At 35.2% G+C, this 72,089-nt stretch overlaps 5 protein-coding genes, 1 long non-coding RNA gene and 1 other non-coding gene across 23 annotated transcripts; 3 read left to right on the top strand and 4 right to left on the bottom strand.

The window, feature by feature from the left end:
- Positions 1 to 18,682: 18,682 nt before the first annotated feature.
- On the bottom strand, positions 18,683 to 22,252 carry LOC110889464 (eukaryotic translation initiation factor 5). Of its 17 annotated transcripts, XM_035979556.1 has the most exons (10): positions 22,042 to 22,252; positions 21,817 to 21,924; positions 21,556 to 21,612; positions 21,414 to 21,454; positions 21,195 to 21,332; positions 20,926 to 21,037; positions 20,639 to 20,837; positions 19,295 to 20,004; positions 19,088 to 19,174; positions 18,683 to 19,004 (listed from the first exon to the last, which is right to left on the bottom strand). In XM_035979556.1, exons 6-9 carry the CDS (start codon positions 20,949 to 20,951, stop codon positions 19,114 to 19,116), a joined length of 996 nt encoding a protein of 331 aa, XP_035835449.1. In that variant the 5' UTR covers positions 20,952 to 21,037; positions 21,195 to 21,332; positions 21,414 to 21,454; positions 21,556 to 21,612; positions 21,817 to 21,924; positions 22,042 to 22,252; the 3' UTR covers positions 18,683 to 19,004; positions 19,088 to 19,113. The 17 variants fall into 17 exon arrangements, 15 of the variants coding, with proteins under 15 accessions (XP_035835449.1, XP_035835451.1, XP_035835448.1 ...); XM_035979558.1 differs by lacking the exon at positions 21,414 to 21,454; XM_035979555.1 differs by lacking the exon at positions 21,414 to 21,454 and having other exon boundaries at positions 21,195 to 21,413.
- A 7,294-nt stretch (positions 22,253 to 29,546) lies between these two features.
- LOC110887701 (protein FAR1-RELATED SEQUENCE 5-like) lies at positions 29,547 to 32,580 on the bottom strand. The gene is made up of 5 exons (XM_022135274.1): positions 32,409 to 32,580; positions 31,495 to 32,287; positions 31,111 to 31,372; positions 30,432 to 31,004; positions 29,547 to 30,335 (listed from the first exon to the last, which is right to left on the bottom strand). Exons 1-5 carry the CDS (start codon positions 32,578 to 32,580, stop codon positions 29,547 to 29,549), a joined length of 2,589 nt encoding a protein of 862 aa, XP_021990966.1.
- Positions 32,581 to 40,065: 7,485 nt separating this feature from the next.
- Positions 40,066 to 46,035, top strand: LOC110889465 (thioredoxin domain-containing protein PLP3A). Its single transcript, XM_022137000.2, has 9 exons — positions 40,066 to 40,211; positions 40,345 to 40,469; positions 42,889 to 42,963; positions 43,048 to 43,095; positions 43,201 to 43,343; positions 44,048 to 44,120; positions 44,795 to 44,856; positions 45,662 to 45,759; positions 45,827 to 46,035. The coding sequence occupies exons 2-9, from the start codon at positions 40,386 to 40,388 to the stop codon at positions 45,931 to 45,933; spliced, it is 690 nt and encodes a 229-aa protein (XP_021992692.1). The 5' UTR covers positions 40,066 to 40,211; positions 40,345 to 40,385; the 3' UTR covers positions 45,934 to 46,035.
- A 573-nt stretch (positions 46,036 to 46,608) lies between these two features.
- Positions 46,609 to 46,680, top strand: TRNAH-GUG. Its single transcript has one exon. It is a non-coding gene; the product is annotated as a tRNA-His (tRNA).
- A 562-nt stretch (positions 46,681 to 47,242) lies between these two features.
- Positions 47,243 to 50,779, bottom strand: LOC110889466. Its single transcript, XR_002563606.2, has 3 exons — positions 50,724 to 50,779; positions 48,011 to 48,177; positions 47,243 to 47,916 (listed from the first exon to the last, which is right to left on the bottom strand). It is a non-coding gene; the product is annotated as an uncharacterized LOC110889466 (long non-coding RNA).
- Positions 50,780 to 60,829: 10,050 nt separating this feature from the next.
- Positions 60,830 to 62,267, top strand: LOC110889467 (peroxidase 72). Its single transcript, XM_022137001.2, has 4 exons — positions 60,830 to 61,069; positions 61,167 to 61,358; positions 61,520 to 61,685; positions 61,764 to 62,267. Exons 1-4 carry the CDS (start codon positions 60,845 to 60,847, stop codon positions 62,174 to 62,176), a joined length of 996 nt encoding a protein of 331 aa, XP_021992693.1. The 5' UTR covers positions 60,830 to 60,844; the 3' UTR covers positions 62,177 to 62,267.
- Positions 62,246 to 64,834, bottom strand: LOC110889468 (probable ubiquitin-conjugating enzyme E2 16). The gene is made up of 6 exons (XM_022137002.2): positions 64,683 to 64,834; positions 64,477 to 64,580; positions 63,377 to 63,479; positions 63,214 to 63,277; positions 62,979 to 63,067; positions 62,246 to 62,508 (listed from the first exon to the last, which is right to left on the bottom strand). The coding sequence occupies exons 1-6, from the start codon at positions 64,710 to 64,712 to the stop codon at positions 62,413 to 62,415; spliced, it is 486 nt and encodes a 161-aa protein (XP_021992694.1). The 5' UTR covers positions 64,713 to 64,834; the 3' UTR covers positions 62,246 to 62,412.
- Between the last annotated feature and the right edge of the window lie 7,255 nt (positions 64,835 to 72,089).

Below are 72,089 nucleotides of genomic sequence, written 5' to 3' on the forward strand. Positions count from 1 at the left end.
AAAATGTTAAGTTAAAACTTTGGAACTAAGCTTAACAAATAAACATTTTTATTGCATACCAGTTTGTACAACATAACAGCAAACAGAACACACTCAGATTTATTTATTTATTTCCTAGGAAGTAAATATTTCTAGATTTAAAGTTTAAAGATTTGCATTTTCTGCTACAGTAGCGAGCAGATACAGATTTGCCCATTTTTCATCTAAATTATTTTCCCTTGGTGGATTACTGTTAATTTCCTGAATTTCCGGGTTAAACCTCACTCTCTTGGTTTGGGGTTTCTTTTTCTCTTGACCTTTTCTAAGGATTGAATTCCTTTTCTCCGGTGTAAGTGGGTTTTCATAATTTGCCTTACGGACAAAGATTCCCTCTTCTAAATTGGTGGGAGATTTGGAGGAAGAGGTTCCCTGTTCTTTAAGTGTACTATCTAATTTGCGGTAGATAGCAGAAATCTTTTGTTTACCCATACTGTAATTTTAACAATTAATCAGTTAATAAGCATATATTCACAGAATGACAAATAAAATTTTCCTAATTAAAACAGTGAGCTTAATCAGTAAGCTTAAAACAGTGGCTCTGATACCACCTTTTCCTGTCACGGCCCTCGACCCGGTTTGACCCGTTTCAGGAGCCACGGGACAGGAACCCCGTGGTATTTAATTTAGGCGACAGCGGAAGTCTTTTCAAAACAGGATCTTTCAATAATTTAAACTGCCCGTTTCATAACTTAGGGATAAATTCCCGAAATTTACAATAATGTGATTTCTCAGGGAAATCTTTATTTTCAAAACATGTTCATTTATTTATTTACATTGAGCCACTTTTCTAAGCTGGGAGTGCTCCACGGCACTTTTCTTTGCTCATACCAGATCGCCTGAAACATGTTTGAAAAAGGTTTTGTCAGCGGGGAAATACTGAGTGAATCATTCATTTTACTTAAAACGACGCATTTGTTATAATCTACAGTATTAAGGGGAATTACAATGTTTCTGATATCAATCCAACTACCCACAGTACTTGTCACTCGACTATCCATTGGCTAGCCCATTTGTCCAATGGTGTCTGTGACTGTGGTCAGATCACCCCTTGGCCACCCGTTTGTCCAAGTGTGACGGGAAATAAGTAATGTATACAAAACCCCACATACCGGCTGTATTTTGGTGATTACATAGACTTAATCCCTGTAATTATAACTTTGGAAAATAATTTGGAGTTTTGTAAAACAGTTGATAAAAAGAGAATGACTCACAAACTGTGAGAAAAGTGTTTATAAAAGAGGAATGACTCACATTGCAGATTTACGAGCAGAGTATAAGCTTTACTGATTAGCCTTCTAACCTAATTTAAATAAGAATGCATACACAAACGGGATTAGTAACTAATTCAGCAGTTACGTCAATTCACGAGATTAAACCCTCACAACTATTATCAAGCGCGATACTTAACAATTCAATGGATTCACAACGAATGACAGAGCATAGTCCGAATTCGAACAGCACTCAAACATTCAAGTTGAAATCACAATGAATAACAAAGTACAAGCTCAATTTGAGCAGCACTCGGACAATCGTTGGATAGTTATAATCGATCGGACGTTGAATCGTAATAGCGATCGAGTTATTACCCTGATTGCGGCAGCACCTCGTGATCGTGTGTGTTTAATTGTGATATAACAGTGATATCTCGACGTACACAGAAGCTATTTACGTCGTTCTAAGTCCCCTGTGCAAGTCCCAAGGTCGGCTATTTATAGCCAAAATTTGGCCTTGCTTACGGACCGTAAGCCTGATCCCTTACGGTCCGTAAGGGATACCTATAGGTCCTAGACTTGCCATGCACGGGAGTAGCTTGCATGAATCAACAAAATTAGCCAATCAGCTTTAAGCAACGTAATTTTTTAGATAATTATCAACTAGGGTTTGCCCCCCTCGAGTTTTAGGGGCCCTGATCCCGATTCCGATTATTCTGAAAATTTTAGGGTTAGTGCAGAATCACTTGGGTGTCTCAATTAGGGTTCTCTTATTGACTAATTATTGTCCTAACTATTGATTTTAGTGGCATTTGTTACATTTCTTGAAACAAAGGTGTCTTTGTGAACAAACTAGTGCGTAGACACTTGTGTAACAAAAGGTTTTACCAAAGAAATATGTTCGTAACTTTTGACCGAGAAGTTGTAAACTTACACTTTCTTTAAAAATAAGATTCTCAAGAAACCGATTTCATTTATAAAGATAGAAAGATCTACTAAAAATATTGGAAGGTTACTACACACTTTTACATAACCCACAAGTTCATGTGTTTGCGATTTATGTATATTTTTTACTAGATTGATGTTGGAATATTGTTTGTTGATGTTGAGAAAATTGTTGATTGAATTTTGAAAAGAAAATGATACGCTAGAAAGCGTGGCCACCTCCAGTTACAGAGGAAACTCTGGCGGAATTTTTCTAGAAAATAACACTTATAATTATTTTCATAACAAGTGCTTAAAAATATCTTTTTACTTGTCTTTCCAAATAAAATTTCGCCATGATTTTTATTACAAAATAACCAAGTGTCGGAGGTGGGATTTTCATAAATAAGACTTGTTAAATATATATTTAGTATATATTTTTCGTAGTAACACTTGTGTGATTTTTATGATTATTTTGTGAACTATACAAATATTATTTTTAGAGTAAAAATAATATAACTCGTATACACTGAAAAGTAACAACTCCAAAATAATACGAACGCCTTCATAATATTTAAGTTACACCGGTATTATTATTATTACCACCCGAACTTTAACTGTAACCTACGTATTTTTAGAAAACACTCTTAAACGCGTATTTTGATAAAAAGTATTATTTTGGGAAGATCATATGGAATAAAATATAATATTTTTGGGAAAAATATTTATATTTTGGAGATAGAACTAAAATATATTTTTAAGTGTGACTTAATAATATATTTTTGGAATTACAAGAAAACACATGTATTAAAACCCCCATCCTTGGGAAGGAATAAATTTACTAAATAATTACAAAGTGTAAACACGAAATAGTTGTCTAACTATTTCCCAAAAAACTTAAACCTTAAGCTAAGGCACGGCCATCTGTCTAATAGAAGTTAGTACGTGTAGGTCGTCGCACAGCAGGCTGACTGGGAGATTTCTTGTTAGAGACGCACTACAGTGAGTTCATGTCCCCCTTTTCTCTTAGCTGTTTTCAGTTTTTAAACTGCGGGGGTGAAATACATGTTACTATGATTACGAATACTTTTACACATGGTATGATTAGCGTAAGGAGGGTTACTACTTAGATCATGCGAGTGGGTAGGCGGGAACTGGAGGCCATTAATCCTCATTGTAGGACCGAGGGACAATAGCGGTAGATCTATCTGGGTGTAGCGAGCCCAGCCCTAGGCCCAACAGTACGGACCTCGGGGTGACTTGGTGCTCGACGCAAAAATCTGCTAGGTTTGAGTCTTCCTACTGCACTTCACACATATCAATGGCCTTGCAAACCATTGGTGATCTCTTTATTTCCTTATTTGCTACATACCAGGGATTTTTATACTTACAAAGGTTTTACATACTCACTACACATGAACTCGCTCAACATTTTTGTTGATTTTTCCAACTTACATGTATTTCAGGGAACTAAGGATCTGGCACGGTATGCTACGTTTTCACGTTGCGTTAGAGTTATGGGATCATCCAAGTTTAGGAGTTGTGGCTTTTACCTGGACGAGTCACATTTCTTAAACTACGTCTGTTTTATGTTTGTGTTTGTGTCTTAAGAACAATGTTTTTTTTATTTTGTAGTGTTGTAAACTCGATGCATGTGTCTGCATTTTAAAACAATGTTGTGGTATTTTGTCTTTAAGATTTTAATCAATGGATGATCTGCATGGTTTTAAATTCATATAGCTTGGTTGTGATTAAGCTATGGTATTAAGAAGTCACACCAAATTAACCCACGCTTCCGCAAAGCCAGGGTGTGACAGGAGTGATTTTGAGGGAATGGAATGCATTTTGGAATGGACGATTCCATTCCATCGACCAACCAAACACTCTTTTCTTTATTCCCTCTCAATGGTTCATTCCATTCCAACTCTCATTCCTACATACCAAACGCTACCTTAGACTATTCGGTGTGGATGGACTTGAATATGAGGTATGAAGTGTCACGTGACAGATACGTCAGTAGAAAGGGATTTCCCCTTAAGCCTTAAAAAGCGCGGGGTCGTAGGGGCATGTAATGACACGCGACAATCACTTTTTAAATTAATTTATGTAAAAAACAACAAATCAAGTCGCGCCACATCAGCTCCACCATCTCCCCCACAGCCATGAGATTCCCACGCCGCCACCATGCCATGGGAAGGGGCGGTGTGCCGGCGTTGGGGAAGCCCCATGCCACTCCTACCCATGCCCACACCGTATGATCTTAACGCATATTTAGTTTTGGTTTCATAAAAGCTGTCAATATCTTAGAAATATCTGAAATATGATTTGATAAAATCTGGAATGATTTACATGCTCGTTTATTCAGCATAACTATAGAGCATACACAATGTGCTACTTTGCTCGTCTGTGTTAGCATAGCATTCCAGCATAACTCTCGGGCCGCATTGTGGCACACGTCCGGTTCATCTCAACTTCGCATGTGTGGACCTCCAACAAACTTCCCGTGTGGTTTGTGGAAGTTTGTACGTTGTGATAAAGTGAGGGCTATTTTAAGAAGGTTTGTAAATGTGATGTGACGCTGAGGTGGCGATTTGTTAAAGTTTGTGAGGTTTGCACATAGTGGGTGCTCTAAGTGAACATCCAAACATGAATTTTGAAACATAAATACTAGAACAATATTAACTAGTATGATTACTTGCATGTTGCGCCGGGTACTCGGTCGATCTCGGTTCATTTTTTTACAACACCGGTATGATATCAACACTCGATATAGGGGAGTGTTATCTTGAGAACGCTAAATATTGCGAGAACCGAGAGAACGAATGAAAAAACCAATCAAATCCATTTTTTTAATACAAACCTCATTGTAATCTAAACACAACATCAAATAATTCATTTCTCCTCTCAAAATTACTCTTATTACATTTTTTACACATGTGTAAATATAATAAATTTACACATGTGTAAATGGCAAACTTACACATATGTAAATTTTCTTTATTTACGAATTCACATAAATTTAAAGGTGTAAATTAAATTTCTAACATTGTATTCGAATAATAATGATAAGTGTAAACAAAAATTTTGAATCTGAATTGTTTTTTACAAAGTTCTCGCGGTTTTTTCATTCAAGGTTCTCGCAATATTTAGCGTTCTCATTTAAACTTTTCCCTATATATATATATATATATATATATATAGGATCAAGATCAAGGGAAAACTCCCCCGAGTTGTGAGAACTTAGAGAACTCGGCCTTCTCGTGTGAGTTTTGCCCTCATTTTTTTCACAACCCTAGATTAAAATGTTTCGAAGGATTGTCGTAAAAAATCGAAGTGGTGTTTTTCGGCTCCCTACAGCAGCTGTTGTAAAAATAAAAAAACTGATGACATAAGCATAACATCACTTTATACAGCATTTGCGGCTGTCGTAAATGAAAAAAAAAAACAAGTTTTTTTTGGAAAAGTTGATTTTTTTTAAATATTTTTGGTAAAAAAAAACAAATTTGAAAAAACCTTTCGTAAAGCCGGGTTTTTTAAGTTCTCACAACTCGCATAAGTTTTCATTTTACAACTATAATTTGAGTTATAAAAAACTAATAAAACCTACAAATAACAGGGTGAAGACTACTAAAACACCTTATTCAAACTAAAATAGTCTATAAAAACTTCAAACACACAATCGTAGAATTATAAATATAAAACATAACATGCTAATAAACATAAAACACAATAATGTTTGACATTCGATAATTACAACCGTATCATTCAAAAAATAAAACACAACCCACATATATGATGTTTTAGTAATCTTCATTTTGTTATTTGTGGGTTTTGGGTGTGTTTTATGGTTGACATTTTGATGTTTTATGACTTTTTACACTTTTTAGAAAATTTTGACTTTGTAGCCAACTCCTAGCCTATATATAAAAAAACACAACCCACATATATGATGTTTTAGTAATCATCATTTTGTTATTTGTGGGTTTTCGGTGTGTTTTATGGTTGACATTTTGATGTTTTATTATGTTTTACACTTTTTGGAAAATTTGGACTTTGTAGCCAACTGCTAGCCTATATGTGTGTGTGTATATATATATATAGGGGAGGGTTATCTTGAGAACGCTAAATATTACGAGAACAGTGAGAATGAATGAAAACCCCAATCAAAACCAATTTTTTTAATAAAACCTCATTGTAATTAAGATACAACATAAAAAAATGAATTTACTACATCAAATAATTCATTTCTCCTTTCAAAATCACTATTTTTAGATTTTTTACACATGTGTAAATATAACAGATTTACACATGTGTAAATGGCATACTTACACATGTTTAAATTTTCTTTATTTACGAATTCACGTAAATTTAAACGTGTAAATTAAATTTCTAACATTGTATTCTAATAATAATGATAAGTGTAGAAAAAAAATTGAATTTGAATTGTTTTTGACCAAATTCTCGCGGTTTTTTTCATTTGTTCTCACGGTTCTCACAACATTTAGCGTTCTCATTTAAACCTTCCCCTATATATATATATATATATATATATACACACACACACATATATATATATAGGTACGGGATCAGGAGAAAACGCCCCAAAGTGTGAGAACGGTGAGAACGCATCCTGGCCCAACACGTGGCGCGGGATATGATCAGGGCGTGAGGGGTTTTTTTTGTCTTTTCAATCTTCTTTTATTTTCCCAATTTTGCGTAACATGGTGCTTCATTTTTGGCGTCTAAGATTATTTTGGCGTTAATTGTATCCATTAACTAATTGGCATTGAATTAATTGTTTTTGTGTCACATAGATAATTTTTTTGGCGTTATAGCGTTTCTCTAGTCAATTCTTTTTGGCGTTTTATGGCGTTGTATAATAATTCACTACGAGTCATTAATATTTTCATAAGATTACAATAAGACCAAATGTTTTTTATGTCGTTTAGTCAATTTTTTTGGCGTTTAATACATTGACAAGGTGCTTTGCCAGCACTCGTTCTCACAGTTTTCATACTACTAGCGTTTTGGTGTTTGTAGTTTTTGGCATTTTATATAATAATGTATTTTATTTGTAGAGAATTAGATAACAAACAACAGATAATTTGATAACAAAACAATATAAAATGAAAAAGTAAAAAAAAAAGAAAAATGGTCATCTAATTTCTCATCCAAATCTTCACTGTCATCAGCCTTTTCTTTTTCTTGAATTTATTTTGGCGTTTTGAACCTTTGAATACCTTAGCTAGATGCCAACTTTCCTACATAAACCCCGTCTTTTTTAGACGAATCTTGTTAGTGGCATCCTGTTTTTTGGTGTGATATTCTTGTTTGGTGGCATGTCATTGAAGATCAACTCTTGTTTGAATGCTATTTATAATAATGGAGTCCAAAATAGCATTTACATTTGTGTTGATCCCTTCATGCCATGCATATAGTCATCAAGAACAAAGCCCACATGATGACATATCACTGTCATCGATTTCTTTTTCTTGAATATTTGTCCATCTCATTCAGCAAAAGATTATAGAGATAACCCCCTCAGAGAAAAATACATTCAGTGAAAGCTTTGCCATCTGTGGTTTTTTTAACTAACTTTTTGGCATTTTAAAGTGAGTGGTTTATAGGGAACATGGCGTTTGTTTTTCTGGGTGTGATCAATTCATTGTGTAGAGACCCCTCTTTTATAGGAGTTTTTTGACGCGTAGTTTAGGCAATTATTTTTTATTATAATAAATGATAGTAATAAAGTAACCGTCTTTTCAATTACTGTGTGTATTTTTTGTTTTGTTCAGCTTTATTGTTCTAGGTTGATAGACGTCTCATCTTCCAAGTTTGGCATTTTTTAAATGGCGTTATGCAGACCAAGATGACAAAATACAATAAAAGAGAAAATATTAAGCAGGAAAAATATTTTTTATTATTTTTGGCGTTTTGTAAGCAATAACTTTTTGTAGTATTTTTTTGGCGTTTTGCAACTAAATAGAGAAATATATCATTTAATTATCTTAAGAAAAAAAAATTACACAGAAGAAAACTAACAAAAAAAGATTAAAACTCTTCGTCAGAAGGTACTTTATCTGAAAAGTATCCATCACTTGCGTCATCTTCTTCCTTGGAGTCTTCATCTAGACCTTCATCCATGTCATCACCTTCACTTTCATCGGCTGCTTGTTCCTGGAGATTCTGAAGTCTCCATTTGAACATGTCTTGCATTAACGCCATTTTTGAGTCCATGTGTGTGTTCAAACAAGTGGCGTTGTGCAATTCTTCCATGAACCCAAGCCCCTGCTTTGTCATGATGTTTTCAAGCAAGTAGTCTTCCTGCTCTCCGCTGTCATATATAACGGTCACCGTGTCTGTTTCATCATCAAAACGCCATGATGTCATGACAGGGCCCGGCTTTCCATCTGCTTTGATTGGTCCAGATTTTATTGTTAATGCTTTCATAAGCATATGTGTTTCATGACATTTGTTATCCAGAGCGATGCCAAGAGATAGGATAAAGCTCTGTATCTCTTCTTCCATCTTCAAAATTGCCTTAATCGTCCTAACATACACCCTCCTTCTGTTGTCAAAACACAGGACGAATCGCCTGATTGCCAGAGTGTATCTCCACCAAACGATAGTTGCCATTTTTGGCGTTTTGGTTAAATTGGCGTTTTTGGTAAAAGATGTTTTTGCAGAATGATAGATTGAAGTGATTATGGAAGCGATGTTTTACGTCGTTTATATAATGATGTTTTTGGCGCGTAATTTAGGAGGGAATTTCTTCTAATAGATGTTAGTAACTGAATTTCAGTTACTATGTTGTTTCCTCTTCCTGTAATCTCCAACACGTTTTATCACTAATTTTTGGTGTTTTGTATTTAATGGCGTTTTATTTTTTTTGAATGGCGTGTTATCGTTTTTGTTGGCGTTTTGAATTTGAGCGGTAAAAGACCCTTTTACCCTGAATGAAGCGCGCCCCACATAATAAAATTGATGTTATTTACGAAAACGCCACCGCGCAATCTAGTCCATGAATTGTTTTGATCTAACGATCCATAACCGTTCTCACCGTTCTCACACTTTCCCCCGTTTTCTCTAAATCCTAACCCTATACATATATATATATATATATATATATATATATATATATATATATATATATATATATATATATATATATAGGGGATGGTTCAAATGAAAACCACTTTTATTGTGAAAACTCGAAAACTAACTAAAAAAAGCCAAAAGAAAACACACCAATTTTTTTTAAAAAAAAAATTTTATAAAAATCGCAGGTTTTTTTATATAAAAAAAAACTTCTTTTCAAAAAAAAAATTATAGTACACATGTGTACACTACACATGTGTATTATTACACATGTACACTAAAAAAAATTTTTTTTTTTAATTTCTTTGTTTTGAAAATTTTTTTATATATAAAAAATGACGAAAATTGGTATGCAATATATTTAACTATATCTTAAAATGAAATGTCGGTGGCTGTCAAATCACAGCCACCAACAATTACTTTCAGATATATAAAAACTGCTTCAGGTTCTAAAACAATGAAAGGGGTTGGTTGGATGGTTATGCTTTTCCCTATTATATTAGAGAAGCATGGTTCGATCCTTCCTCTATCACTTTTTTCTTCTTTTTTATATAGTGTTTTTACTATAAACACAATACATTAAATTCACATGTTTAAAACTCTTTTTTTTTTGTTCTTTCTTTCTTTTTTTTCACAGAGACTAGATTTCCCTTTCATATTTTTTTCCTGTTTTTAACTATTTAAACTATTTAATTCAAATGAAACCCTTAAAGTTTGTGACAATGTGAAAATTAACTCCTTTAATTTTGTTTCTGTCAGTTTAAATTCGAGTTAGTTTGTACTTTAACATAATTTTTGTTTGAAAATGACTCGGGTCAATTATATATGTTTTATTTTTATGTACATTTTGAGTTAGGTTACAATTTAACACAAATTTTGTTTGGAAACAAATCTGTTGAAATATAATATATTTTCATTCGGCGGTATAAATTTGAGGCACTATACATTTCGACGTAACTATAGTTCGGAAACGAGTCGGGTTGATTGTAGTCTATACTTTATCACGCCAGGTATGACGCCAAGAAACATGATTATTTATGTACATATTGTGTTGTCGACGTTTCAAAGTAAATTTTGTTTAGAAACAAATTACGTCAAATATAATACATTTTCATTACACTATACGAATCCGGATTACTCTTCGTTTCAACGTAAATTTAGTTCAGAAACAAATCGGTTGATTATATTCTATAAGTTATCACGTCACATGTGAAGCCGCCGCAACGCGCGGCGAGTAAAAAAACTAGTATATATATATATATATATATTGGTATGTTTTTTTGGCTTTTTTAATTAGTTTTCGAGTTTTCACAATAACTAGTGGTTTTCATTTGAACATTCCCCTATATATATATATATGTAATTGGGATTTTTTTAGAAATTAGATGCAGTATATATATATATATATATATATATATATATATATAGGTAGAGGATCCTGTACATTAATCCAGAAGTGTGAGAAGTGTATTATAACACTATATAACACCATATAAACACTGTATAACACTATGTAACACCATATAACACTATGTAACACTATATTTTATCTGATAGCATGTCAGTGATAGATGTATAGTGTTATATATTGTTATATAGTGTTACATAGTGTTATATGGTGTTACATAGTGTTATACGATTTTTATATGGTGTTATATACAGTGTTATAATACACTTTTGGATTAATATACAGGATCCCTACCCTATATATATATATATATATATATAGGGGATGGTTCAAATGAAAACCACTTTTATTGTGAAAACTCGAAAACTAACTAAAAAAAGCCTAAAAAACACACAATTTTTTTTTTATTTTTCAATTTTTTTTATAAAAATCGCTAGTTTTTATATATAAAAAAAAAACTTTTTTTCAAAAAAAAAAAAAAAAAATTTGTGTAGTGCACATGTTAATAATACACATGTGTAGTACACATACATATGTGCAGTATTACACATGTGCACTACACAAAAAAAATTTTTTTTTTTTTTTAAATTTTTTTTTATATTAAAAAACCTGCGAAATTTTGATTGCAAAAAAAAAAAAAATTTGTATGTTTTTTTGGCTTTTTTTAATTAGTTTTCGAGTTTTCACAATAACTAGTGGTTTTCATTTAAACCTTCCCCTATATATATATATATAGGAATAGGATCAAATACAAACACTTAAGTTTGTAAGAACCATAAGAACCAATACATAATTGACAAGTGTCCATCAATAAAAAATTAGTTTAGGGGTAATTTAGACTTTTTGACCATATTTATTTATAACTAACTAAAAATAATTACAAAAAATATAATCAGCACAACACTATATAATTAGCACAACATCATTAATCGTTCTTCATTATCAGCACATCGTCCTCGAATCGTTCTCCATTATCAACATAAACGACATTAGCACAACATCTTCAATCGTTCTCCATTATCAGCACACCAGATGTGCTGATTATATCTACTTTTGGTGTTTGTTTGTATTATTTTGTAATTAACACATAATCAGCACCTTATTAGCACAAATATAAAACACCTTTTGTTAACTTTTTTTAAAAAAACACTTTTATAAATACAAAAAGGTATAGCAATATGGTACTCATATTAAAGATAAAAAAATACTTGATTTTATGGTATATATTTTTAAAAAAAAATAATGAAGTATATAAAAGTTATTTTAGTTTAAAAAACCTTGGTGGAATTTGTATTTAATAGAAAATGGTCAAATGACTAGCAATTTTACAAAATTACCCCTAATTTGTTAGTAGTAATTTTTAATTATAAGAGTTTTATTTATAATCAATATCAACCCTTAATTTAAATTAACAATGGTTCAGATCTGTTCTTACGGTTCTTATAATTAGCACTGTTTGTACAGGATCTCAACCCTATATATATATACACACACACTTACTCCAGACATAATTTACTAAAAAAAGAATTTGACAAGGCCTAAAACATACGAATATCACGTGGATTTTTAAAAGCCATGTGTTTGTTAGAGGGTAAGAATGTGTGTTCACACGACAAAGGGGACATCAATGTAAAACAAACTAATGGTTTAAACATATGTATTTGAACTCATAATTCATGATTGTATGTGTTTTTAAATTTTAATTGTTTGTTTGTTTAGGGCAAGTGGGAACATACGTCATGAGGCACACATGTCATCTAGTTTATTTGTTATGTGATCACATATTAATTAATTCTTAGAATTACAATAGTTTTCTATGTTATGTTTGTTTTTTTGTAAAATCAGTCATGAAAGAATTTATTCTTATATTAGATTGTTATCATATCCTATAGAGACTTTAGAGTTGAACAACAATCAATTTGTCGACCACACATTAAAATGTTTGTCGAGCCATGTTGCTTTGATTAGATTTTTCTTTCATTCCACACATACAGGCATTAGGTTATTCGGGAGGATTTGGAATCAAATTTGTCATTAAGTTGAAGTTTGGTTATGTGCAAGGCACATAGGGTATTTTAGTCCTTTTTTACACATAAATTTAAGATTATAGCTTTTTGTACCCAGGCATCTAAATTTGGGAGTGGGAAATCGTCCTTGGGACATGCTTTATTTAGTTTAGCTTTTTAAAAGAAAAGTTCTTCTCGTCCTTTTTGAGCACGGGGACGGCTAGAGATCCAATCTGAATAATCCAAGTCCTAATTCGGCAGGCCATTTTTCATTTTTTTCTATGAAAACTCCAAGCCGGGATGGGGCTTGTTAGTCTGTATTATATATAACTCGTCTAACATCCCGCGAGTTTCGCGGTGGCTTAACACAAACATATAAAATCTACTGGCATTGAAGCCCATGTAGATAATCATTTTTGTTCTAGGTCTTTCCAAACTTAGGCTTCACGTCTAAGGGTCGCCAAATAGATACCTTCTCGACCAAATATTAAAGCTCCAAACAAAACTAGAGAATAAAAAGGTAACATAAAGCATTGATAAAGCATGCCAGAACTAAATCACAACATACCACTATATTTTTTTCTATGAAGACTCCAAGTCGGGATGGGGCTTGTTAGTCTGTATTATATATAATGCATAAGAAAATGGCATTTTAAGATACCCAACCTTTTTTTGTTTTAATGCATAAGGTACAATCTAAAATAAGGGTAAATTAGTCTTAAAATATTAAGTACACTTTAATCCACTCATCTAAATTAGACTTTAATCCCTTCATCTTTAACAAAATTATAGATAATTAGTTAGTAGCTAGTTACAAAATATCCTTTATAAATAAACTATTTACCGCATGATTTTTAAACGATCATAACTTTTTTGCATGTCTATACTTTTTCAAAAAAATTACACCATAAAAACGAGTATTTTATTCTCTTTAATTTGAGTATTGTAATGCTATAGTTTTTTTAATTAAAAATATTGATATGTTACGTGATTTATACAGTGTCTAAGGGTGAGCTAATAATTGAATTGTTAACCGAAACCGAATCGAAAACAAATTAAACTGAACCAAAATCACCCAAAACCTGAATTAACTAAAAGTCGATTAACCGAAACCCGAATTAACAAAAATCGGCTATGGATTTTTTTGTACCCTCATTTACAAAAATAACCGAATCGAACCATTCATATTTCATATATTTCTAGCTTCTAACCCTTCAGCTCATGCATTTCATATTTTATACCGACATTTTATGTATTTATACTTCTGTTTCATGTATTTATGCATCGATTTCATGTATTTATACCTCGATTTCATGTATTTCTAAGCAAAAGTTTTAGCCAAAATTTGGTTTTCGCTATTAATCGAAATTAAACGAATCAAACCAAAAACCGTCAATCTAACCAAATAAATTGAATTGATTAACCGAAAACCAATTGGTTAATAAAAGAGATTAGCCGGTGACTTCATTTTCAGTTAAGGATAATAACCGAACAACGCACACCCTAGCGGGCACCTTTCTAGTATTTAAAACCATATATACATACATATATATATATATATATATATATATATGGTCAGGATTTAGAGAAAACGCTCAAAAGTGTGAGAACGGAGAGAACGCTTATGGATCGTCCGATCAAAACAATCTATGGACTAGATTGGCGCGGTGGCATTTTAGTAAATAACACCAATTTTATTACGTGGACGCGCGTTATTAAGGGTAAAAAAGTAAAAAACTATTCCTCACATAAAACGGCATTGAAAAATAAAACGCCAAATAAATACCAAACGCCAATTTTATCACTGCGTACTTTTTTATGTGTTTTTATTTAAGCTCTCTGGCAACAAAAACGCCATAAAATATGAAACGCCATTATATATAACGTCAAACTTTACATCCGGATAAATGTTATTTACATTTTGTGTTATAAAAATAACATCCCGCCTAACCTACGCGCCAAAAAAAATCTATAAATAGAAATGCCTCACCACCTTTCCGTTTATCACACCAAAAAAACACACAATGGTTGCTAAAAAAATTTACAACTCAATGTAAAAACGCCAAAAAATATAACGACAGCAAACATCTTTTCTTTGATCCTCAGTAAAGTTCTGCATGAGCTTCATTTAATGATTTTTTACGCGAGTGAAGAAAGATTTTGCTGCATGAGATGGACAAAATTGAAAAAAGAGGGACTGATGATACCCATATGTCATACTGTCATCTTTGTACCTGAAGAAAGTTTGGATGATAAGAAGAGACTTATACCAGTGGCAGATAGCATCCACCCACAGGGGGTCGCTCTATGTCTCAAACATCAACAAAGACACTTCAACACATGAACAAAGAAAATAAACAACACCAAACCCAAAACGCCATTTATTTGTCACATTTCTTGTAGTTTCAAAAGAAAAAAGAGACTGATGACACTGAAGATTTAAAATCATAAATTGCTTCTACTTTGTTTTTTTTTTACTTTTTTTTTTAATTTTCTTTGTCTATTGCTTGTTTTGTAATGTCAGTTAATAAACAACAAAATAATATTAATGTTATAATGAAAAATATAATAAAACGCCAAAATTAACAAATACGTGTAAAATGCCATAATGCCATAAAAATGCCCTCAATAAACTATCAAACTAAAATAAAATTAATTTGAACAACTAATATTATAAAAAAAGAGTGAAACACTATGCAAAGAATATAAAACAAAAGAAGTCCAATAGTTATCTAACCGCCATTGGAATTACAGCCGTCAAAAGATTTGACGTGTTACACAATTAAAACAGTTGAGTCTGAAAACAAAACACGGTAAGCTGCAAAAAACAGTAAAATAAAACGACGGAAAACATAATTACTAACATTTATTATACTAAATTTATTTATCTTTTTCAAAACGCCATAATTACCTGACATACGCGGGAAAAAAAGTCAATATAAAAGAAGACCATCAGAACCCAAGCTCAAACACGCCAAAAAAACTAAAACGCCACGTATTCTCCAAAACGCCAAAAAATTTAAAAAATGGCTAAGGTTATTGCATGGAGGTTTGAAAGGAAAGAAAAAAGATTCATCTTAAAGTTCGCTGACATGAGAAGGGTTAAGGTAAGAACAAAAAGCCATGATGGGAATGAATGAAAATGTTCAGAAGTATATCCTGGCCCTTGGGGTTCCAAGAGACAACGATTGTGAAAGAACAAGAACTTTAATAAAAAGACTGGAGAGAAAGTTTCCAGCAGAAGATGATGAAGATGATGATGATATTGAAGATACACAAATACCATAACTTCGCAGTTGGGTATTGCATGAGGAAGAAGGAACACTTGAAGTAACTTATAAAAACAGGGTGCAATATTCAAGACCAACGGAAGAAATGTTGAAGACAGGGTTGCTATCTATCATTGAACAACTCTGTGATTTAACACCTTCAAACGATCCAAAATCCAAGGATGCAGTGATATTCATGAATAGGCTGCAGTAAAGAAGAGACGAGCTAATGGCGTTATACGCAAAAATGAAATTTGATGATGAAGAATCTGAAGAAAGTGGAGAACAAAGCGATGGGTACATCTCTGATGTAATCCCACCTAGGGCTGCAAATGAACCAAACCTTCGGCGAACAGTTCGTGAACCGTTCAGCGGGAAGTTCGTTTGTGTTCGTTCGTTTATTAAACAAATGAAAATGAACAAGAAATTTCGTTCGTTTAGTTAAATGAACAAACATGAACATAGGTCGTGTTTGTTCGTTTATGTTCGTGAACGTTCGGTTACATGTTCGTTTGTGTTTGATAGTTCATTAGTGTTTTTAGTTTTTATATTTATTTAAATACTTCAAAATTCTGACAAATTAAATATTTAATAAGTGTCATGTATTATATATTCTGTTTGTGAACGATTGTTTGTGTTAGTTTGTGCTCATTTGTGTTCGTCAACGTTCGTTTTTGTTCGTTGCCTAAAATTAACAAACAAACACAAACGAACACGAACAAGTTCATTTCCTAAACAAACGAACACAAACATAAAATCTCGTTCGATAAGTGTTCGTGAATGGTTCGCGAACACATATATTTCTTAACAAACGAACACGAACTAGGTCTTGTCCGTGTTCGTTCGGTTCGTTTGCCGCCCTAATCCCACCTACGGAAGACTATTAGATTATTTAGATTTTCGAGTTATTGTAATTTTTTAAAATATTAATCTATGGTAATGAATTATTAACAAAAAGATACAAAACGCCAAAAATGACATGGAAAAAGCCATAACGCCAAAATATTAACTATGTGACACAAAAAGAATTAACTCAAAGAGAAGAAATCTGAGAAAAAACAATAAACGCCAAATAATTAATAAATCTACAAAACACCAAAATTATCTTGCACGCAAAAAATAAAGAAGCATGTCAAACGCGAAAATCGTGAAAGGAGAAGAATACTAAAAAGACCAAAAAAACCCTCGGACCCTGATCATGCCCCACGCCACGTGTTCGGTCAGGATGCGTTCTCACCGTTCTCACACTTTTTGCCATTTTCTCCTGATCCCATTCCTATTCCTATATATATATATAGGGTTAGGTTAACGTACAATATCTCTTATCGTACAATATGTACGCGCTCATCTCAGCCGTCCGATCTGGTGCGAATTCAATTTTGAACATGCGATTTATGCTGAAAAACCAACATGCGAAATTGCTACAAAAAAACAACATGCGATTTCATCAAAAAAACCAACATGCGAAATTTCTACAAAAAAGCAATATGTGATTTCATCAAAAAACCAACATGCGAAATTGCTACAAAAAAAAAAACAAGCGATTTCATCAATAACATACGATTTCACTATATCGTACGTATTGTACGTTAAGCGATATTGTATTTTACTCTTTCACTACATATATATATATATATATATGTGTGTGTGTAAACATTTTCGTTCCCTCTCCCCCAAAATTGAAATGAGTCACTTTACGACTACCATTGTCGGCATACTCCACTACCACTGTCCACATCAACATCACCGAATATAAGGCAAATCGATGGTTAATCTGATATGAAACAAAAAACCCTAGGTGGTGGTTGATCAGATATGAAACATATCAGAAACAAATCAGTTTAGAGTTAGAACGATGATGGGTTTCCCACATTATGGTGGTTTGTCGGTGTTTTCAGGTGGTGGTGTTTGACTGGAGATGGTGAACGATGATTGTAGTGGTCGACAGTACGTCTCTCTCCCATATCTCTCTTTTTTCAGGGGGAAGATCTTTTGAGAAGAAACTTAATGTGAGAAGAAAAAGAGAACATGACATAATGGTAAAATAATATTTAGTTTATAACTTCTCTCGTTAGTTGTCATCTCTCTAATTAATTAGGTAAAAACAATTTATCCTACCCACTATAATATTTATATTACATATGTCGAAATGTATCATGCACGTATCAAAATTTATGCTACATTTTTTTTCTACATATATCAAAATTTATCCTATTTTTTATCTTACACATATCGAAATTCATCATACGTTTTATCCTACACATATCGAAAATTGTTAATCACCATAAATTAGGTTATTTTAAAAGAGTTTATTTTAATAATGGGTATGAGTTTAATATAGCTAACTAATTTAGGAGAATACAATAAATTAATTAATTTTGTAAATTTACCCATATGCTCTTATAATAATACTAGTAGGCAATCCGCGCATTGCGGCGGGCTCGTGAACTTTGTATGGGTATGTGCCTTGGGTAATAATCAAGTCTAAGATTCAGCAACTCCACCACAATCGCACACTACAATATTCTTAACATGTTTTGTATAAAATGACAAAAAGAATGAGATCGGTTGAACTCTTCAATAGATTTTCCCATTTGAGGCCGTTCAATAAAAATTACTCATTCGTTTACCAAGATCCTAACATTTTAGATCCTTTAACTTAATCATGTGCCAATCATATTGACAAGATTGACCATTAAAACCTGGAATTTTAAAAATGATTACAAATATAAAAATTAAATGGCTTCTTATATAGGAGAAGTTTGTTAAATGGCGTAACCAATAATCAATATGGCCACATGACTACATGGTAAATTTACAAAAAAAAATGACAAAATGATAAATACCTAAGTTCAGAAGCTTTAAGATGGCAAACCCAAGGGCAAGGGATTCTCTTTTTTTGGTGAACATAAAGAGCATGTCTAGCCATTTTAATATCATCATCCATGTCAGCGTAGACAATGATCAACCAAAAAAGATCAAATGTTCATGAAAGTGCAGGAGGGAGGTTGGTATTTTCACTTGGAGTTCAACGTAGATCATATCTTCCCTTTCAACAAAATAAAAAAGATATTATATAAGAAAAGTTGCTAGTGACTAACAATATATGAGTAGACAATGTTTCTACATTACCAGGCGAGTTGTAGCAGCAAGAACTGCTACAAACAATGATTCCAAGAAGTTGTGATTCCAGTAAGAACTTGAAGTACAATCCTACCCCTAATAACTATCATCACACATTAGGAGTTCAAATAATAAACTTAACAACCACTACAAAATACATATTAAAACAAAAAAAAAATATCAAACTGAAGCAATTAACTCCTAATTTGTGCATGCCTGGTGAGACCGGTGGCGGAGCAGCAGCGTCGGTGGCGGGCGAAACAATCGTCATCTTCTTCGCCAGAACCGTCATCCTTGTCTCCAGTGTGGCTTAGAGTTGGCGAAGTGTGATCCTCATCAGAAGCATTACCTTTCTTTTTGGTCGATGTTTTATCTTTCGTCTTCTTCACGTCTTTTATCAGCTTCTTTTTTATCTTATCCGCCGCTTCACCTTCCTTTAACCGCTCCTCCTCAGCCCGCGTCATCACCTTCTTGTCTTTCGAATTCTTCTTCTGCTCAGGTGGATTCTTCAAGATAAACGACGTCAGCTTGTCTCTCATGTCCACATCAGACACAAAACCACACGCAACACATTTTAACTGAACCATCTGCGTCTTCGTAATCAGTATCTCCCTCTTCGGGTTCCCACAACAGTAACACGGAACATACTTTTTGATAAAATTCTCAAGAAGACCAGCTAGTTTTGCTGTGTCATGAGAACCGTTCACAAGCGACACCCCCGTTTTTTCATCGAATTTTGATTGTGCTCCAAGCTCACATCCGAAGTATTTCGTAGTATACGAAGCTGGTCTAGCCAAAGATTTGGCAACATCCACCATGTTGACGATATTTGTTTTGATGCCATTTCCACGCCCCTCAATTTTGGTAATCATTTTCGGCATCTTGTACCTGTAAAAGGCATCATCGCTGTTGCTGGCACCAATATTCTGCAACGCCATTGTGATTGGTTCGAGTAGATAATAATATCAGTCACAATAACCAGAAGTAGAAGTGTCAGATCAGAGATAATTGAGATAATTTTCAACTTTTCAATCATTTGGCACGGTTAGATAAACGGGTTATACGGGTCATCTCCAGGTTACACAAATTTAAAAGTGCTTGGTTTAGGGTTGGTGTTTACGACACCAGTAATAATATGGTTCTTGTTCGGGTTCACCAATTTAACCTGCCAACCCGACATGAATACCCTGAAAAGGGGCTTTATACAACAAACAAATTAAAACATGAAAAACTTGCTCATGACAACTAAGAGTATTACACAAACAAAAAACTAAACAAACATAAAGGTTTCCAATTTTTGTCCACGAACTAAAAATTCAAAACACGTGAAAAGTCAGATCTACCCCCCAACACAGACGCTATACGTAAAAGCCTGAATAAAACAAGAAAACGGTTCCCAAAATGAAGAGGTGAAAGAGCAAGAGATGACTGATTTACATCCGAATCTGCACATTACTTTCATTTGCCTCTTCTAAACAACTTATGATCAAAGGACTACTTTTTTTCTATTTTTGTTTTCTTTTTTACTCTTACCTATTAAAAAATAAACAAAATCCGTACCTTGCTTGATTTGTGCAGAACTGATGACATCCGAATAAAGAGCTTTTCTTTCTCCATGTCATGCCTATCCATGGTCATTGATACAAGCCTCTTAATCAAATAAGGGTTGTATTCAGATGGCCCGAGTTCCTTGAGTTTAGATGCTGCTAAATCCACATCATCATTGGTAAAGTAATCATCAACGATGGATGCCACCTTTCTTTTGTACTTGTCCAACAGGTCAGAAAATGCAAACCCCACAAGTCAATATGGCTCATTGATTTCAAGACTATAAAGGCAATAACTACCTTGCCACTATCGTAATTGGGGTCATTGCAGTCAATATGAGTTCACCATCAGTGTCAAGTAGTTTTCCCTAAGTACCCTTATCACCAGCACAACACAGCACAGCAACACCATCTGATTTCAAGGTCATTCAGCATGACAGTATAATACAAACATTTAAAAGCTACACAAAATAAATCAAAATCTTGAACACTCGTGACTACATTAGCTTGAATTCATAATAGAAATGATGAAATTTTTGCAAAGAGAGTAAAAATCAGAATTGACTTACCATGAAACCGTCGAACGAACCCTAGATCTACCGCTTTCTTCCGTTTTTTGTTAGCGGTAGTGCGTAGCCGCAAACGATCTCCTTCACACCCCATCTGTAGCCTCTCTGTCCGATGAAGAAGCCATGCCACCAAACTTACTGCAAAATGCAAATAATTCCTAGATTCCACAATTTGGTACTAATATCTTTTCTATTTTCTAGAGATTAAAGAAGCTGAACCTGGTAAAAAGAAGACAGAAGGCACACCCATTCAATCCTAGCTTTAATGAAAATCGTATGCATTATCCAGTAATATAATGAAACTTTTATGCTATCAAACACCATTAACAACAACTCAAAGATTGGAAAAAAAACCATTTACCTGATGGCTGATATTATTGGAATCACCTTCATAAGCTTTAAGTCTGTTTATAAAAGCCTTACACACAAATGCAAAATTCGGGGTGAAATTAGGGTTAGCTCTTGCTGCTCCAAATGACCAACCCCATTATGGAACACCCAACCCAAACTGATCACATAAATCCATAAAACTAAAATCATCAGAATCCAAAAAATATAACCAAAAGATGTGGTGGTATTACAAGAAATCATAAACAAAACCAACAGAGAGGGAAAGAGAAACCTGCAGATGTGTTGGTTGACGAATCCGATTAGGGTTTCGGCAAGATGAAGAGGGGTTGTTTCAGGCGAGGTAGTTGAGGAGGAGGGAACCTCGGGACTCCTTCAACATCTTAAAATGGAACAACAGAGAGAAAATGAAATTAAGAGGGGGGAAGAAGAAAAGGGAACTGATTAAGTGAGAGAGGGACAAAACCATAATCGAAACTGAAGGTTGGAACCTACTTACCTGCAATCCCGGCAGAGGCAAGCGATGGTGGCTCCTTGGTTCGTGGCGGAAGCAAAGCAAAGAGACTATGTAATGTTTGCTGGATTTTATGGGACTGGAGTGGTTAGGGGGGTTGGGGGAAGATGACGTGGAGCGGCGTCTCTTGGTGGAGAGGCTTAAATGACGGCATTCAATTATGGTGGTGGTGAAAGAGGACCAGAGTTTAGTGAAGGGTAGATGGAATAAAATGGTAAAAATATAGGTATTTAAACTTGACTCTTTATATGCCATCTTAAAATTTTAAAGTAAATTACTTTTTTGTACATGTGAAATGTATTATATAGTAAAATATAGATAGATAATATAGATTAAACATACGTATTAAATGAATGATTTCTATTGATTTAAACTTTATATTCTTACAAAATATAAATAGTTATTATCATTTGAATCCTTCACTATATATATATATATATATATATATATAGGGGATGGATCATGAGAAAACTAGTTTTAATTAGAAAACTAAAAAACTAAAAAACAACCATTGATCAAACAAGATCAACGGCTGATATAAGACATTTAATAAATCACGGACATTTAACTATAATCTGTACACAGGAGGGTAGTTTGGGAAATATACAAGCAAAAAAAAAAATGGACCGCCTATCCTCACCAACATTCGTTCAGACCTGGAAAAAAAGAAACTCTCCATCTCTATCGGCGACATCCTAGGGTTTCTTACAAACGGAGATCGATGCACAATCGATCCATCAAATCGGTAAAAAATAACGAAGATCTACCAGGTATGAACTCCTATCACGTTAATTTGACTAAAAATCATTATACATTTTGATTTATCACTCACACAACACATCGATTATAACTATGTTCGCACCGATCACTGTAAATGTATACAAAATTGATAAAATCGTCACACATTTCATGTTTAAGTCATTAATCGTGGACGATAATTGACGTTTGTTGTATGTAATATCTCGACACTGATTTATACACATATAATCGCCCAAACATGTGATATATGTGTGAGATTCATGACTACAATGATGAATGATAGTTATGACGAGTGTAATGTGTCTCATATGTGTGATAATCATGTATACTGTTCACATGTGTAGTACACCGTTGAATGATATTTAGGATGCGTGTAACGTGTATCACATATTGTGTTTACTGTTCACATGTGCAAATATAAGGTTGACTGATAGTTAGGATGCACATAACGCGTAACACATGTATGATACTCATGTATATGGTTCACATGTGCAAATATGATGTTGAATGATAGTTATGACGAGTGTAATGTGTCTCATATGTGTGATAATCGTGTATACTGTTCACATGTGTAGTACACCGTTGAATGATATTTAGTACGCGTGTAACGTGTATCACATATGTGATACCTGTGTTTGCTATTCACATGTGCAATATTATGGTGAATGATAGTTAGGATGCGTGTAATGTGTCACACATGTATTATACTCGTGTATATGGTTCACACGTGCAATTATGATGTTGAATGATACTTACGATGCGTGTAATGTGTCACACATGTGTGGTACTTGTGTAAACTGTTGACATGTGTAGCACACCATTGAATGATATTTAGGACACGTGTAATACGTATCACACGTGTGGTACTCATGTATACAATTCACATGTGCAATATTATGGTGAATGATAGTTAGGATGCGTGTAACGTGTCACACATGTATTATACTCGTGTATATGGTTCACACGTGCAATATAATGTTAAATGATACTTATGATGTGTGTAATGTGTCACAAATGTGTGGTACTCGTGTATACAGTTCACATGTGCATTATAATGTTAAAATAAATTTCGGATGTGTGTAATATGTATCACATGTGTGATACTCGTTGATAAGGTTCACATGTGCAATACAAATGTTAAATGATATTTCGGATATGTGTAATGTGTCTTACATTCGTTATATTTGTGTATACGAATATATTTTATATTACACGTATGTTATATTCATTATATGTTCCATTTGGCAGCTGATGCGATAAAAGAAAAAAAAGAAGAAATGATGGCGAACCTCAACAATGATGAAAGTACCAGCAATATGGAAACAAACCAGGCAAAACCAGGTATTACTAAAAAAAACATATTATATTATTAACATTACTGCCATCAATATTAATTTATTTATTAACATCACAGTTCGCAAAAAAGTCAGATTCGTGGTTATCAATGATGAAAGCCATAACAAAGAAAACGAAGCTGTAAACAACAAAGATAAAGCTCGAGACACCAAAAGTAAGTTATGATATGCAACAACATATGTTCACCAAAATCTGTACATGCAGTTCTAACGCACACACACATTCAAATACCCATATACATAGTGTAATTTATTAATTAATTAATTTATTTATATATTTATTTTTTATAAACAGCCAACAACACGAATCATCCATTAGCAAATAAAAGGAAAAGGCAGAAAGCACCTGACACGGCCGATACTGTTACAGGTAATTAGTACCCAAATGCACATGTGTGGTACTCGTGTATACAGTTCACATGTGCATTATAATGTTAAATTAAATTTCGGTTGTGTGATACTCATTGATAAGGTTCACATGTGTAATACAAATGTTAAATGATAGTTCGGATATGTGATTCAGTAGTACACATATGCTACTGAATATGAATGTAATGCATATGTGCACCATAAATGTAGTGTGATATGTGCAACGCAAGTGAACACCAATAATATAACATATAGCTGTACTGAAGCGTGTATAAACTCATATATGACCTGTTAAACACATCGATCCGGTCAGATTGTCAAAAAAAAAAAAAAAAAAAACATGGACTTAAATGTATTACACATGCGATTGAAGGTGACTTAATGTGCATCCATTAAACGTCATAACGTCTGATGTTTTGCAGGTGTGCATATTAAAGCCAAAAAGACAAGGAAATGCTCAAATGCAACTGATGCTAACAATGACAACCCATTAAACGAAGGATCGGTTACCGTAAAATTGAGGTCGATGAAGTTGACACGCTCGAAAACAGTTGACGATACTGTTACAGGTATGTAATTTTAGTATGGTATATGATAATGAATTAGTACGCAAATACACGTCATTAAGTGTATATGTATTGCACACGTGCACCACGAGTATGGTATATGATAATGATATATGTACCAAACTGATATGTAAATGTATTGTACTGTATTTACATGTGAGTCAAATGCAATTTTTAGTGAACACATGCACCACAGTTATGGTTGTTAAGCGTTAACATGTGATTATGTGTTCTACATATTGTATTACGCGTATGATATTGAATATGGATGTAATGCACATGTGCATCATAAGTGTAATGTGACATATGACCTGTGCAACACAGTTATATATATATATATATATAACTGAACTGAAATGTATATATGCGTGAAAGAACTCGTTATATATATATATATATATGTTATATTTGTTACCATAAGATTATATGTTGTATGTGTTATATTACACATGTGATTGGATGTACATGAGATTATATGTTGTATGTGAAATGTCATAACGTCTGATGTTTTGCAGGTGTGCATATTAAAGCCAAAAAGACAAAGAAATGCTCAAATGCAACTGATGCTAACGACAACAGCCCAATAAACGAAGGATCTCTTACCGAAAAATTGAGGTCGAGAAAGTCGGTACGCTCGAGAACAGTTGACGATGAACACAAAGACGCAAAAAACACACCCAAGGGTAGAAAAACAAAGGTTACAAACGATAGTAATTGGTGTTCAATACGAACACGTGTATCTCCGAGACAACTGTGTATAGCGATAAAGGGTATGACGGAGAAACAGAAAGAAGCTGTTAGAAGCCTAGGTTTTGGTAAACTTCTATCAATCCAAAACGACGGCATACCCGGGAGGTTGGGCCATTACGTGGTTGACAATCTTGACACAGAAAATATGGAGATCAATGCAGGATGTGTTAAGATTAAGATTGACGGGGATGCAATCCACAACCTTCTGGGGATAAGAAACCATGGTATATATCTAGAAACATTCGAATACAAGAAAAATTTTGTTGGGATTATAAAGGAATGGAGAAACATGTACAAGGGAAGTTACGTTACACCTTCAGCCATATCAAAAAACATAGAGGAGAACGGCGATGATGATGGAATAATGTTCAAACTGAATTTTTTGACATTATTCATGAGCACATTTGTTGAGAATCAAGACCAAGGAAAGTGTGATCTTAATTTCCTACACCATATGAGGGATGAAATAAACCCACAACATGTTGATTGGTGCGCGTACATCGTCAATTCGATCAAGAAATGCAAAAAAACATGGAGAAGGTGTGACAAAAAATGTTTCTTCACGGGCGCGTTAACAATCCTAACGGTATGTATTACATGTTTTATATACGCACACGTGTGTGTATGTGTGTAATTGTAATTCACGAATTGCGTTTGTTATCACTATAATGATCACATGTGCATGTTGATCAGATTTCACGTGTAATATGTCATTTATTACACATGTGATATGTATTGTGTTTATAGTTAACATGTAATATAAAAAAATATGTTCATTTGTAATTCACAGGTGTAATACACATATGTATAAACTGATAAAAAATGTTCTAACTGTTTTATGTCACACATGTGAACAGCTGTTGTATGTTGATCGAACAAATGTCCCTCCAATAAATGTTGATCGACATATGAGCCCGCTTGAATTCTGGACAATCGAAAAGTTGCGAAAGAGGGAGAGAATCGAACTGAAAAATGGAGGTTTTGGCATGGGCGAGTTAAGAAATCAATACGTTTATCCAAAAAACGACACGTCTGAACATGTTACAAAACACAATTTGAACGAGATAATGCTTTACGATGATGCGAGCAATCCAACTGATTTGACGGTACGTTATTGTATACATTTATACAAACCTGTATTATATACATATATATATATTCCACATGTGTGCTACATACTTATCATGTAATATCAACAGGGACATGTTATAAAACTGGACGCTCTGTTCGATCGCATCACGAGGGACAAAAAAATATTAGAAAAATCGTTGTGTGATGCATGTTTGGCTTTCCCGGACGTACCTGAGATTCAAAACTGCATACAAAAATACCAAACAATATACAAAGAGGTGATTGATATCAATGAACATGTAACTCAAACTGGATGGACACAGTTTTTTGAAGAAAATATTGGGGAAATCATTGAAAAAATGAACAAAGTTGCACATGTGCAAAAGAAGAAAGAACGTGATACCTCAATGCCAAACTTTGATCTCGGCATTAGTTCACAAGAGTCTGGGAGCATATCAGGTGAAATAAACTTAAAAACTGCTGAGCATCAACAAAGCGCGTCTATTAATCAGCCGGTAGACATAAATGAAAAACTGAACGACGAGGAACAACTGATATGGTCGTATATGTTGGCAATCGCCAATGACAAACATGATGGAGAAAAACGACAAACAACTCAAGAAAATAATGCAACGAAAAAGAAAACGAGAGCAATGTCAGAAGAAGATGCAAAGGCAGAACAAAAACAAATGGAAAAGGAACTGAAGGCAGCAAAAATAGAAGCAGAAAAGAAAGAAGTCGAAAGACTGTTCTTGTAAGTTTTATTACATTGATTCATTATGAAGTTTGCAAAATATTATTATGATTCACATGTGTAACTGATATGAACGTATATGTATACAGGAAAGACATTTTTGCAACTGCATACGGACTGGAAACAAGAGCGTTTCTGTTAGCACACCTTATTCCAGGCAAACAGCTGTACACATGTGCTATAGATTGTTGGGCGGGTGTTTTGAATCATCAAGAAGGTTTGAAAAAAAAGGATGAACCTAAACGTTTGTTTTGTTACACGTCGACAATTGTAAGTATTATATTATAAACGATTCTTTACCATTACTATTAAATATACTCAAAAGTGTTTTTTTATTTATTATTATTATTATTATTATTATTATTTATTTTTAATAACAAAACAGAATGGATGGATGCTAAATAGAAAGCATACTGTGGAGGCAAGGACAGCAGCATTCAAAAAGAACCTGTTAATAGTGCTTGAACGTAACGCCGACAAACTTGATTTGAAATCGTATGATGTAGTTGTGATTCCTGTACTGGAAAGTCACCACTATTACCTAGTATGCTTTGACTTGAGGGAGCCTTCAATTGAAGTGATAGATAACATGCATCCAAAATTTGCTTGGGTATCGATGAAAGACGGTAACACCTTCGCATCAAAAGGCACACCAAACAAGATTGTAAGTTATTAAAATATAATGACAATGACATTAAACAGTGATACATATATGCACCATTTCAATTTGAATGTTGATATCACCTAACATACACTTTATTATTGGCAGAAACATGTCGTATGTGCTTACATGCGTAGTGTCCAACACCCGAGTGCACAAGCATTATCAAGCGTAACGCTATCAAAGAAAGAGATTGGCTGGGCAACAAGAGATAACTTCACGGACTGCGGGATTTTCGCCATGCGGCATATGGAGATGTACTATGGAAAGAACAAACCGTTTGAATGCGGATTCAACAACAGGGAATCAATGCAACAAAGTCAGTTAAACAACCTCAGGATGAAATATTGTGCAAGAATCCTGCTTTCGGATGCAAACGTGTTCAAAGAAAATGTTATAGCGGATGCAAAGAATGAAGCGAACACGGCCAAACATAATGAACAGAAAGGTGCAACGTACAAAGGATAGATGGAAAATCGTATCATTTCGATATTGCTTTTGACTATTATCTCGTATTGATACAATCTTTAGATGTTATGATTGATACAATATTGTTAGTATAACATAATCGTGTAAGACATATGATGCTTTATGCACGTTTAATTTCTAGCATCAATTAGACATACAATCTTTAGACATATGATTGATACAACAATATTATTAGTATAACATATTGGATACGAATGTTTATCGGTTTTGACAGTTGCATGCACATGTGTAATGTTTTAGCAAACAGTATCATACAAAAAAAAACGTATCACAACTTTATGATAACGTTATACAACACGCGTGAAATACAACTACACGAACGTATCATGGCTTGGATTATTCTGAATGATTTTTATTTGTAATATAATATCAATATCATATGAAATGTCATATAAAATGAATGTGAACAAATCCATCAGACGTGTAAATATGATGTCAACATCGATGTTACCATAAAACAAAGTAATGCATACATGTAGTATAATATCACATTGAATATAACGTCAAAATATGTAACACCGTGTATGCTTATATAACATAAACTCAAGTTTAAACATGTGACACAATCCATAAAAAAACATGTCATCACAAACATGATGCATGTGTAATACTAGAAAAAAATCCATAATCACACGAAATTTATTCGATGCACATGTGTAATGTAAGAGTCACATTGCTTATTATGTAAAACAATTCTCGATGTTGTATAAACCAAATCACTCTTCAAGCGGGTCGGACGAACGTATGGTAGATCTTCTAGTGGATCTTCTAGTGGCCCGAGTACAAATGCGAGACGATGGTCCAACAGATGTATCACCGTTAGACAAATCAACAACACCAACGTGACATGAATCTTCTGGAACAGTAACATTACCAGCTTTAGCAGCTTTTGCAGCAGCAGCCGCGGCTTCTTTGGCAGCCCGAACTTTTTCACAATTACGTGAGTCATGATCATTAACGTATTTCTTGCATTTTCCACACAGCCTAGTAGTTTTAGCACTATTAACAACAGCCTTTTCCCCGGGACCAATGAGTCGATGGTTGGTACCGCACCCTTTGTTCCGGATGCCTTGTGGCGGATTTATCGAGACTTCCATATCTTCAGGCTGTTTGAGAAGGTCACTGATCACAACTGATGTCTTGTTACACGCCGGTTCGGTCGGGAATTCGCGAAACACACGGTTCCTAATTTCTTTAATTTCACCAGACAACTCAGAAAGTTTACCAATATTACGCCTTAAACGATCAGTACACTCAATTACCAAATCAAAAATCTCATTCCGGATTACAGATTCCGCGTCTGTATCAGCAGAATACCTGTTCGACATGCTAAAAACCCTCCTTGGCAATATGTCTCGTTTCCATCTACCAGGTTGATACTGAACGGGAATTTCGTCAACCTGGTTGTATCTATACACGCAAAAGGCATGCCTACACAAATAGCCAAGGCGCGTATAACCCATACACGAACATGAAACCGATCTATCACGTGTATCAAAACTGACCTGCATCACATGTGTATATGTTACAAAGGTTAAAAAACATAACGTTGATAATTATAATGAACATATGTAATACAACCATATAATAAGCCAAATTACCTCAAATTCATTAATATCTTTGTACTGCCTGTTAGTATGAACAATGGTATAAATTTTTACCCCATCAAGTTCTGGGGTTTTTGAAGCAATATAGCAGAATGTCATGCCTCTGTATATCTCTTTTTGCACCTCCAAAAACAGCGTATGTGTATATAACTCCGAGGCATGTCTTTCAATAGGCACGTTCTTCGGCATTGATGGTGCTATTGTGTTACTTTCGAACTCCAATCTGCGTTGAGTGTACCGTTGCCCATCAATTGCTGTGTCGAAACACATCAAGAATTGCACGAGCGTGTTTGTTCCACTAGAATTTGTTTTAAACAGGGAATTCGAACTCTCGCACCTCGAGGTGGTTTTCATTAGACAACACATGTGCACATCCCTAAAATAGCACGGAACCCATTGATCCCTAATCTCATACATCTCGTTCAGCCAATTATTTTCTTTCAAGTGTAACCCTTCCATAAGCAAATTCCATCTTTCTTCAAATTCTTCAGGTGTGATAAACAAATTCCAAACCAGCTTATGTATAGCAGCTCTCAAGTCTATATTTTCCAATACATCACCTGCAATCTGAATAATAATAAAAAAAAAAACACACACAAACATAAATGAATGAGATTAAAGTATACAACTATTACACGTATGTAGATGAATGTATGTAAAAATACTATCATACCTTTGCAGGAATTTTCCTTACAATATGCCACATACACAGCCGGTGAATAGCTTTATTGAATACACCAGAAACTGCTTGCTTCATCGCAGCATCCTGATCGGTCAACACCAACGTTGGTTGCTTATTGTTATGAGCTTTAAGGAATGTGGTAAGCAACCACGTGTAAGAACCAATTGTTTCATCGTATAATAGCCCAGCACCAAATGTGACACACTTTTTATGGTGATCGACACCGGTAAACGGAACAAATATCATGTTATACCTTCAAAACAAAATAAAACAATGAATTTAGTGTAATATGACAAAAATAACATCAGTAATACATTCATTAATAAAATAAAATTGTTATTACATAGATGTAATACAACAAGATAGAAAACTTACTGATTCGTATGATATGTTGCATCAAAACCTAACACATCTCCGAAGGCTTCGTAATTGCATTTGGATACGTCATCAGCCCAGAACAATGATCTTAACTCACCGTCAACCACCACACATTCAAAAAAGAAATTTGGCAGGTTTATCATACGAGATTTTAACGTATCAACAACCATTTGTGCATCCTTCTTGCCGATAAAAGACCGTAGATCTCTAGTGAAATTTTTGAATTCTACTACAGTTCCTTGTACATTATGGTGCCCACCCTTTAACGAAGCTCGAATCTTATGCGCGACATTAGGGCCAATTTTGTTCAAGCTTAGTTTGTGAATGAACCTCTGGTCGTCATAACTAAGTTTCCTCCTTTTTCTGGTAAAGTCCAGATTGTCCTTGTCGACCAATCCATGATTATGAGCTTCAATAAAACCGTAAATGAAGAAGTTTGTAGTGCCTGAGATAGCTTTAAGCTTTAGCCGCGCCCTGCAGTCAGTAACTTTGTAGCTGCTACTTCGAGATACTTTAAAAGCACTAGGGTCCATCGATTCAAGTTGTGTTTGCTTAGGTTTACTGGATCTGGTACATTGCATATACCTATGTGTAACAACCGTTCCCTTTTTCTTCAAGGCACCCAAACGTACAGAAAACCCAGACCTCTCAGCATAAGACTTGTACATATTCTCAACGTCGCTCCATGTGTCAAAAACCATTCCGATAGTAGGTGTATATTCAGGAGACACCAAAGGTTTCCAGAACTTTGTTCCATCAGTTGTTATGTATACATGGCTGGTTATATCTCCTTCAATATGAACACGAAAATTACAGACAAATAAAGAAAAAACATTGCACATTGCACATCGTAATATAAACATGTGTACACATGTGTAATACACATTTTTTTTAATAAATAAATAAATTACCTAATTGATCAACGTCATACAGACGTAATGGACGGACATTATGACTGCCATAACTTGAATTGTTAGCATCAGTTGACTCATCGATGCGTTCATGTCCGTCATCATCGTTAGAACCGATTAATGTGTCAACAATATTTGCACCATTGTTTATAGAACTGCTGGATGAAGCCATACCTGAACGATTTAACAACAATATCGAGTAAACAAGAATCAAACATGTCCGAATTCCGATTATGAACAATATGTGATAAAATAAACATGAAATCCGATTACCTACGATTGTTAAACACGAATCTGGATGCGAAACAGCTTTAATTCCTTATGAGATCCGTTATATGTATGAGTAATTGATACAATTATGGAATTGATTGATGTAAGATTCGATAATTGTTGAACACGAAACCTCCGTGAAGAAGAAAATCGATACTGTGTGTGTGGTTTATGAATTGGGCGAACAGAAAGCGTGTAAATATGTTTGTTGACAAAAATACCCCTATGTTTACTAGTTTTTTGGTTTTCTCATTTATATCTAGTTTTCTCATGATCCTATCCCTATATATATATATATATATATATATATATATATATATATATATATAAATATATATATGTATATATGTATCATATTAGTTAAGAAAACTAAGAAACCCAAATGAATGGACCTCCTTTTTCCACATGTTACATTTTTTTTGCAAACGTATTACGTGTAACAACTAGAGCCTGCCACGTGTTACGTAACAACTTTCTTTTTTTTTCAGAAAAAGTTGAAAGTCTGCAAAAGCTGTTACATGATGGAGAGGATGAAACATGGGTGTTAAAGTGTGTTATATTACGTGTTTTATTGTATTTTAAGCGACTATGTGCCTTGGATGTGTTAACTACGAGTGTTTGTGGTTTTACATGTTAATCAGCTTAATTCGGTAAAGTTGGGGAGCTTGGTGATGACGCAGAACACTCAAGGATGATAAACCAGCCAACATACATTGATCGAGGCATGTTTCGGGTTGGATGGTACTTTGGGAGCTTAAAACATGTGATAGAACGAAGTCTATGGGCCTGTGTGTAATTACTTGGAAGTTGAAATCAAGCCACGATGGAGTCCAATATCACGCCGTAAGCCACCGTCTTCAGACCGTAGCCTACAGTCCAGCCAGGGTGGATACAAAGTTACAGCAAACGCGAGAAGTAAGCTACGGGTATAAGCCATAGCTTACGATACGGTGATCACCAAGGAACAGAGCTTACGGACCGTAATCTATGGTCTGAAGACCGTAGGCTACGGTGGACAGATGTGGGGCGCGCACGTGTAGCTTCTTCGACGACATTTAAAAGGGTTTCAACCCTAATACATGGATACGAACACCTTGGACAATTTTGGGAGCAAAAGCACATCTTGGGGACTTAGTTTTTATCAATCTTCATCATAATTATTGTAACACTCGTAAAATTTCCGTCCAACTATGAGACGACGTGTGTCCCGAATCTCCAACTAAGGAGAGGGATTTATCATTCAACTAGGTAATGATATGTGTCAAATCCTCCAAGTAATCCCGACTATGTGGAGTGAGGAACACTCCAATTAATCCTAACTATGTGGAAGGAGGAAGGATCTACATTATACGTTCATTAAAACATGTTTCGTATCCCGGTTCTCGGAGGGAGAGAAACTTTTATTGTGCATTAACTAAAACACGTCCCAGATCTCTGACTAATCCCAACTAAGAGGAAGGAGAGGGACTATAATTGCCAAATGGCAAAAAGAATCAAAGTCCAAGGGCTAAACAAGTAAAAATCTCAAATTCATAATTCTAGAGGTCCCTTACGGACCGCAAGGCTTAAGCCTTACGGTTCGCAAGGGTGTTGGATTTAATCTAGTGCGCTAAGGTCCTTACGGACCGTAAGCGGTCAACCCTTACGGTCCGTAAGGGAACTCGCTGGCAGTTTAGACTTGATCTCCAAGCATAACTCCACAACCTGCCACAACCTGCCACCTATCTCTCGAATTTGCCACATTTCACTTGGTTTAAACACCTCAATGGGCACTTGTTAGCATCTAAAGAACCCCTGGAACACATGGCAACATCTTATGATCCATGTTCAACTATAAGAAGCATATTTGTGCCAACTTCCAACTTGCTCATTTTCTCAGTTCTTTCTCTATTCTCTCTTGGAGTGTTTCCTGATTCAAGGAAGCCTCCTAGTGAGTTCAAGGTTCTCCTAGAACACAAGTAAGTGTTCTTTCATAGTCTATTTCATTTTATAGGCTAGCTATTAGCCAAAAGTCAAACAGTTTGACTTTCGATTATGACCATTATGGTAAAGCCAATGTTCGATCCGAACATGGCTACGTGATTGTAATAATGAAGGTTATAATCCCCTAGGATCATACCTTCTAAAGATTACGTTAATTAAGCGAAATGACGAGTCGTATTTATATTAAATAAAATGGTCAATAACGTAAACTTTGCAAATTATGCTAATCAAGTTTCTAACTATTAAAACTTGAATTTTTGACATCATATCAGTTTATAAAACATATTAGGACATGTCTAAACATGTCCAACTCGTCATTTCTTATTTAGAGCTTAATTCTATATCGAAAGTCAAGCAGTTTGACTTTTGCTTTGACTTTCGATTCTGACCCGCTTGGTCAACGTTAGGTCATTTTTAGAACTAATATTATGATCATGTTAGCATAGGGTAGAACCCTTAGAAGTTATACCTCTTGGTCGTGATGTTTAGTAGGTTATATGACAAGTCTAGTTCTTATATTTTAAAAAAGGACAGCTATGCCCTTTTCATCCTAAAAATTAAATAAAGGATTTCCAAATCAAAGTAATTCATATTCTAACTTTAAAACATAATGTTTAATGTTATAAAAAGTGTTTGGCACTTTAGACTTGTCATAAGACCTATCTAACCTTTCGAACCCGCTTATACGCGCATAACTAGTTATACAAACCTAGTTCGTATAATTTAGGCGTAACGAGTCTATATATTTCAAAACCTCTCCAAATCAAAATGCTTGGTTAAATAACTTTTATCCAATGAGTCATTGCACTCAGATAGGTATAAACCACATTTTATTCGATCTACGCTTAATCTAGCGAACCTATTCTTAAGTAACGGGTCATATCTAAAGGGGCTAACCTTTGACCCGTATACATTCTAACAGATAATAATTATGTTCATTCCAGACTATAGAACCCCCCAGATAATCGGACTTGTGTCAATAATACTTAGACTTGCGGCTTTTGCTAAACTACAATATTATTTGATTGGAAGCTAGCAAAAGGTAAATACTCTTAACTTATTTTGTTTTAAAACTTGGGATATGGCGAATACGCCACTTGGAACGGGTATTACATAAATGAGTCGAATATGACTGCTCATAAAAGAACCCGGTTTAATCCATTTTACTTGATAACTGAAACAATTGGGGGTTATTGGTACCGTGTCCAGGCGTCCCGACTCATTAACTGTTATGGCCATACGGAATAGCGTGCGGGGGTAGGCATACCACTTGTAAGACACGTTTTATTCAACTTTGGTGTGTACCTTAATCATTATAGAACTGGAAATGATCGGCTCTGATCTCTAGTTCCCATTGTATGACAGGTATATAAATATGGAGACAAGAAAGAATCCCAATAAATAATAAAAGATTACCTATGGGTTTTCTCTAATTATAAAACTCTGTTTGAAAAACGAGCCAGTTAATTATATTTACCAGCGAAAGATGACGTATTTTCAAAAGATTGAACCGCAAGTACCGAACCTTATTATAGGCTAGGAATCCGAGTCGCCTAGAATGAAGGCTAAGGAATTTGCAACTCCTCAAGCTTAAGGCCTATAATGTTTAAAGCTCTTTTTATTAGATCCCGTATGTGGGCTTATACTGAAACGCTTTTTATTATATATTCAGACTTTCATTAAATGAATACTTTTACTCTAACACTTCCGCTGCATATTATTAAATTGTGATACTGCTATCCAATCGTCACGACCCATCCGGGCCCATCGGGAACCGGGGTGTGACAATTATCATCCAATCCACAAGATCAAAGATGGTTTTCACCGTTTAGCAAGCTTTTGACGATCAATCGAACACGGTGAGCGGCTAATCTTTTTATGGTTTCCTCTGGTAGAGGATTCTTGTAAGTGAATGATTCTTATGTGTTTAAATTTATTCGTGGACGCGGTAATATAAGCATTCAATGCTTTTTACCTTTGGATTTGATTGATTAGTTGTAACGATTGATTTTATTTAAACTTTGGTTCTAATTCATTCAATTCCCGAGATTTCTAGTAATTAGGATATATTTGATAGGGATTAGGGTTGGTAATTTCAGTTGATTATCCATATGATAACCTTCCGTTGTTTTGCAATCGAAGTAAGTAGTCTTTAGGTAATCACAACTTGTTAATTGAATTACACAATCATGTCTATGTGATTGTCACGATTAAACATGTAATTGACGTTTGCTTTGAATCTAAAATATGGAGGAACCATTGTTTCTCCAACTGTTTACAACTTCGTTTTAGTAATTCGTTAGTTTAATCAAACAATCAACAACCGAGTTTATATTTTTGCAATTAGTTAATTAGTACTTAATTCATAACACTTTCCACCAGACTCCTCTGGATTCGATACCCTGCTTACCCTAGCTATCTAGGTTAATTAGGTTTTTGCATGACCCTTACGACAATTGATGTGCGTGAAGTGTGTTATATTTTAGATGTATATTTAAGCCCTTTTTACACTTTTAGCCAAGTTTTAAATTTATAAAACACGATATTCACTAACACTAAACACACATATGGGCAAGTGCACCCATCGTGGACGTAGTATAGTGTTGGTAAGATACCGAGGTCGTCCAAGGACACAAGAGCTTTTAATACCGGTTTATCCTCAACGTCTAATCAAATCAAAAAGTGAGAAAAATGTTTTAAACTAAGAAAAATAAAAACTAACTAAATGCTGAAAAATAAAATAAAATAAAAACAGATAGACAAGATGAATCACTTGGATCCGACATGTGTGTTAGTATAACCTTTGATTATTTTCGCACTTTTGCACTTGTTTAAGAGATTATCTTAGTTATTGTAGTAGGCCCCTCTTTTGAAGGCGACGTTACCCTCAACCCAGTAGTTTGAGTCAGCAAGGATACAATCCTAAAGGGTCGGATTATTGAAAGATAATGAATTAAGTTATTAATGCAAATTGTGGTAGGCCCCGCTTTCGGCGGTGACGTTACCCTCGGCTAAGTAGTCTGAGTCAGCAGGGATACAGTCCTAAATAGCCGGGTTATAGTATTAATAGTAGTTAACTTATGAGGGGGTCACAGAGTTTGGATCCCCGCCATCCAATACCTATGGGTATTGAAGGAGATCCTACTAAATTTGACCCAGGTCCCAAGCAGGACCTCTAAACGCTGGACAAGGGCAAGACCCTTACCAAACCGTTCCCTTAACCCCCGACCAGGTAGCCAACATACCTCCATATAGACCGTGGAGATATGAATGGTGAAAATCTTTTATTTTATATAGACAGTAAAATAACGCCAAGACACCACGGACAAACGATAAGGAAAGATCACCTTCAACATAAGTAACTAGTTATTAAAGTCATTAATACAAAACCAAATAAAAAGTGCAAAAGATTAAAAATAAAAAGTATTATACTAAACACTTGTCTTCACCAAGTGATGTAAGAGACTTAGGCAAACATGGCCTTGATTGTCAAGAACTCTTACGATCAATCTTGGATCCCGAGACGACTCACACACTCTATGATGGACAATGGATGATGGTGGTGGATGATGGTGTTATGGTGGTGGTGGGTGGTGGATGAAGTGTGAGAGAGGTGGTGTGCCAAGGGATGAGATGGAATGAAACCAAGCACCCCTATTTATAGGCTGAACAGAAGGCTGGGCACGGCCCCGTGTCCGCTGGACACGCCCCCGTGCCCGTCTGACACTCTCTCTCTTCATTAATTGTAATTCGCAATTACAATTAATGCGCCTGCTGTACTTTCACCACGCCCCCGTGCCCGCCGGACACGGCCCCGTGGTGGGCGATGGAAGCTTCTACTAGTTTGTCTTTTCTGCTGCTTCTTGGGCACGGCCCCGTGTTCGCTGGACACGGGGCGTGTTCAGTCTTCTGTTTTCTCTTCTTTGCCTTGGAGGGTGCCGTTGAGGGTCCGGGCAGTCTACTTTTGTTCCTTTTCTTGTATTTATGTTAGAATTGGCTGTCTTTTTGCTTCTTTTGTGAATTTGAGCTCATTTCATCCTGAAAATACAAAAGGAAGACAAAAACACTCTTTTTCCAACATTAGTACTTAAAAAGGGTTAGTTTTATGCCTTAATTGATGTGATTTATATGTTGCATTTTACACACATCAACAATCATCATTACACGTAACACGTGACAACCTTTAGTTGTTACACGTAACACAGTCTATGATGATAAATGAATATCATTACAAATACCATGATGATCTAAACTGGTCGATACGATTTGGACAACATCGTTGTCGGGTGCAGTGTTCGTTTTTTCCGTTTTCACTTGATGTATAACATGTGTTGATTTCTATACCGAGTACATGTATCACCAGTAGTACTATAACGAACCTAACCGATACCAATCGAATGCCCGTAATAACGTATCGCCGCAACGTGCGGAGAAACAACCTAGTACTATAGTATTAATAACATAATAAATAGTGTACTATTATTACTTATTAGAATCGCACAAAACCTGGGAACTAAACTGAAGTGCACCGGACTTGTTTAAATGTTTATTATTGAATTCCTGACCCCAAGCTTATTATTTTTTTGGCCCTAAAGTTTCATGCCCAAGCTCATGAACAAGTGATTAACAACAATTTTAGACCAAATGTTACAAATTCACAACTTCGGGTTAATTTTTTTTCAAGCCAAAATGTAAAAGTAAAAACCAACTTGTAATTAAACCGAACTCGTACCTAAAAATGAAAACGCATACTGATCAGTTTCCTAGAACCCAAATGTCGAATTAAGCACAGAAACTAACCCATAAACACCCCTATTTTTTTACTATTATACATACAACATAGATTTACCAAAATCTCTCACATACCACTCTAGTTACTGTCCTTAACCGAAATAACCAAGTTACATAATGAACTAGGACTAGGGATGCAAACGAACCAAACGAACACAAACAAGGACTTGTTCATGTTGTTTTTTTAAGATAATGAAGTGCTCACGAACGATTCATGAACACTTACCGCACAAGTTTTTTTGTTCGTGTTCATTTATTACGGAGATGAATGTGTTCGCAATTCACAAACATAAACAAACACAAATAAAACCATCATAGGCTGGAGGTGGATTGCAGAGGGGGCAGCGCTGGAACCTGGAACCTGAAGCTCTATTGGTGGAACTGAGGTCGATAATATTCGCCGGTGTGAATAATGAAAAGGAAAAGGGAATGCGGGTTTTCTTTTTTTTATTTGTTTGGGGTAATAAACTAAACAAGAATTAAATATATACAAATCTTTAGTAAACAACATAAACAAATGTACATGAACAAACGTCATAAACACGTTATCAAACGAAAACGACCTCTGTTCGTGTTTGTTTATTTAAATAATCGAATAAAATTTCTTTTTCATAGACTGTTCAGTTGGGTTCGTTTACGCCTGACACCCAATTTTTGTTTAAATAAAATCTTTTGGGGGAACAAAGACATTCGAATTTCGACCAAAATTCTGCAACACTTCTCCCTCCAAATCAAATCAAATCAGATCTGAGATCCGTGGTAACATTACGATTCAAAACTTTATCCAAATTAAATCTTTATTATTCATTTTGCTATCTCGATGTTGATTCTATTTGATTTGTGTTCCAATTCATGATATGTTTACTTTTCGAAATTTATGAACTTTATTTAGGTTTTCTTCAGAGCGAATACAAGTAATTAGTTTCGGTAGATATGGATCCGGATTCGGTTAAATCAACCCTTCAAACTTTAGCATATGGAAATGTAATGGCTGCAGCTGCTCGTGATTATCAGAAGGTATCTTTTTTGAATGTAACTTATGGTTGAATTTTACTTTTTTTTTTTTTTTCATATAGTAGGTTTTATTGAAATTGGGTTTGTAAAATAATGTTAGATATGATACTAAATTCAACTAAGAACTCAATGTACTCTTTTTTTTTTTTTTTTTTTGAGGTTTGAAAGATGTTAACTTGACACTGAGTGAATGCTTATATGGTTGAGATTGGTATTGAATTTTAGAAATATTGAACTTTTTAATCCATACTTGCTAATGGAAGTAGGGCTGCAAACGAACCAAACGTTTGGCGAATAGTTGGTGAACCGTTTGGCGGGAAGTTTGTTCGTTTAGTTAAATGAACGAACATGAACAGAGGTCGCGTTCGTTCGTTTTTTTTTTTTTTTTTTTTTTTTTTGAGGTTTGAAAGATGTTAACTTGACACTGAGTGAATGCTTATATGGTTGAGATTGGTATTGAATTTTAGAAATATTGAACTTTTTAGCCCATATTTGCTAATGGAAGTAGGGCTGCAAACAAACCAAACGTTTGGCGAATAGTTGGTGAACCGTTTGGCGGGAAGCTCGTTCGTTTATTAAACAAACGAACATGAACAGAGGTCGCGTTTGTTCGTTTTTGTTCATGAACGTTCGATATTGTTCAATTGTTTATTAGTGTTTTTATTTTTATATTTTATTTTATTTAAATACTTCAAAATTTTGACAAAGAAAATATTTAATAAGTGTTAGTGCGTTATAAATTATATATGTATATTCTGTTCATGAACGCTTGTTTGTGTTCGTTTGTGTTCGTCAACATTCGTTTTCGTTCGTTGCCTAAAATTAACAAAAACACAAACGAACAGGAACAAGTTCATTTCCTTAACAAACAAACACGAACATAAAATCTCATTCGATAAGTGTTCATGAAGAGTTTGTGAACAACGCCCCACTTGTGGTATGCGCATATAATGTATATATGTGTGGGCCATCGGGGGGCAAAAGTGAAAGTGCACGAATTTTAACGTTATTTTACTAACTTCGTGAAAATAACGTTAAAAGCTGAGGACGGTTAATTTTGCATCATGTGGTCGCGTTGATAGCTGAGAGACAAAAGGGTACATTCACTAATCGGTCTTTGTCCCGAGTGCTGAGTGTTATGTCCCTTATGTCCAAGGCTTGATGCAAAACTACTATCAAGCCGGGGGTCTCACTTGAAGCAGCCTCTCTATTCCTACGGGGTAGAGGTAAGGCTGTCTACATCTTACCCTCCTCAGATACTACCTTTGCTTTGCTATTGGTGGGATTAACTGAGTATGATGATGATGAAGAGTTCGTGAACATATATATTTCTTAACAAACGAACTTCGTTCAGTTCGTTTGCAGCCCTAAATGGAAGTGTATATGTAATGCAGCTAAGTGCAAATATAGAGAAGCTAAGTGAGCCATACTGGCTCCTGAATATTTACTGGAATTGTGAAATAACAAACTACCTTGAATGAAGAGTGGTCTGTATACCAATCTTGTATTATATTTGTGTACCGATCTTGTATTATATTTGATTCAGCGTAGCATGATTGGCTGCGTGAATGCGATATTCATTCTTTGTGTCTACTACCAATCTGTGTTTCCAGCAATCTTCAACGTTTACTGTCTATTTTTTGTCCTCTTTTTACCGGATTTATGCACTTATTTGACTGCTTATTCACGTCACATTTTTATTCTCGACTCACTCATCATCTATGTCTAGAATGACGCTTAGGGTCTTATTTGTTTTTGATGCAAGAGCATGCATATCTTTCATCTATTTAAAAATTCAAATATCCTATTTTATCTTTTTATTTCATAGCCTATAAATTAGGGTCTAGAGCATAGTTGTTAATGGTGGCTATAGCGACCGCTATAGCGCGCTATGTAGCCATGCAACGTAGTGTCGCTATATGGGTCATAGCGATAAATAGCGATGATAGCGATTGTTTTTTTTTTTGTTTTTTTGTTTTTTTTTTTGATGTAAATAGCAATTAGATATAGCTATAAAATAGCTGGATTTATAGGTTTTTGTTAAATATAATTAAAATAGCATATATACAAGGGTATTTTGATGTAATATACATATAAAAATTTTCAAAATTCTTTTTCTAGTGTAATCGCTATTTATAAAATAGCCATCGCTATTCGCTACGTAGCCTATAGGTGCCTTGTCGCTATTTGTCGCTATTCGCTATCGACAACTATGGTCTAGAGCTTATAGTTAGTTAGTTTTTGATTGAATTTTAATTAAAAAGAACTGTGTTCTTGGAACCTTTGGTTCATTTTATCAGTCTTCGATTAATTGTTCGTGAGCCATTTGAATGCTTCCGAAACTGCATCAGTTTTCTTAATAAATCTTGATTCATATCTCATTTTCTTAAGCATATCTCATTCATATATTTATTTCTTATAGGAACTGTTAGCTCAAGAAAAGGCGCAAGCCTCGTCCTCTAGGAACGAGGATGTTGATCTTGACGAGTTAATGGACGTAAGTTGCATTGTACAATATACGTCTGTCGATTAAAATCTTCATTCGAATCTACTCACATTGAAGTATTGAACTGTAAATCAGGACCCTGAGCTGGAAAAGTTACATGCAGATAGAATTGCGGCCCTTAAGGTTGTAACATGACTATTTCTTTATGCAAACATGTGTAGTTCGTTAAACTGAGAAAGATTTATGAAGATTTAATATGTCTTTATGCTTTTATTTTTTATTCGAAAGAGAGAAGCTGAAAAGAGACAATCGTTGACTAAAAAAGGACATGGAGAATACCGCGAAATAACCGAAGGAGACTTTTTAGGTGAAGTCACTGGTAGTGTAAAAGTGATTTGTCACTTCTACCATAGGGAGTTCTATCGTTGCAAGTAAGTTTTTTTTTTTTTTTTTTTTTTTTTTTGTTGTATAATATTAGGAATCAAGGTTAAACTGAAAATATAGATATGACTTGAAACTTATGCATATGCTTATTTGATACACTGAGTGGCTGTTTGTTTAGCTCTTAATGGTTCAGACCTCTTATGGTTCAGCACTTAATGGTTCAGAGTTCAGACTGTTTGTTTCACGAGCAGATGTCTGCATGGTTCAGACATTTTCCTCTGAATGGTTAAGATTTATACAGAGTCTGAACGGTTAAGACCTCTAATCTGAGTTGGTCAGACATTTGCCTCTAAACGGTTAAGCATTACATAGGCTCTGAATGGTTCAGTCCTCTTACTGGTTAAGCACTTAATGGTTCAGACCTCTTACTGGTTCAGAACTTCAGACCTCTTACTGGTTCAGCACTTAACCATTCAGATGTTGCTAAACAGCCCCTGAATGTATTAATAAAAAAAGGTCTATGTTCTTGTATTAGTTATGTATCAAATTCATTTATTTCATGCATTCACAAACATATATGGATTTGAATATTTTTGAGAGGATGACAAGACTATCTGTGAATCTTAATAACTACGATAACGGTTAAAAGAATGCGACAGTTTTAGAGGATTATGAGACTATAAGGATAAAAATAGTAAAAAAATGTATTTTATAAATTCTTAAGTGATGTTAACATTTATATCTCTTGTAGGATAATGGACAAGCATTTGAAGGCTCTTGCACCAAATCATCTCGATACCAAGTTTATTAAAATAGACGCAGAGGTCCGTAATCTGTTTCTGTAATACATTTTTACTTTGTTATCCCCACATTTCACTCTTCAAAGTTGTTTTTTGTGTATTATTATATTGGCAACTTGGATTTAAATAATCCCAACTTTCTCAATTTGGCCGATAATAATCCCAATTCAGTTATTTACCGATAATAATCCGAACTGGTCCACTTTTGGCGGATAATAGTCCGTCGTTAAAAATAGCTTAACAGAGTTAAGTTTTTTTCCGAATTACAAACCGATGTTTTAGGGATTTTGATCAGAACGAGGATACGAGTCGATTTATGTAAAACTTAGTTCGAAACGGTGTTCCAAATGGCTTGATTTTTGTTAATTGGAAGTTTAAACACCCGAATTGAAGCATCGTTTTCGTCATTTGGGCAGTATTTCGAGGTAAATTTTACATCAATCAACTCGTATCCTTGTTCTAATCAAAAGCCCTAAAACATCGGTTTGTAATTCGGAAAAAAAAAAAAAACTTAACTCCGTTAAGCTATTTTTAACACAGACTATTATCGGCCAAAAGTGGACCGGTTCGGATTATTATCGGCAAATAACTGAGTTGGGATTATTATCGGCCAAATTGAGAAAGTTGGGATTATTTAAATCCAATTTGTCTATTATATTCAACTTACAATATGGTTACCATTTTCGAATGTCATACAGAATTCCCCGTTCTTCGTCACCAAACTAGGAATCAAGACACTGCCATGTGTCATATTGTTCAGGTCAGACTCATGATCATGCTACTAGTTTACAGTTTTGTTTTTTCATAAGCCTAGCAAAATGGTCGGGTCAGGTCGGGTCAGTAAGGTAACGGGTCACAATTAGGGGTGCTAAACGGGTCGTGTTGGCGGGTTCAACCCGACCCGAACCCGAAAACTTTACACAAACCCGAAAATCGTATCATACATAAGAACCCGAACACGACCCGTTTAACCAGATTTTTTTTAATTTTTTTTTTTCTGAAATTAATATATTATAGTTAAATTTTACTTAAAAAACACAAATATATATAATAATATCATATTTAAATTATAAAATCTATGTTAATTTCTCCTTTTAAGTTATAATCATGGCATAAAATACACACCCCATTTAATTTATGACATAAAATATATTGTAAAAAAATATAATATAGTATAAATGTGTTAAACGGGTCAACCCGCCAACCCAACTAGGTTGACCCAAACCTGACCCGTTAACCTAAACGGGTTCGCGGGTTCAACCTGAAACTGACCCGAATCTGTTTAGGCTAAACCTAAACCCGCGAATTTCGTGTTAGGTTCGTGTCGGGTTTTCGGGTCGTGTCAGAAATTCACACCCCTAGTCACAATGGGTTATTTTAAAAATGCATCAAACAGGCTCAAGCTGAAACGGGTTGCTTAGAAGTTACCAAGTTTTATACGAGTGAACCTTTTTGACCCATTATTAATCTGTGTAGACTTAGTCAAAATGTCAAATCAACCCGTTTACAAAACGGGTCAGCTTAGTTTTGATGTGAGGCGGAAAATTCAGCTTTGTTTTTCTCAGAAACGGAATTGCAGGAGATAGGCTTGTTGGGTTTCAAGATCTTGGAGGAAAAGACGATTTTACGACTAGGAGGCTAGAAGCTTTGTTGATAAAGAAAGGTACCTGAAAATGAATTTACTTTTGATCGGTTATGGTATCGTGCTGATTATTGTATTTGTTGTGTAGGTATAATTGACGAGAAGAAAAAGGAAGACGATGAAGAAGCTGAATATGATGAAAGTAGACGTCGAACAGTTAGATATTCTACAAATCAAGATTCTGACTCTGAGTGAACTTATGTTATGTATCGCGAGTTGGTGATCATATCGTGTAATTTGTTGACATTTTGGTCCACTGGATTTATGGATACAAACAACCTTTTGTATTGTGTTTTATTTATAGTTAACTATTGATTTTGAAGTATAGCTAATCAGTAAGATATGAATAACGAAATAATAGAAAATTAATCTGTCATAATCATTCTAATAAATAGAGGCCAGTTAACGTACAATACGGTTTAATGTACATCACGTACGACAGATAATTACGCACGTTCATTTGAAAATCACGCGCGTTATAAACTAAAAACCCCAAATCACGCATGTTGGAAACAATTAATCACGCATGATGAAAACATTAATCACGCACGTTATACACATAATCACGCACGTTGTCGTACGTAATGTACGTTAAGCCGTATTGTATTTTACACTTTTCCATAATAAATATATGTTGTAAATGATTTTTATAGAAGGTATCATCATCATACTCAGCGAATCCCACCAATAGCAAAGCTATGGTAGGATCTGAGGAGGTAAGATGTAGACAGTCTTACCTTTTACTCCGTAGGAATAGAGAGACTGCTTTCAGTTAGACCCTCGGCTCAATTTTTATAGAGGGTATATAAACATGAAATACACATCTTTGGAAAATAATATGTAAATTAAGTATAAATATTTAATCATAATGTGGCTGTAGTTTAGTGGTAAGAATTCCACGTTGTGGCCGTGGAGACCTGGGCTCGAATCCCAGCAGCCACACATTAATTTTTTTTATTTGAAACTCGTAATCTGGATTAAATTTACAAAATAATCATATCAGAAAGAACTAACAAAGATGTGTATGATCATATAAATTCTTTTAATGAATATGTTTGTCGATTCTAATGTAGAAGAGGTTATGTAAGACGATGAACAAGTGTTGTATTCACCCACGCCGTTTGTGTAGACTATCAAAGACGTACTTAAAAACATAACGGGTTAATGAAAGAATGATGATCAGTAGTTCCCCGGGTGGGGTTAAATTATCGCTTGCGAACGAACCTAAAATGGAAGAAACATCTCCGACAATGCATTCAAAAAACAGTGTTTCGAGTGAGGAGATAAATACACGAGCAATGATGACTGCAAGTCCGTCGCCCTTAATTTACAGAAAAATGTTGATGAAGGTGAGACACATGTAGTTCTACCATGCAACACAGTATCGACGAAATGCAGCTAATTCCAAAAAATAAATCTATCTTTTAATCTTCAGAATTAAAACGCCAACGACAAAGCAAAGACCCATACTTGTATATTAAAGTACAGTTAAACTAGCTTCTAGTTTAGGTTTAAATTGTTTTTTTACTATAACAATCACGTTATATATCGCAAATCGCAACCATAGTTCGTTGATAAAAAAACTGCAAAACAAGGATCCGTACACATGCTTAGGGGAGGGGGGGTGGTTCACTAGTGATAGAAACTATCACTCACAAACACCAATCAAGTTCCGCCATGTCATCAACCATTTTTTCATCACTCACAACCTTTTTTAGTCGGGGTGGTCATCACTCACCACCACACCCAACAATTTCCCCCCAACCAACAATTACACTCACAAAAAACAACCATCACGCGTTGAAAATATCACGAAATTCTGATTTCGTTAACTTAAAACGCGTTATAGCAAGCATGCGGGGTGGGAATTGTTATTGTATAACGCGTTGAAAAGGTTTATCACGGAACAAAAGGAGACCGCCCCGGGTCCCCTTATTATGCAAAAAAACGATGTCTAAAACTGTTCTGCATAATCAAAATTGCCTTGGGCTAGGAAGACTTGACCACACCAGATCTCGGCTGGGTCACAGTGGGCGGTTTGGTGAACCAGGTGGTGTACAGGAACTGCTTGTTGGGACCGACATGGTTGCATATTTGCTTAAGTTTCTGCCTCTCCTTCATCCATCTCAATACGGTCTTCATCTGTGTTTTGCTTGTTAAATCTTTTACACCAACTTGCTGCAAAATGTTTATAATCAAATCACGGTTATTTCAAATTCCTTAACAGCATCAAACTCGTTGCGTAATGAAAAGACACGGTTTTTTGACTCACCTGAACGCGTTCCCATGCTTGAGCAACACTAAGAGGACCATGTTCCTGTACGATTTCAAATAAAGCCCTTGTGATGGTTTGACTTTGCTCTGGTCGAAATCTGGGCTGTAATGCCTTCACTGCTGTAGTAAACATGATGCTTTTTCGGGATTAAAATCCACAGCCCTCTGCAAAAATCATTTATGAGTAAACTTCCGTTTTGCTCCCTGTGGTTTGGTCACTTTAACGGTTTTGCCCCAAACCTTTCAAAATAGCCATTTTACTCCCTGATCTATGAAGCTTATCTCTATTTCACTCCCCGCCCCTAACGCCATCCAATTCAACTGTTAAATACATGGGATGGGAAAAGACTAAAATGCCCCTCATGTGAGGGGCAAGTGACCAGGATTTAACAGTTGAATTGGATGACGGGGAGTGAAATAGAGATAAGCTTCATAGATCAGGGAGTAAAATGGCTATTTTGAAAGGTTTGGGGCAAAACCGTTAAAGTGACCAAACCACAGGGAGCAAAACGGAAGTTTACTCATCATTTATTGATACAGTAATTAAAAAAACGATAATCGTCAACTGAAAATCATCAAGGCTAAAGAAAGTCAACCATGAACAACAAAGGTTGAATCAAAATTCTAATTGGGCCATTTAGCTAACGAAGTTAAAGATTCAACCAGCACCGATGTTTTACGATACACAGATATTGAAGAACTTGTAATCTTGGATGTATTAAGACAGATTCTTGTTGGTAAATTATCTCTTCTTTCTTTTTCTGAGGGGCTTTTGACAACATAGTATTTTACATATAAACCTATTTTTCAAGTAAACCTTTCATAATTTGTTAACCGAGTTAAATGCCATTTTAGTCCCTATGGTTTGGGTCATTTTGCCAGTTTAGTCCAAAGGTTTCATTTTAACCTGTGGGTCCAAAAAGGTTTCACAGTTGCCATTTTAGTCCACTTGGTTAACTTCATCCATTTTTTCTGTTAACGAGAAGGCCAATTCGGTCATTTTGTATGTAATTCTGTTAACTAAAAGGGCAATTCAGCCATATAAAATGACCGAATTGGCCTTCTCGTTAACAGAAAAAATGGATGAAGTTAACCCAGTGGACTAAAATGGCAACTGTGAAACCTTTTTGGACCCACAGGTTAAAAATGAAACCTTTGGACTAAACTGGCAAAATGACCCAAACCACAGGGACTAAAATGGCATTTAACTCTATGTTAACCCCTCGATTGTTTTTACAGATAAACCTCCTACGAACCCTAACTTTGACCAATTTTGTCCAAAAACTATATGAGGCGTGCCGTTTTTTCGCTGACCCGTTTTCCTCACTCGCCCCTCAAACGTGCCTTTTTAAACCAAGAGCAAAACAGGCTTCTTTTTTTGCTTTATTACTCTAAACCAACCCATATATCAGGATCCAAATGTGAGATTTCATACATTCCGCTGAGTACCAAACAAACGGCTTAGTCTCTTACAGCCTTACAGGCCTGCTTAAGTATCATAACACACTGACTCAAGAAAGCAAGATCAACGAATAGTCGAACACTATATCATTCTAATATAAACCCCAATATAACAACTAACATCCAACACACAACAACCATCTGGCTAATGCAATCAAAACAGATCACTTAGATTCACCGTTAAGACAAGCTATTGAGTGTTTTAATCACGCTTTCGGTGTTTCTTGAGACTGCTTATTGCTTATCAAAATACGTGGTTCAGCTAGTTGTCAATAGCAATCGCTACGCTCGGTCGCTCGCTATAGTGAATAGTGTAGTATATAGGTCTAGTCTCGCTATAGCCTCTGTAGCGATAGATAGCAATGGTAGCGACCTTAATCATCATCATACTCAGTAAATCCCAGCAATAGCAAAGCTAAGGTAGGGTCTGAGGAGGGTAGATGTAGACAGCCTTACCTCTACCCCGTAGGAATAGAGAGGCTGCTTCCAGTGAGACCCCCGGCTCGATTATAGTTTTGTATCAAGCCTTGGACCTAAGACACATAACACTCAAACAATCAGGACAGAGACTGATTGGTGAACGTACACCCCGTGTCTTTCAGCTATCAACGTCACCACATGATGCATGATTAACCACCCGCCGCTTTTAACGTTAAAGGTAGCGACCTTAATACAGATAGCAATTAAATATAGCTATAAAATAGCTGGATTTCAGGTTTTTGTTAAATATACATGTAAAATAGTGTATATACCAGGGTATTTTGATATATTATACATATAAATTTTTTTTTCTAGTGTAAAGATATTTATCGCTATTCGCTATGTAGCATATAGGTAACAACTATGGTTCAGCATAAGCAACTTCAAACCGGCTATTCAAAAGACTTTATTACCCTCACAAATAATAAAAAAAGAAGCCATTTATCAGTCCCAAACACTCAAAATTTAGTAAAACCTAATTTGCTGCTACCTCAACCCTGTAATCAGTAAGTAATCACCGTGAAACTAAAACCCTAATTTGATGAAGTGAATACTCATTCTCACTATTGCCAAAATGCAAACAGATCATGAGAGATAATCAATTATAATACAAAAGGATGTGAGATTATTGAAATGAAACACTTGGACGAACAGATCCAGTGAAACAGTGAGCGTGATTTCATTAGCACATTCGACAGTTGTGAACAACTATCAACATGAACGATTTCAGAAATGTAAACCCTAAGTATAATAAGAGAGTTGGGTCGCACCTGAGGAAGAAACCCTTGCGCTTGTTTGTTTGTTCTCAAATGGTCTGTCTATTAACTTCTTGTTTTTATGATTTAGAGAAAAATGTCCGGATAGTCCCTGTGGTTTCGCCTTTTTTCACCTATAGTCCCCAACTTTCTAAAATTACCTGAATAGTCCCCAAGTTTTCATTTTTTGTTCCCGGATAGTCCCTGGGTCTAACTTTAGTTTGTTTTCTCTGTTAAGAGGGTGTGAAATGACAAAAATACCCTTTCCTTAAAAAGGCCAAACCACAGGGACTATCCAAGCATCTACTTCATTTTTATTTATAAAACCCCACCACCACACTTCATCTTCAACCTCCACCCACCATCACCCTCCTCCACCCTCCACCATCACCGGTTTATAAGATCTGGTGATGTTTTTTTGTTCATCCAGCAAAAATTTATTCACAGATCTAAAATTTCTAGGTCAAAATAGATGGGTCACAGCAAACAATTGCTCATTTGTTCCTTTCTGTCGTTCTAGAAATTGAGAAACATCACAAAAACCCTAGCCACTTTATCCTTTTCACACTTTGTCTTCACACACAAAACACCCACAACCATCTTCCTCACAGATCATTTCTCTTTCGGCAGAATCAAACCAGGCTCAGGCCAACCGTCGACGGAGCTCCGTTGATAGCTGGCAACGCCGATGAAACCCCCATGTTTCCCTAACCTTCTCCTTACCTTAAAATCCACCATTGCAGCTCATTTTTACTCGATTAAAGGACCGACCACCACCATTGGGTGGTGATGAGCGGCGGCAGACACCAGGGAGCGAACGAGAGAGAGAGAGAGAGAGAAAGAGAGAGAGAAAGAGAGAGAGAGAAGTAGAGGAGCAGTCCGGCGACTGCCCGTCGGCTGCGGCAGCACATCTTGTTCCGGAAAAATCAACGGCAGTCGCAGGGGTTTTAATCTGCTGACGTCACCTGTTAGAAGAATAATGAAGCTTGTTTTATGATGATGGTGGATTTTTATATATCAGAGGATTCATGGTTGGTTACAGTCGTTCAAGGTGTTGTCAGTTAAGGTTGGGTTTTGTTTTCTGTTGTCATAATAGAATCTGGTTGGAGAATGGTGCTGTTGGTTGTGTTTAATGATGACAGAGGTGTTTCTGTATATATTTTATGGAGTTGGGTGTGGTGAGGGTGGTGGTAGCAGAGTAGTTGCAGGTGGTTGACGCCGGCCTAATGACATTGGTGGTAGGAGGTTGACGGCGATTGTGATGGACGGTGTTGAAGGCGGAGGAGGTTTACGGGAGTGGGTGGTGATGGTGGAGGGTGGAGGAGGGCGATGGTGGGTGGAGGTTGAAGATGAAGTGTGGTGGTGGGGTTTTATAAATAAATATGAAGAAGATGCCCGGATAGTCCCTATGGTTTGGCCTTTTAAGAAAAGGGTATTTTTGTCATTTCACACCCTCTTAACAGAGAAAACAAACTGAAGTTAGACCCAGGGACTATCCGGGAACAAAAAATGAAAACTTGGGGACTATTCAGGTAATTTTAGAAAGTTGGGGACTATAGGTGAAAAAAGGCGAAACCACAGGGACTATCCGGACATTTTTCTCTATGATTTATATTAAAATTTTTAGTTAGAGAAATGCAATTTTAGTTCACGTGGTTTGGGTCATTTTTTCAGTTTAGTCCAAAGGTTTGAAATGTTGTCAATATAGTCCAAATAGTTTGAAACATTGTCATTTTAGTCCACTGGGTTAACTTCATCCCATTTTTATGTTAATGAGAAAAGCAGTTCGGTCATTTTATATGGTTGAATTACCATTCTAGTTAGCAGAATTACATAAAAAATGACTGAATTACACTTCTAGTTAACAGAAAAAATGAATGAAGTTAACCCAGTGGACTAAAATGGCAACGTTTGAAACTAATTGGACTAAAATGACAACGTTTCAAACATTTGGATCAAACTGGCAAAATGACCAAACCACATGGACTAAAATGACATCCAACTCTTTTAGTTATTATTAAACTTTTATAATATCAGTTTATATAAATTTTAATAACTATGAAAATCAATCAATTAACCTAGTAAAATTCCACTAATATCAAAGTTATTGATCGGGTATGCTAAGGATCTAATATAGACACATCATACGTCTCTCTATTCTAACAGATAGAGATGTTACTTCTAGAGAAGTCACCAAATTTAAAAACCTCAAACTTCATATGAAAAGTAGATGATACATAAAAATGTTCATGTACAATCTAAAACAACAGGAACTAGTGAAACTAAACCGAGCTAAAAAGTAAACTAAAAGAATATGACGTTAATGAGCTATCAATATCAGAAAATGGAGGAAAAATATAGTGTCAATGAAACATCATAGGCGCACACAAAAAGGATGAAGGTAACATGTGAAGGCCACTAAAAGAATTGGGAAAGTTAAACCCCTAAGGCAAGGATAAGATAGACATGTACCCCCTCCCTCTCCACCCCACCCCACCTCACTCTATCCTAAAACTCTTTAATCTTAATTCTACGTTTTTACAAAGTCCTATCCATCCTTGACCGTGTCTTCATTGATGTGCAAGTCTAACTGGCATTGTCAGTTTGCTCATCCCATTTCATTTTTGGTCTGAATCTCCCCCTCAATGATAAGGGTTTTTACTTATCTAACCGGCATCGTCAATTACTCAGTTGTCTCATCTTCACAAGCCATCTCAATCCCCCCTCCTTATCTTATCCAAAATACTAATCACCTCTAATTTTCCAGAAAACCATATTTCATATTCTATCCAACTTTGTGTGCCCACACATCCACCACAGCATCCTCATCTCTACTAGGAGTGTTCAGGGTTCGGTTTCAAACCGTGAAACCACCCAAATCGGTCATTGGTTTGGTTTCACGTGATGTTTTTTCGTTAACTTTCGGTAGGTCGGTTTAAAAAATTTCAAACCGTAGTGAACGGTTTGTTTTACGGTTTATACCAAAAACCGACCATATAAAACCATACTGTAAGATTTGATAACATATTTTAGCTTTATTATATATCTTATACTAGGTTGGAACCCCATGTATTACAAAGGTTAAATAAATGTAATTTTATATATTAAACAATAAAAAGTTGAATCTTTATACGGGTTAAATAAATATAATTTTATATATCAAATAATAAAAAAAATTATATCTTTAAAAACCATGTGTATTACACAGATTAAATAAATGCAATTTTGTATGCTAAATACTAAAAATGTCGTATCTTTAAAAAAACTCGTGTATAATCAGGTTGAATAAATCTACCAAATAATTAAAAAAAATTACTTCCTTAAAAATCCCATATATTACACGTGTTAAATAGATCTAAAAAGAGTTATATCTTTAAAAACCATGTGTATGACACAGATTAAATAAATGTAATTTTGTATATTAGATACTAAAAACGTCATATCTTTAAAAAACCCATGTAGAGTCGTGTTGAAAAGTCTACCAAATAAAAAAAAATATCCTTAAAAGCCTGTGTATTACACGTGTTGAATAAATCTAATTTTACATAGCAAATGATAAAAAGTTATATCTTTAAAAACTCCATGTATTACATGGGTTATATAAATATAACTTTGTATAGTAAATAATAAAAAATATATTTTTAAAAACCCTGCGTTTTACACGAGTTGAATAAATATAATTTTGTATACCAAATAATAAAAAAAGGTTTTATTTTTAATAAATTTGGATAACATTTAATATTAATTTATTATTTATATATTTAATATAAGATAAGTAGGAAAGAGAGATATTTGTTTTAAAAATATACTAGGTTATAACCCCGTGTATTACACGGGTTGAGAAAATAAAATATCAAATAGTTAATAACGAAGATTTAACAATTATAAAACGATATTTTAAGACACTTTTCTGATATCCGAACAAAATTTTGTTTTATGTATGATCAAAACTTGTGATGTTTGTCAAGTTTATAAATATAAAAACATTTGAACCATCGATTAGAAGACAAACTGTATCATCGTCTTTCTCACGACGTGAACTCAAGTTTTATTTAAATAACAGTGGTCTTAATTTATTAGTTCTAAAAATATTATTGAAATGTTTAGATTAGGCATATAGCAATTAGCCAATTAAATAAACCTATAGCTACAAAATAATATTTAAATTAATTAGATAAGTATAAATTATCGGTAATTATTAAGTTATATAACTGTAAAATTTAAACATATAGACTTGAGTTGCATCTTAAAAAGATGGTTGTTTTTGGATAAATTTATTAGTATGATAAATGTAGTTATTATTCTTCTTATATTTTAAATATATTAAATAAATAAATTATTTGTTAAGCAAGAAAATTGTTCCCTCCCCCCTTGTTATGAAAATGCTCGATATTTGTTTCATTTATTAAGATATAATTTCTAATCTAGTAATTAATATAAAGAAGAAAATCGTTCCCTCCATCCTCCCATCCTCGTTATGAAAATGCTCGATATTTGTTTTAATTATTAAGATATAATTTCTAACCTAGTAATTAATATAAATAAATAATAAGATAATTTATGGAACTTTATCCGTAATTTCTTAACATCTGGGCCTCCAACATCTTTTTTTCTAACCCTTTTAGCCCCTAACACTAATTATCCATTAAATGTTAGGGGATAAAAGGGTTAGAAAAAAGACGTTAGGGACCAAAAAGATTAGAAAAAAAAGACGTTGGGGGCTTAGATGTTAAAAATTCTTTTTGGACTAAAAGAGTAATCCATTAAATTTTAGGGGCTAAAAGTGTTAGAAAAAAGACGTTAGGTACCAAAAAGATTAGAAAAAAAAGACGTTGCGGGCTCAGATGTTAAAAATTCTTTTTGGGCTAAAAGAGTAAAAGTGCAATAACCACAGGGGCCAAAATCGTAATTTACTCTATTAGTTAAATAAATAATATTATAAATGAGAAAGAGATTAAATTAAATAATAATTATCCATAAAAAAATTAAACTAAATAATATTTAGTAGAAGAATTATCTATAATTAATTAGAAAAGATTAAACTAAAATAATACTTATCTATAAAACATGGCCTAATATAAATGAGAAGGAGATTAAATTAAATAATTATTATCCATAAAAAATTAAACTAAATAATATTTAGTAGAAGAATTATCTATAATTAATTAGAAAAGATTAAACTAAAATAATACTTATCTATAAAACATGGCCTAATATAATGACAAGTGTCCCAAAATGGTTTCTTTTATTATATAGTATAGATTAAATTAACAATTTAGATTTGAGGATATATTTTATTAAAGTATAATAAGATTTAATATTAATTTAATTAATATAAGATAAATATAGATTTAAGGATACCTGTAATGAATGACACATGTCTAAAAGTTGGTTTCTTTTATTATAGTAGATAGATTACACGTATTAAAAATCTATATTTTGAATTTAGTTTAATTAAAATAAAACTATAATTATACCATATTTATAAGTTACCTATCTTCTTTCTTTTTATTAAGTGTGATTATGTAGGTGGTGGAAAAGCCTTATTTGTTCAAATATCATTCTATGTAATGAGTTAAAAAGAATTAAAATTAAAGGTTGCTGAAAGGTAATCGGTTTTTGTACGCAAATATTATTTTATTTTTATGTTTTATGCCCTTTTGTTATAAAAGTCCGGAAATACCCAAATTGTGAAGCCAAATCGTTAGTAAAGGTTCAGTTTGGCTTGGTTTTCATCTTCAAAGGTTTGGTTTCGGGTTTGAATTACCAAAAACTGTGACTAACAGTTTGGTTCATGGGTTAACCCAAAAACTGTTTAAACTAGACCATGAACACCCGTAATCTCTAGTACATCCAGCTTACGCGCCTATGGGTATGTTTGGCAAAAGTAGTTGGTGGATGGTAGCTGGAAACTGGAAGCTGGTAGCTGGTGGCTGGAAGCTGGTAGCTGTAGCTGGTGCCTGGTAGCTAGTAGCTGTAGCTTTTTAGATATATTGGTGTTTGGTAGAGTAGCTGGAGCTTTTAATAAAATGTATAAAATGACCAAAATGGACATAACTAAAAATTTAGAAAGTTGGTGCATTAAAAAGTTCCTTATTTTTAGTGGTTAAAATAGTCATTTTTCCCTAAAAGCTTGTAGCTCATTCTAAACGCTACTAGTAGTAGCGTTCAACCAAAAGCTTCAAGCTTCTAACCTAAAAGCTTAAAGCTCCTTCAACCAAACAAGACTTTTTATTGAGTATGAGTTTTTTTCTTAAAAACTTAAACCTAGAAGCTCCTAAAAGTTCTATGCCAAACATACCCTAAAGCTAGAAGCTCATAAAAGCCCCTAAAAGCTCTATGTCAAACATACCCTAGGTGTTTTTAATTTTTATAACCCAACATTCGGTTCCATACAACATATCCGATCTAATTACAACCTTATAAATTTTTCCCTTTAATTTATTTGAAAACCTCCTATCGTGCATATCCTTGTGGTTGCTCTCTACCTATACTATCCTACTTGAATGCAATGCGCTACGTCACTTTGATATTTTCCTTATTATATAATATTTAAATATATATGATTATAACTTTATTTTGGTTATATAATACTCAAATGTTAATAAATTTAATTATATAATAATAAAAACTACATAGATAAAAATTTAATTATATGATAATAAAAACTACATAGATTATATAACTAATTTGATTATGAAAAATAAATGCAAAGTTAGAGATGGTAAAAAAGTGCAAGAGGATATGTGTGAGTAATGCATTACAAAATAAATTTAAAAAAAAATGTGTTTTTGAAGGGTTCATATATTACTGATATGACATGCAATCTGAAACAGTTGTTATGAAAAATGTATTTGATATTGATATTAAGTTATATACATATACCCACGAAGTGTCGAAAGAAGAATATGTTCGTGTCAAAAGAAGAATATGCAAAGGTAATATTTATAGGCATCGACTTCCTAGAAAAAGTAGTATATTCGTTTAAAAGTATATCACTTAACTCATAATTTAATGTTTGATTTGAGTGACATTTGTAAATGTTTGTTTTCATGTTAATGCATTAACTATCTAATTGTAATACGAGGGTGCTGCTTCATTTGTATAGGCAAAACCTTTATACACATAGATTTGAGAGCGGAGGAAAGCTCTTGGATTCAAGTCCCACGTACAGGGATTAAAGAAATTGTCGTTCAAAACAAACTATCTAATTCTAATAAAATGAGACTATTTCTTTTAACAAGAATCTAATCTGCTCTTACTTTAAGATTATTGTCCACCTCAAAACTCGAACTAGGGACACCATTTTACACACCCGGATACCGTTAGCCACTTGGCCAATGACCCTTTGGTAAATGAGATAGACTAGTATCTAAGACGCGCGCTATTGCGGCAGTTAAACTGAAAGTTAGACCGAAAAGTAGATGTAAAAACGTTGAACCACGCCGCGCGCATTGTAGCTTGTTAAGTCGCAATAGTTTGACCGAAACATAATATATAGAAAAGAATAACTAAGTTGACTTACGATCCGCGCATTGCGATGGGGCCCTTAAACCTCAAAAGAAAGAAAAAAACGTAGAAATGTAGAACAACATATGTGCGTTGCAGCGTGTTAACTCGTAAACTTTAGACTGAAATGTAAAATGACAAATGTGTCAAAGCTAAAAAGTATAAGGGAATAAAGTTGAAAGTGAAAAAGTGTTGAGGTATACAATGAGAAATAGTTTTTAACAAAATGTTAAAAAAAATGTAACAAAATTGAATAGTAATTCTTATTTACAAACCAAACTTGACAATTAATATGTAGTTAATATGTAGTTAATTAACTAATATATACTGGTATTTAATTGACACAATAGTGTCTAATACAAACACATGCAACTTCATGCAATTTCCTAATGACAGGATAATATCAACATATGGCCATGATGCATGACCAAGGTAAACCTTATCTTACTTCTCCATCCTCCTACAAGGAAAGAAGTTAGATATCATGCCAAAACGATGTCGCTTTGGTCCGAAAATAACACTAGAACTCTCACCTTTTTATACATGTTTCTCACAAATTTAATTTAGGATGAGAGAGAGAAAGATGGTCAGGTTAGCCAAGAAGACTGCCTGATAACCGACCAAACAAAGAGTCTTAGAACATCATCGGTCTAGAAAAGACCAGAACCACCCTTTGAATGGAAGAAACAGGCAAGTCATTCTTGGCTACCAAACAAACTGTCTCTTGTAGCGGCTTAAGTTCTAGTTGACAAGTTAATATGACAATTTGTACGGTTTGTCAAGGTCATATTTATAGCACAAACAGAATCGAACTTTGTTCAATCGTGCCAAATGGCATCGTTTAAGGCTTTAAGTCTTGTCTTGGACGCGCATGTGCGTGGTTGTGGACCGTGGAAAGGTTTCAACTCAAGATGTGGAATTAGAGAATATATTCATTTTGATCATGGAAGATATAGTAGGAATTTCAACTGAACTTTTATAAAGTCATTGAAATCAACACTTGCTATTGGCTTTTCCATTATTGGCAAAGACATCCTTTCATTTAGCAGGTGACCTTTGAGCTTTGCATGTGCCTTCATAGACTAATTGGGCTTGCTGGTTATATGCAACTTAGAGGGTGTTTTGCATTGTCTTTTGATAACCATATTCACTACACTCAAGATCTATGAATTTTCAAAACGCAATGGTCCCCCCCCCCCCCTCTTAGTATTTCAACTAGGGTGGCAAATTCCTAAAATGAACCCAAACCGGACATGAATATAATCAAGTCATGGGTTGTCATTTCTAACCTGTTTAATAAACATGTGATGTCTGGGATGACATGTTAACCTATTTGATCAAAAAATGTTGCCCGTTTAAATTAAAAAAAAAAAAATTTAAAATCCATTTAATAAGGTTAACCTGTTTACGACATGTTTGACCCATTAAGTTGATGCTTGTTAAGTTGGGCCCGGCCGAGAGTGGCTATGACTATGCCACTGTACACACAAAAAGGAGAGCATAGAATATAGACCCATCTAATCTTTAATCAAGGCATTGACTTTGGAACTTTATAGAAAGCTAAAATGGCACAAAATCCACACAAGATTTTGGAATTGGGATATGGTGTTATAACTATGTTGTGGACCGCGAGCAGGGTGGCGTGAGTGAGCCACATCGTTGTCTATGTGGCTCGCGAGCACCACAACGGGGTGCCACGAGCGGGGGCGAGCGCGAAAGGGTGAGCATGGTCGCTTGGGTGAGCAGCTATTTTGGAGGTGTTGGGGGATGTGGTAGCTTAGACAAGCAGAGGTTAACCACAACAGGCTCAAGTGAGGGGAGGCACAAGTGGGCAAGTTGATGTGTACGCGTCTAGTCAGCGACATGTGTCGCAATATTAGAGGATGAATCCGGGTTGTCAAGTGAGCCACAACGAGTAGTCTTAGAAAACCAATCTTTATTCATGGGGTACATGATGATATTGGGAATTGGTAGCATTGTATACATTATACAACAATCCTTAAATGAGCACCATGAATTTGGGTTTAACAGAAAATTTTGGAACATTGCGTATCTGATCTGCAGTTTTGAACTTCCAACAATTCCCTAGATATTTAAATGTCTTTTTAAAGATTGGGAATTTACTGAGAATCGTGTCAGGTTGGTGGATTGAACTGATAAACCCTACCACGACTCATTAATTTAATTGTGTCAAAGTCGTCAGCAATATTGCAATAACCTACACTAATTGGCTTACACATACCATAAAAGACAATGCATGTAATATACAATTCAAGTAACAAAAAAACACGTTATAGGTGGTCCCGACCACCCTCCGACAGTCAAGTCAGTATACATGTATGTTTATGTATATCATAGGCATCAAGCACAAGTATATTATTGTATATACATATGAATCATGAATATATAAATCTTTCAATTTCAAGTTCTTGATATCTTTAAAATTTCTAACTTCAACAAATCCAATATATTGTTAATCATATTTTCTAATATTATATTGAGATGTGATTCCTATTTGAATGATAGAGTAGGTGCTTCTACTCCTGTATTATACTTAACCAAATCACTATTCACGGTTACTCTATAAATGCACAAAAATCACCTCCCATTTTCCATAACTAACAACTATGGCTCACTACATTAACAATGCAGTCCTTTTACTACTGGCTTCATCTCTTGTACTTTGCTTTTCTCCGGCGACAGCCGCTAGCGTTCTCTACCCGCAGTTCTACGACTTCTCGTGCCCACAAGCCAATGACATCGTTAAATCCGTTGTTTCAAAGGCGGTTGCAAGAGAACCGCGTATGGCGGCTTCTTTGCTCCGCCTTCATTTCCATGATTGTTTTGTCAAGGTTTACATATATAACATAACTAAAAGTGGAACTCATGATCCCCAAAGATATTCATTTTGATGCAAGTGTAACTTATGTTTTGACACTATTAATGCAGGGTTGTGATGGGTCAATACTTCTAGATGGCAGTGGAACCATAACCAGTGAGAAGAGATCGGTCCCTAACCGTGACTCGGCTCGTGGGTTCGAAGTCATTGACGAGATCAAATCCGCGATCGAGAAAGCGTGTCCCCAAACCGTCTCTTGTGCTGATATCTTGGCTTTGGCAGCTAGAGACTCGACTGTTTTGGTACGGTAACTTAGGGATACCATTTATCGACCTTTTTATACTATATAATTTATTCCGAAGGGATCAAATAATCCTCGTCGGGTCAACCTAACGTCCTAACCGGACCTCATTTGGCGTGAATCCATCTCGGGTGGCTTATTTTTCATGTTTGGTTTATGCAGACTGGTGGGCCGAGCTGGGACGTCCCTTTAGGAAGAAGGGACTCGTTAGGCGCGAGTTTGAGCGGCTCAAACCAGAATATACCAGCCCCAAACAACACCTTCCAGACCATCCTCACTAAATTCAAACTCAAGGGTCTCGACATCGTTGATTTTGTAGCTCTTTCGGGTAATCTCAAAAGTCGATAAACGAACGCAAAAAAAATATATATTTTTTCAAGAAAAATGCTTACTCGTTGTGTTGCAGGAAGTCACACCATCGGAAACGCTAGGTGCACCAGCTTTAGACAAAGGTTGTACAACAACACGGGTAACGGGCAACCCGACTTCAAATTAGAGCAATCATATGCTGCCCGACTGCGTGTCAACTGCCCGAGAACCGGTGGCGATCAAAACCTGTTTCCGATGGACCCTGGTTCACCTACGAAGTTTGATAACGGATACTACAAGAACTTGATGGCTTTAAGGGGCCTGTTAAGCTCAGATGAAATCCTCTATACGCAAAACCAAGAAACGTACGATTTGGTAAAACATTACGCCGAGAATCAAGACGATTTTTTCAAGCAGTTTGCAAAGTCTATGATCAAGATGGGGAATATAACTCCGTTAACCGGTAACCATGGAGAGATCAGAAAGATTTGCAGGAGGATCAACAATTAGAAAATTAAATCTGTAACTGTGTGTTTGTAAAGTTATCTTTTTCATGAAAGTATTATATGAAATTAAAGATTGTGTGGAAGAGTTAAATGCATATAAATTGCTTCAGAAACATAAGTAGATTTAAATAAACTTCACAATCAGTCCTTACTTTTTGAGCAAACAAAGAAGAAAATTTGCTCTTCATTTACAGGAATACGACACGACGTCAACGTAGCACCTGATTCATTCTTGATTCATCAAACTTTGTCGTCATGAAACCACCATCTAGTCTCCTTTGGAGATCTACCGTTTCTACAGTTCTTGACATAGCGATCATTATCTTCTGGACGTTCCTACAACAGTAGACAAACAGAGTTATAGAGTACAGACCCGAAACGCAAAAGTCACAATTTTTAAAGATAAACGTACCCATTCACTTGCTTTTATATAGCATTGAAGGTGTTTATTTGGGTACCCGTATTTCAATATTTTGTTACAGTTAAAGGGCATTGCAGACGTTTAACTAATAGCCATACGCTCTTTGAGCGACAGTCAAGGGCGTAGCTTAAGAGGGGCCGGGAGGGGCGCCCGACCCCCCGAACTTTTCGCTCAGTAGTGTTATATATATGTAGTTTTCATATAGAAATTTTTGGGTATATACGTTTTCGACCCCCCCCCCCCCCCGTTTTCATGGTCAAGCTTCGCCACTGGCGACAGTTATGTTGAAGTTTTCATGAGACGCATGTAGTAAGGTACTATTCGGTATTACAAAAATGGTTTAGAAATATTCCTAAAAACTGATAAGTGATTATGAGAATAAAACCTTCACTGTAGAACTTGATAGCATGGAGAGAATGCTGATGCAGATAGAACCAACAGTCATGGCTGGCGACCATGAGTCGTATAAAATATCTACAAAGAAACGAGCCTATTAAACCTTCACGCTTATTAATACAAAGCATATTACATGATTATAGTGCGAATACGAAAACTTGATGAACACGCAAAGTTGCAGCGATATATACAAAAAGATACATCGACCCGTTACGATATAATACCTAAACAAATATGGCCATTGCTATAGATATGCGGATGAAGTGGAGCCGGATGCAAAAATATCACCTGTGACATTCATCAAACAAGTCGTAAGCAAGAAACGAAAACGCATACACATAACCAGAACCATAAACTAAGCCCTAGATCGAATCACTATCCGTTCACCTGAGGCGCTTCCATCGGATAATTCTCCGGAAAATCAACCTGAAGCTGATACTTTTCATTAGCATAAATGGTTCCCTGAGCTCCATTCACTTCAATCACCCACCTTTACATATACAAAAACATCCAAATACACCATAATTCACAAGCAAACTTTTAAACATTTACAAATTCTACATAACAATATTCAATCAAGGAATATTGAATTTTAATAATCCCAACTATTCGTCGTTGGCTGCCAACAATCCCAACTTCAAAAAATAACCACTGGCAGTTCCAACTTCCAACTATTAACATATTGGCCTCCAATAGCCCTGACTAACAGAACTCTAACGTCGTTAGTCTCTGATCGCCAGAAAAACATTTTTGACCCGAATACTCTTTTTTGGCCGGAAAACTCACCATTTTCATCCCAAACCTCTTTGTAACCTTATTACGCAACCTTTAGGGACCTTTTTCTAGTAAAAGCCCCAATTATTGAGGTCGCCAGAAAACTCTTTTTTCACCGGAAAACTCCTTCTTGGCCGGAAAACTCAACATTTTCGTCCCAAACCTCTCTGGAACCTTATTACGAAACCTTTAGGGACCTTTTTCTAGTAAAAGCCCCAATTATTGAGGTCACTGGAAAACTCTTTTTTCGCCGGAAAACTCCTTCTTGGCCGGAAAACTCAGCATTTTTGTCCCAAACCTCTTTGGAACCTTATTATGAAACCTTTAGGGACCTTTTTCTAGTAAAAGCCCCAATTATTGAGGTCGCCGGAAAACTCAACATTTCGTCCCAAACCTCTTTGGAACCTTAAATCGGACCTTTATAAACCTTTTTTCTGGCCAAAAAACAATTTTCCACAATCTGGAAACTAACGGCGTCAGGCTTCTGTTAGTCAGGGTTCATTGGAGGCCAATATGTTAATAGTTGTGAGGCGAATAGTTGGGATTATTATAATCCGATATTCCTTCAATCAAACATCAAAAACCAAGAAACCCTAGGTTAAAAGGGTGATTGCTTTAGTAAATAGTGAGCATTTATCACATCCCCAAAATCAAACAAGCCCTAGAAAAAAAAAAAAAACAATTTAACAAAAGGAGATGAAAGATAAACGGACCGTTGAAGATTGTCGGTGACTTTGTGTGTGAATCCAGAAGGAGGATTGATCTGCCACTCCGTGAGCTCCTTTTGAAGTCTATTGGTGGCAATTTTGCTTAAAACCTAATAATAATGAGTGGGAGAAGAAATAGATATAGTTAATACGATCAATTGAGATCGAAATTGAAGAAGTGTTTAGAGAGAGAGAGAGAGAGAGAAAGAGACCTTGCGAGAGGAAACGGAGGAGGCGGTCATGGTGGCGGAGATGATGCCTTTGGTTTGTTTGTACCGGAGAGATTGTATTGTTGGTACAATATTATTTTATATGATGATTTATGATGTGAAATTATTATTATTTTAACTTAATAATGGTCAAGACTTATGGGATGATGATGATGATGATGTTATATGATTGATTGGATTTAGATGTTAGCATAAATGGAAGAGCATAATGATCAAGTTTGACTTTTCATTTATGCCTCGTTTCTTCTTTTATATTTTCCTCAATTTAATTATATACTTAGGGGCTGTTTGGTAGCCTCTGAATGGTCATTAAGAGGCTACCTCTTAATGGAACCAATAAGAATTTTACCAATGAGAAGGTAGAAGAATGTGACATGTGATGATTTACCATTCAGAGGTTACCTCTTAACCATTCAGACTTGAGGTTACCTCTTATTCATTCAGAGGTTTTAAACCATTAAGAGGTAGCATCTGAATGGTCATTAAGAGGCTACCAAACAGCCCCTTAGACGGTGTTTTTTTTCAAAGCTTCTCAGAATCTTCTATGTCTGATTTACGCACCACGTGCATTTGAGTTTGTAGTGAGTTTGTTTTCTCGAATATCTTTCATTAAAAAAAGTGTGCGAGACCTCTTCTTGGGGCAAATGTGGACTCCCCCCTTCTAGCCTCTTCTCAGCTCCTCTCCTCTGTCATTTTATAACACAAATCTTCAACCCTAACATCTTCTTCTCCTCCACCCCTTCCTCCTCCCAGCCATCACCTCCACATCTCCGCCACCACCACGTCGCCGCCGTCACCTCCACAGTCTCCTTAGGTCCTTTGAGTGTTTCTCGAGTGATGCATGAGTTGTGTTATCATGGTGTGGTCTGAAAAGAAATGGTTGGAAATTGCAAGGTAGTTCTTTTTCACCCGGTTACTTCTCTCTTGGTCCAGAGTTGTTTCTAGAGTCCATTAATCCAAAGGGGTCCGCCACCTGGCCTGAAGAAAAGCTTCCAACCTCCAATTCTCCATTGTGTAAATCCCAATACAATTTTTTCAAATCATGTTGGCGGAGGTCGGCTGGGTGTCATTCGTGGGGTCTGCTTATTGTAACCGCATGTGGTTTTGAATGATTGAGTTTTGTCTGCACAACCTGGAAGTGGGGCTCAGGATTGAAGGCCATTTTCTCTCAATTTTCATTTTTGCTTCTTGATTGCATTACATGGGGTAAATAATCTTGTTTATATGAGATACATTTGTAATAATCTTATGTGAAAATAGTAATATATGCTCAATTGTTTGTTTCTGGTTTAGTAACACAAGCTAGGGTTACGTGTTAACTCTAGTTTCTGTTTTTGAAGGCTAGTTGAACATAAATTTGTAATGATTCTTTGTTTTGCATGTTTATATGAGATGCATGAAGTTCAATTGCTCATTTTTTATAAGCTCATTGCAGAAGTTAAAAAACAAACAGTTTTCTTCTTGCAGACTACAGAGGTTTGGTCCACCTCTTCTGTTACAGATGTCTTCAGATGTGGTTCGCAGACTGTAGACATTTTACCTCTGAAAAAACAAGTAGCACCTTACGGTGTACGGGGTGGAAGCGGCAAGGGGTGCGGCAAGCCCCTTTGCCGCTCGGGAATCACCGTCGCCCACATAGTTTGTCGCGCGGGTATGGTTCAAAGCGGGGGATATATGTCTCATGCGGGGACTTGATTGTTTGGCTTGATTTGGCCGTGGGGGACTTGATTATGATTGTTGTGCTTTAAACGGCTATATGACCGTTTATGGTTTAAAAAAACAAAAACCATTAAATACCTTTATAAATATAACATTCCATTTTTACCACTTTAAACATTCCATTTTTCACCCAATTTACAAAATTCTCAAGCACACCATGGATAGACAAAACAAGGGCGATGGCAAGAAAAAGTATCGGGTGCGAGGGGGCGCGACTTGCAAAGTAGACGAGGCGGATCAAGTGTGTACCAACCCAACTTCCAACAACAGTTTTTCCCACAAACGGGTTTTTACAACACCCAACCCTAACCCAACTTGTCACACCCCAACCGATGGCGGAAACATCGGGGTAAGGCATTGAGCTAAACAGATTGTCCAAGAGATTCCACAACAACTATAATTACCAAATATTTAATCATACGTCCCATACCGTAACATATAAAGTAACACAGTTATTACAGACAAATTGTTCTTAAAGACAAATAAAAACTGTTCCAACAACTCATAAATTATTTAGTTCGTTTCTAGACTCCCCTAGCTTGATTTCACAAAGCAAGGCATAGCACAGCATCCTAAACACTTTTCACATACGTTAAAATAGGTCAATACACGTAGTGTAAATGTGAGCATACAAGTTTAATAGTATATAGTAGCGAAAAGCGATTTACGCATAACCAACATGTAACATGTAGAAATGTGAAGTTAGCACGTTATCGATAATGAAATATGCACAGACATGACTGCGAGTTGTAGAATGCGCAACACATATCACCATTGTGACACGTGAAGAGATGCCCTTAACAACCCCTGTCCACAACAGGTGCTGAGTCCAAACTATAGTACTATCGTTGCTAAGGTGTCAGGCAACAATCACTGTGTAAACATAACATACAGGCATTCATCGAGTAACACGTATAACATGCAGAACGATTAGCGTATAAAAAGTGTTTGCGTTGTGTGTCGATTGTGATTTGATATAAGTAACGTATGTAACACCCAAAAGTGCGTTAAGCAAAAAGGGATCGAGTTGTTGGGTGTCGAATCCCGCAAATAAAATAATAAGAAAACTACTAGTATGAGTGGAAGTAGAGTTCGTGTCCACAGGGATAGAGGTTAACTAATTAATTATGCCAAAACGTTTTAGACACAGATACGGTTGTTTTGAAAGGGGGGTTTTTAGTTTAACTAAAATGTAAAAACAATTTATAATTTTTAGATTAAAAAGAAAAGCTAATGAAAGTGGTTGGAAAAATTTAGATGTTAAAAACTAATTTCAACACCAGGGAAATTTCTTGGTTCGGTTCGACTTACGATCATTAACGGTCACGGTGCAATGATCCTATTTAATAATAGTTTGTATCGACACTAGACGTCACGCAGTTCGGATATCCACACTATCTAATGTCTAACCAAACGTCGTTCGTTGATTAGAGCCAACCCGCTACTCTAAGCTCACGCTGTTCGGATCTCAGTGTGCGGGTTGCGAGATAGAAGTATCAATTACAATCAAACACTCACGTCGTTCGGAGTGTTTAATTATATTGTATGATTCTAAACAAGAATCACACAAACAAACCACTAAAATAAATAGATCTAATATAACTGTTTCACATGAATCAAATCAAATAAAATAAACCCCAATGTTGAAACTATACGGCTCTAGCCGGACATGATAGCTAGAACAATCAAGTCAAATGAGAAACGAAACATCCAAAATAAAAATTCGAACACTTACGAAAACAAAAGTAATAATGTTGTTCTAGAAAAATGCCTCCAACCAAAGAAAAAAATGCTTCTTTTTCTTTTCTTCGATTTCGAATGCTCCAGTTCCCCCTTTTTCTCAAAGTTAGTTGCTTTATGATATTGATGATATCTTCCCCCTTTTCTTAATTGGGCTTCCATCCTTATTTGTATTTAGACAATAATCTCAATATTGATATGGCCATCCAAATTTAGCCCAAGGAGATTTTAAGTTAAGCCCAATTTAACTGATTACAATCCACCAAAACCTTTTTATTTATTGAGCCCAACTCATGGTCAATCTCTAATTTCGATTTTGCTTTAATATAAACTTCTTCATCATCTTTCAAAGCTCATAATCTACTCGACCTTTTTAGTTATTGCTCGCAATCTCTCCGCACCTACAATATCAACCCAAAACAAACCAAAGTAGATTCCATTCGACAAAACAAGTGTTTTTCAAAATAATGAGGTATTATTATGAAATATGCATGATATATGATGAAATATTAATATTAATATGCTGTAAAAATGTGCCTAAAAATGCAACTAACACGAGTATACTCATTGTTCGTGTTAAATAAATAGCACAAGCTTGGATTGAAGGGAGCGCTTGAGAGATTAGCCTGATCACAGTACGATAGTATAAGCGATGAACAGTGCGTTAAACGGTTTCGAGTGAACAAGTGATGGTTAGTGGTCTGATCGGATGACCTTCCGGACGGATGGTTATCCAGACGGATGACCATTCGGTCGGAGGGTTGTCCGTTTGGGAAGGATGTGTTTGTGTATGATGTGACTTTGAAGTTTTCGTTGTAGCATTTTTAAAAGAGAGAAGTATCTCTACCTATCAGGTCATCCGATCGAACGGTCATCCGAACGGATGGCCGTTCGCTTGGATGGCGATCCGTCCAAGCAGAACGTTGCAATGGTTCAAGTCTCCTGTAGGATAGTCATTCGATCGGATGACTATTCGTTGGAAACTGCTATGTTTGAAATTTTGCAAATTGTTTAAGTATTGAAAAGAATTCACAAGTCATTCGTTCGGATTGTCGTTCGACCGGATGGCAATCCGATCAGACGGCGATTCGTTCGGTAACGTGTTTGTTCGAGTATTTGTAAAATTAGTTAAGTTTTTGAAAGTTTGCGGTTGAACCGTGTCGGCATGACAACGTGTTTAAACAATGGAAGCTCCATCAAGTCCCAGTCATCCGATCGGATGGGAATCACCCCGTCCAGTCAGCAACTGTTCTTGACGAAACTTCATGTTCAACCCGTTAAGTCGGTCATCACTTCAATAGTAATCCGTTCTCAGACCGACACTTCACTAGAGGACGAGTAGAACGCCTGTACTAGCTCAGATTCTATCGGTTGTTGAGTAAAAAGTTAAGAACATTGAAGAAAAGTGCAAATCAGTTGGAAAATATTTAGTTTTAAGAGAAATCAGTGTTTAAACTTTGTAGAAATCCTTTAGATCTAAGTTGTTCTTGGTGGAACGACGTCACACTTTGGTGTTCATGAGAACCCATGATGACATCATCCTAAATGTAACACCTCGAAAATTCATGTCCAATATTATATCGACACGTGTCATGGACTTTAAACGTGTAAAGGATTGAATTAGAGGGACTAAAGTTGACAAACAAGGAATCTATGTGTGTAAAAGGATTCAAAATGTTAACAATGAATAAATATGTCTTTCAATAACCCTACATGATGTTTATACCCTTAAACGAATAAATCATGGATCATACGAAGCTAATTGTGAAAGAAAGTGAGGAATTACAAACTACAGGGGCTAAATGTGTCAACATATTTAAAGTATACCTCTGAGTGATCTTTTAGCAGACCCAAAGCTTTGTAATGATAAATTATAGTAACAAGAATGTGTGATAAAAATTTCACGAGGTTTCGATAAAGTATGAGAAAGTTATGACAATATTTGTATACGAGGGATTAAAAGCGTCAACGTTGAAATTTAAGACTTTACGGTGAACGTATGAATAACCGGGGACTAAACAAAGTTGGTTTATAACTTGGAGTCCTTAAAAGTCAAGTTTGGGGGTTAAAAGTGCAAGAAAACAAGTTAAAATCAAGTTTAAAGGACCAGGGGCTGAATTGCAACTTTGGAAACTTATTTGAGGCTGTGGCGACCCATGAAGGACTAAGGCTTTGCCCGTCGCGGGTAGCCATACCTTACCAGTTCAGAAATAAACTGACACCTGCCTGTACAGCCGGTTTAACCGACTTAGAAGCATGGTTTTTGATACCTGGAGCTTATTTGATGGTTTTTAATGGACTAGGGACACTTGGAATGATTCCATAACATCTATAGACTTGTTTGGCATGATCTTCTTGCATCAAGAAACCTATATAAAGGCCTTAAGTTGTGTTCTTCATTGCTCATTCATTTGTTAAGTTCACAACTCACTTCTTGGAGGTTCCTGGTGCTCAAGCATCTTTCCTAGTGATCATTAGTTATGCTTAGGACTATTGTAAGTATGCTTAACCTCCTTTAATTCAGTTTTGCCTAGTTTATTAGCGTTTAGTCAAACCGTCGTAATTAAGGTTTGACTTCGTCATTAATCTTAATTGCTCCAGTCAAATTTTAATTTAAAAGTACCTATGAGTTGGTAATTATGTGGGCATTAAACCCTTAAAAGGTCACCCTCTGATTCCCACTCTAATTAGGTCAATTGTCGAGTCAAACTTGATTATAAAAAGTCAACAGAAAGCTAATTTTCAAATAAATACATAATTAGCAATGTAGAAGCTATGCAACCTGTTTTGACATTAATATAACTTGGTAATTAATGTAAGAACATGTCTAAACATGTTCAACTCGACAATTTTTAGTTTAGGCTCGGTTCGGGACCGAAAGTCGCATAGTTTGACTTATGCTTTGACTTTCAGTTCTGACCCGTTTGAGCATGATTTAGGAATGCCTTAGAGCTTTATTAGGACCAAGTTACCTTTAAGTATAACCCTCTGAGATTATACAACTTGGTTCATTAGTTATCCGATTCATATGCATGATTCCGTTAAATGCTTAAATGTTGACTATTATGCCCTTATCATCTTAAAATGTAATTTTTGATAAAGTGAAAGAATAGAAACCTTCACTACTGATTTATAGACTTGTCCCTAAAAATTGACATCAGTTTGAGGTCTAGATTAGGAGTTATGCTCGTTAGCGTAATTAGAAAGCTTTTTAGTAATTAAATCGAATAATTAGCATATATCCTATCTAAACCTAATTTTTGATACCAAACTTTTTACCCTCTGATGCAATATAATATTTTGGGATTTTTGAAGATTTTTATTTATTTTTAGGCTGAGCATAACATAGAGTTCTAAGCTTAATTCGGTAATTGCCGGTTTTGCCCTTTTGAGCTATAAAATGAGTTTTACAAATCCTTTTGACCCCAAACCTTTTTCTACTGACCTAATATGATAAGTAAAGTATTTTGAGCCTTACGGAATAATAAAATTATCAGCTTTCCTTTGAAAACCCGGAAATGGCTCCAAATCGCCTTTTTAAGCGTTTTTAACGCATAATGTGTATTAAAAACCATTTTATAAATATAAGGTTTGATGCCTACTGATACTTTTAGTAAATATTTACATTATAACAGTAAACAAAGGTCTTAAGCTCAGATTTCCGATTTTGACCTTTTAGGCTTATGTGAAAATTACCAAAATGCCCCTACGGTGCATAGCTTAGTTTTAAAGGATAGATTTCACATATAAGTGATACCCTACTGTTATGACTTATTAAATTAAGTATAATTACTGATTATATCAGACCCGTAACTCAATTTAGTAATTAAACCCTTTTATAACCTTTTAAATGACCAAAATGCCCTTTCGGGGCGTAATTTGAGTTTAAATTCATTTGGGGCATAATAGAAGATATCTTTCTGATGTCAC

Source organism: Helianthus annuus, chromosome 11, assembly GCF_002127325.2.
Source record: "Helianthus annuus cultivar XRQ/B chromosome 11, HanXRQr2.0-SUNRISE, whole genome shotgun sequence".
In the NCBI taxonomy this organism is placed as follows: domain Eukaryota; kingdom Viridiplantae; phylum Streptophyta; class Magnoliopsida; order Asterales; family Asteraceae; genus Helianthus; species Helianthus annuus.

Coding starts and splice junctions, on each gene's coding strand:
- LOC110889467 (XM_022137001.2), top strand. CDS start 60,845: ATGGCTCACTACATTAACAATGCAGTCCTTTTACTACTGGCTTCATCT. Junction 61,070..61,166: donor TCCATGATTGTTTTGTCAAG/GTTTACATATAT, acceptor CTATTAATGCAG/GGTTGTGATGGGTCAATACT. Junction 61,359..61,519: donor CTAGAGACTCGACTGTTTTG/GTACGGTAACTT, acceptor TGGTTTATGCAG/ACTGGTGGGCCGAGCTGGGA.
- LOC110889468 (XM_022137002.2), bottom strand. CDS start 64,712: ATGACCGCCTCCTCCGTTTCCTCTCGCAAG. Junction 64,581..64,682: donor CCTCCGTTTCCTCTCGCAAG/GTCTCTTTCTCT, acceptor CATTATTATTAG/GTTTTAAGCAAAATTGCCAC. Junction 63,068..63,213: donor CAATGGCCATATTTGTTTAG/GTATTATATCGT, acceptor GTTTCTTTGTAG/ATATTTTATACGACTCATGG.
- LOC110889465 (XM_022137000.2), top strand. CDS start 40,386: ATGGATCCGGATTCGGTTAAATCAACCCTTCAAACTTTAGCATATGGA. Junction 43,344..44,047: donor AGGGAGTTCTATCGTTGCAA/GTAAGTTTTTTT, acceptor TATCTCTTGTAG/GATAATGGACAAGCATTTGA. Junction 45,760..45,826: donor AGCTTTGTTGATAAAGAAAG/GTACCTGAAAAT, acceptor TTTGTTGTGTAG/GTATAATTGACGAGAAGAAA.
- LOC110887701 (XM_022135274.1), bottom strand. CDS start 32,580: ATGGCTTCATCCAGCAGTTCTATAAACAATGGTGCAAATATTGTTGAC. Junction 32,288..32,408: donor GTATGACGTTGATCAATTAG/GTAATTTATTTA, acceptor TTCATATTGAAG/GAGATATAACCAGCCATGTA. Junction 30,336..30,431: donor AAGATATTAATGAATTTGAG/GTAATTTGGCTT, acceptor CATGTGATGCAG/GTCAGTTTTGATACACGTGA.
- LOC110889464 (XM_035979560.1), bottom strand. CDS start 20,951: ATGACCCCAATTACGATAGTGGCAAG. Junction 20,005..20,638: donor TTCTGCACAAATCAAGCAAG/GTACGGATTTTG, acceptor ATGGCGTTGCAG/AATATTGGTGCCAGCAACAG. Junction 19,175..19,294: donor TCCGCCACCGGTCTCACCAG/GCATGCACAAAT, acceptor GATAGTTATTAG/GGGTAGGATTGTACTTCAAG.